At 49.5% G+C, this 69,577-nt stretch overlaps 3 protein-coding genes across 3 annotated transcripts in view; 2 read left to right on the top strand and 1 right to left on the bottom strand.

Moving 5' to 3' along the window:
- Positions 1–13,558: 13,558 nt before the first annotated feature.
- VWA1 (von Willebrand factor A domain containing 1) lies at positions 13,559–31,028 on the top strand. The gene is made up of 6 exons (XM_068414669.1): positions 13,559–13,718; positions 19,997–20,560; positions 25,434–25,712; positions 26,537–26,809; positions 27,590–27,859; positions 28,743–31,028. Exons 1-6 carry the CDS (start codon positions 13,646–13,648, stop codon positions 28,781–28,783), a joined length of 1,500 nt encoding a protein of 499 aa, XP_068270770.1. The 5' UTR covers positions 13,559–13,645; the 3' UTR covers positions 28,784–31,028.
- A 708-nt stretch (positions 31,029–31,736) lies between these two features.
- On the top strand, positions 31,737–51,363 carry ATAD3A (ATPase family AAA domain containing 3A). Its single transcript, XM_068414384.1, has 16 exons — positions 31,737–31,983; positions 32,448–32,524; positions 32,776–32,877; positions 34,253–34,312; positions 34,678–34,747; positions 36,219–36,384; positions 37,100–37,169; positions 38,868–39,023; positions 39,258–39,314; positions 39,785–39,910; positions 40,840–40,964; positions 42,048–42,099; positions 42,986–43,056; positions 43,966–44,133; positions 44,698–44,806; positions 50,948–51,363. Exons 1-16 carry the CDS (start codon positions 31,773–31,775, stop codon positions 51,125–51,127), a joined length of 1,800 nt encoding a protein of 599 aa, XP_068270485.1. The 5' UTR covers positions 31,737–31,772; the 3' UTR covers positions 51,128–51,363.
- A 10,612-nt stretch (positions 51,364–61,975) lies between these two features.
- TMEM240 (transmembrane protein 240) overlaps positions 61,976–69,577 on the bottom strand; it is an 11,743-nt gene continuing 4,141 nt past the window's right edge. Inside the window, exons 3-4 of the mRNA XM_068415220.1 lie at positions 64,638–64,846; positions 61,976–62,124 (exon numbers count right to left, since the gene is read on the bottom strand). Of these exons, the coding sequence (XP_068271321.1) occupies positions 61,976–62,124; positions 64,638–64,846 (358 nt within the window). The remainder of the gene's footprint in view (positions 62,125–64,637; positions 64,847–69,577) is intronic.

Consider the following 69,577-nt stretch of genomic DNA (forward strand, 5'->3'; position numbering starts at 1 on the left):
GCTTTCTAGTCACAACTGGACTCCAGATACTTAGAAATCCGGAGGAAAAATAAAAACCCAGCATAGAGAGGAAATCAATTGGTCAGACTTCTTCAGACCACAAGAGGTTTTTAGTTCAGGTTACAGTGAAAGAGTTCATTCAGCCTTCTGATGTGCTTCATATTGACCACGCAATACTCCATGATAAATAGAGTGAGCAGGGGTAGGACAGCAAACCCTTTTGCCTCGTTGCAATTAAGGATGTCAGGCACTTGAATAAGGGTGTGGACAACTTGGTTATTTTTCTAGTCTGTTCTCAGCAGCGAGGCATGGCTCTGTGCCTGCCTGTCTACACGGGCTAGACCGTTCCTGTCAGCACTTGGCAAATCAGGTTTCCTTGGGGTTTGCAAAGGTGCTGTGGGTGGAACTCACCTCAGCTCCTTGGTTTCTCTGATCAAGGGCTTTTTGTTGATGGGGCTTTTTGGTGCTTGCCTCGATCGTTTAACTTCTTGTTGCTCCTTGCCATAATTTTAGCCACGCAAATGTGGCAGCCAAAGGGTGTGCGTTGAGTTTGCCTCATGGAGATAGCAGTGATCGAGAACAGGGTTTGTTATAACATGTGAGCTGGAAAAATACAGTTTGAGATTTCTTGGAGTACAAATGTAGCAGCAGAATACCCTCATTTCCACCAGAAAGGGTACTTTGGGTCATGGTTGTCAATGATGGAAAGTGAACCCTCATCCCAGCGTAGCTGACAGCTTTTCAATACAAGGGTTTGCTGCAAAAAAAAAGGGATTATTTACATTGGATTTGTGGGCTTAAATAAAGGTCAAATCCCAAGGCAACAACATTGCCTCTCTTTGTAGGCTGTTGGTAGCAGGACACCGTACGCTGCAATCCTGTCTGGAATCAGCACTCAGTAGTTACAGCACGCGGAGTGCTTTGCAATCAGCAAAAACCGCTGAGTGCTGCAGCAGCAGGTTCTCCTGCCACTGTGCGTGTGAACTGGGGAAGATGCTGGGGTGGGTGCTGGCACTTCAGTGGCTGTGATTACACACAAACCAGCTCCATCTCCAGAAGAAGGGAATGCTTCTCCAAAGCAATGTAGATAGAGAGGTTCTGAACCATTTCACAGTAACTCGCGGACTCCCACTAACAATGATTCGAAGGAAAACCTGGAGAGCAGCGAGTCCCCGTTCTTGTCCCCAGAAAGACTAGAAGGACATCAGGAAGCGATCCGGCCTGAGGCTCACAGAGACGGCAGAGATTGTCCTCCCGTGTAACCGTCCGTACCCCAGGGCAGCGTCTGTTCAGAACAGATGCACCATCTCACCGTCGATCCTGCCGGATATGGCTGTTCAGCAAAACCACATGAACATTCTGGAGACAAGAAAAATTCTCTCCAAAGCTTGGCCAAGTGTTTCTCTGGCACAAGACGTTTTCGTGAGGTCACTGTTGGAGTTCCTCCCACTGTCCAGATCACTCGCAACCAGAAATGAAAAAATTTCTCTTTGGGCTTGAGACCCCTCACGTGCAGGGTGCCTTACCATGGGCTGCCGTAGGACATAATCTGTCCTTGCCTTCCTGCTGGCACCCTCTTTAACATGGTTATGTCTGCTACAGAAGGATTTAGGATACTACTGCAGCGTACATGACATAGGCTCAGTCTCCAGCTTTCATGCTCCTTCCAAAACTGCAACACAGGAAAGTCTTGTCATCGCTGATTAATGAACAACTGTAACAAGGAGTCCAGGAATCACTGCACTAAAACTGAATGTCTGCTTTTGATCTAAAATCCTGGAAAATGTTTGATTCCGATTAGGGCCAGAGGTCTAACACATAGAGGTGAAAAGACTGCATTTTTGCTGGGTGCTCCAGCTAGCAAAGGCTGATGAAAGCTGGGGCAAGGGTTGTCTCCTCACATCTAGCCACAGGAGGCCCAGGAGAGAAGAGTGAAGAACTCAGCTTCAGAACTTCACTGCTGCTTTGGAGATTTGCAGGGAATTCTGTGCAAGGAGAGAAGCTCTTGGTACCCTACGTGCATAAAGATGCGAGCAATAACAAAGAGCCTGGGGAGAAGACTACAAACAAAAGCCCCCTTTTTTTCAGTTTCACAGTTCCATTCTGCATCTGTTTTTCTTGTTTACCCCCCTGTGACACCTCTCCACCATGTTCCATGCATCATCTCCATTCCTGACAAGCTTGCAACGGCCTCTCAAGAACCTGTCAGTCACAGAAGGGGACAGAGCACATGAGAAGAGAAGCTCTGACTGACTTCTGAGTGCCTTTCACGGGGAAAGTGTCAGAGCAGCAGTGTCCTTGACAGGTGCCAGGAAGCGGTGCAGAGGCAGAACAGGCCCCATGTGTGGGAGAACTCTGCTAAACAGGATCTGCCAGACTTCCTCTGCACGACAGACGTGCATCAGGACGAGTGATGGGGGCAGGACCCAGACTTAGAGCAGCCCAGTGTGAACGAAGCTTCCCTGCCCCTTCCCTTGAACAGCAGTAACCCCACCTGAGATCACCAGCTGAATGTGCCTAGGGATGATGACTTCCTCCCTTTTTTCTGCCCTGTATCCCCTCTATATATACATGCAGCTTTGGTTGTCCTTAGCTTTTGAGAACTAGGAGTGAAAATGACTGTGGAAGTGGTAAGTGTTACTTCATTTCTTACTTGCTTCAGTACTGCAGCTGGGAAGGGGAGGAATAGCTGGAATTGCAAATTTTCACATTTTCAGCAAAGACCAGGATTTGAGTATTGGCATGTACAGAGATGTGGGTCTGTGTTAGTGTGTTCAGCAGTTTCTCTGGTTGTTTAGGGGCATTCTCAGTGACCTGTCACTTTTTTGGGGGGGGTTTTAGGACCATTCTCTAGGAATTTTACTGCAGTGGCAGGTTTCTACAAGGCTAATCTGTTTAGAAACCCCACAATGGGCTTCAATTCCTTTCCAACCTGAGTAAAGCTTCTTATTTGATGGATTCCTCTCCCCTCTTCTTTAGGGAAGTGAGGAGTGTAGTCACAGATCCATATCTCAGCATGAATCTGTTACTTAGTGCCACTTGATGCGTCTGTTGAAACAGATGTGGGTAAACACTACCTTGTAAAGCAGGTTGGCAGTGGTGGTCCTCAGGTAGCTGGAGCAGATACTGGGGTGGAAGGCAAGCTGTGTTTATTTGAAAAGGCTAAAGGAGTGAGTCAGTGCTCACCCGCGGAGATTGCTAAGACAAGTACGCTTATTTCAGGGTAATTTGGAGTGGCTCTGATCGTATATTTACCGACTAATCTAGTGAGAAATATCTGCAGCATTTTTCTTGTTCTCCATGTCCCAATTTCAAGGCATTGGAGACAGTGTTATCTCGTGGCAGAGCCTTAGGTCATTTGCTGTTATAGTTGACTATATGCAAGATCTAATTATAGATTGAAGGGGTGTGACTAGGGCTTGATAATCCTACTAATATGAAAAGCTAACCTAGAAAGCCCTGGCAATGTGAATAAATTACTGGCGTTGCTAACTGAGAGCAGGGAGCTTGGCAAAGCACTGCACCACCATGGACTGCAGTCCCAGTTCTAGTTCCTCCAACACACTTGATGTCCAAGTGTTTACATAATGTATGACCACATGTTTACAAGCTTCCCAGGGTCATAAGTGAACTGGTGAACAATGACAACTATCCTCTGCCCTTAAGTTAAGCACGCACAGACCTCTGTACTGGTGGCTTATGGAGGTGTTCCTGAGAAGCCCATGGTGCAGCGCTCTGTGCTGAGCATCTTTGCTGGGGGAAGCTGAAGAGCAGGGACCATGCCTGGATGTGAGATCGGAAACCACTTATTTGTGGGGGAATATTTTTTCTCTCATTGTTCTTTCATCATTGGGTCAGGCATTACAGCACCAGCTCTAGAACAAAAGTCTCTTATCCCCAAAATAGACGGGAATTGTTTTGATCGCTTTGCGTGCGTCAAGTCACCTCTTTCTTTATGGACTACTGGAATTGCAACTATTTCCCTAGTCTGACGTGGGAGGAGGATAAGGCTGGCAGGACCTGCAAGAAGGAAAGGGCAGCTGTCAGGCATAGCGTTTCCCAGCAGAACTCTGCTTCCTTCAGGCTTGTTCATGCAAGAGGATTTCTAATCTAGGGCCCCCTGCCCCACCTGCCTTCTTCTCACTGTAAACAGCAACTTGCTGATGGTAGGAAGCCTTTCCCCCGCTCCCCTTCCCTCATTACTTTTAGATTTCAGCAAGTTTGTCCTCCCCTCTCAGACTGGCTCTGCTCTTCTGTGACAGCAAAGCCAGACTCCCATGTGGAAACACTGTGGGAGATGGTGATGGGGAAGGTGGTAGCCTGTTGTGTGGTGTTATGCCTGGCTGTGCTGATGCCACCTGCTCAGCGTGGTGTTGGCTTTAGAGTGACAGAAGGCAGTACTTTCCTCCAGATTTCGCTATGTGGGGCAGTGTGTTGATTGTCTGTGGCTTGTGTGCACCAAAGCCTGGATCTGCAGAGCATCTACGTCTCTAGAACTTGCTGAGCATGTGGAAAATGAAGAATCGGTGCCCTGAAGGAGAAACTCAGATCTGACTCAGAGCTCATCCCATGCTGTGCCCTGTGAAAAGGAGAGGCAGGGCATATGGCAGGAGAAGAGTCATAACCCAGGGGCTTTCAGGGGCTGGTGTGGTGGCTGGAGAGAAAATCCCCCCTCTGACACTAACCAGCATGGGGGGGACAAGTTCCCAAGTGTCCCAGGAGCACAGAGGGACCCAGCCAAGGGCAGCTGGGCTGAGGAGCCCTGCTGACAGCGCAGGGAGCCATTCCCTTCCCTCCCACTCCCCAGCTGCCTTTCTGGGTTCAGACAAAAAGGGTGATTGTTTTTTCTTGCTTGAAGCATTGTTTCTGCTCAGATGTTTTTGCCTTGTTACCGAGAGGGGGTGAGAAGCTTCAGATGAAAAGTGAGCCCTCAGCACAGCCTACCTTAGAGGCAGTCTAGTTCTAAACCCTGACACTGAAGGTCAGTTCCTTTCTGGCAGCCTGGACCAGAGAAATGACCTCTGCAGCGGGACTCTGGTGATCCCTGTCCCACACTGGTCCAGTTGTGCACCTCTGCTGTAGCCACACAAGTGCTGAACCTGTTCCATCCTGGTTTTCAGACTACACTTACCCTGAAACTAAGCTTCTCTAGTCTCAAAGGCTGCTGGCATGAGGGTAAAAATAAGATGACTGCTACCTCTGCTTGGCTGCCCCCATCAGAGGAGGAGGCCTGCAGAGCTGGGGGTGAGAGGCTCTAACTGTCACCTGGGTATTTATTGAGGCTGATGGAAAATCAGCCTCATTCTCTTCCAAATTCCAGGCTGTGAGCAGAGAGCATGGCTTGGCCAGCACTCGTGCAGCTGTGCTCGAAGTGGGGGCCAGGCGGTCCCCCCCGATAGGAACTCACAAGCCCCACACCGCTTCCCTTTCCTGTTGTGGCTGGCTGCAACCCTGATGGGTGCTCAGAGACCCATCCATCACTGCCTCTGCCTGCTTCCCCCCACGCACCGAGCTAAGGACTCGGCAGAGCCTGGCAGGATTTAGACAAGGCTCTAAAAATAGAGCACACCTGAAATACAGCCACTGTGCTGATAGGAACAGAAACTCTCCCGTGCTGCTGCTTTGCTCTATGCTGTGCCACGAATGGGTTGTGGTACCAGGGCGTGAGCTTGTGAGGGGGGACTGCTGCCTGACAGCCTCTCCTTATGCAACCACGGATGGAACAGTGCTGTTGTCCAAGTGAAGTTGCTGTAAGTCATGATAGAGTTAACTCAGACCTTCAAAAACCACGCAGCAGTCTGAGAGAGCCTGCCGAGCTGCGTGGGGTATTGGGCTGTAAAACTGTCAGTAACGATTACTGGTGCGATTCAAAGCGATGGGGTACAGAAGCTGAAACAAGCAAAACAGATGACAGCCCAGGTTCCTGGGGGAGAGGAGCTGATACCCTTTGGCTTGGTTGTTTCTTTACTGGCTCCTCCCTTGGACACCCTGCAGACAAACCAGCCCAGGATCACCATCCAAACGCACCAGTCTCCTTTGCCTGCGTGCAGAATGCTCTCTGCCATGTCCTGCTCTCATGTGTGTGCCTCGGGCTGCTCCAGATTGTCTTCTCTCTCCCAGGCTGACATGTTAAGAGAGTACAATTATTGAGAGAGGCTGAGAGTTCCCAAGGCTGAGAACTTGCTGTTCAACGGGAAATCGCAGCTTATTGCGTAGCTGGAAATTCCTCAGGAAACCAGGTTCTAAGGAGGTTCTCTTAAATTTGGCTTTTCCCAATTGTCTGGGCTTTCCTAACAGGATAGAGATGGAGGATAAAAGTCAAGCAATAAGGAAAATGATCCACTCCAAAGAATAGCCTTAGGTTAAAAATGGACCACTGCGTCCAGACCTTATTTGTACTGCTTAGAAGTGGTTCCAATTTTCAGAGCTACTCTGGTTCCTGGCAAGCAAAGGGAGACTACAGTCTGGGTCCAGCTGGGAAAAACACAGTAGAATCCTGTCTTGTGAAGGAAATGAGGCAGGAACCTGAAGTCTTAGAGAATCTCTGCTGGAGACTCCCAGGTTCTGATTCCACGTGCAAAGCAGAGTCTGACCCAGTGCTGGGATGTCCTGTACAACCCTGTTCAGAGCCATTAAGCTCATGTGCCCAGCTCAGTCCAAGCAAGTAGGATGAGCTGCATGGAGAAGCTGGTTGAGCCAGGGTACAGGAATCTATGGTCTGAATCAGCCACTCTTCCCGTAAGCCCTCTGTGTGACTGGGCAGCTCTGAAGCTTATAACACAAGTTTTCCAGTCTTTGGAAGGAGGTTCTGGCCCTGAGGACCTAGTGGGTCCCTGATAGGGACTATCATGAGCCCACCCAGGTTTGTACCCAACTGCTTCGCAGTTCTTGGCACCATGGAGTGAGCTCTTTACATGTAATTTGTACGCACTTAATTATGGCAACACTGTTGTTCCAAAGCAGGGCTTGGGAACACAGTTCTTGTAAAGACTCAGGCTCCAGAAGTTGGTTGTTTTTGCACATCTGTGTCCTCCTCCCGCAGCATTAATGTTGGGGCTGTGATCACTGCACCCACAGTGTGTATTTTGGGGGAGTCTGTGGCTGTTGTAAGCCCAAGGATGGCTGAGCCTGTGTCCTGCCTGTGTATTTGGAGGGTTAGTGTTTCCTATCCTGCTCTTCTTCCCAATCCTGGGCTGAGCTGAAAGCACAGGACTGAAGCAGTGCAGCCACGAGCTCTCGCTGTCAGCTCTTCCGTGGCAGGGAGCTGATGCGTGTTGACAGCCCCTAGCATCTGGCAGTGGGGCGGAGGATGCATATGGCAACCCAACAGTTATTAATTGAGGCTGCTGCGCACAAAAGAGGAGCCTCTCCAGCAGCTGGGAGAGATGGGGCCAGAGATTTTAGCTGTTCCTGACCCACCTGACAAAAGGAGAAATCCAGAAGCCTCTGAATGAGCAATGAGTCACTTACATTGCCTTTTGCTCCTGTTTTACCCCTTCACTACCACGTATCTGTGTGGGGTAGCCTACCTGAGCTGTGAGCAGTTACATTTGGTCAAAGGAATTACAATGGTTCCAGGCAGGAGCAATGAGAAAATGAAATCTCTGGGCCTGACGACCCTGAACTCGGATGGATGAGTGAGCCTGGGCTGTGGCTGATGAGTCTGAGTGCATCAGCTCTGCTTTGCACTGCTGGCATCCACCCCCCTGCTTTCCCCCCTCTGTATCAGGTTGCTCTTTGACCTGCTCCTGGAACTCTGCAAATGATCTCATCTGTTCCTACAAATTTCAAACACTTTATGAACCCAGAGGCAAAGTGAAAGCACGGAGCTGGTTGAATGCCGTACAACTTTGTGAGCTTGTAAACAAACGAGCCCAGCTGCGGTTCAGAGAGTCGGGCTGCGGCACAGCTACGTCAGAAACGTGTCTGGCTCAAAGTGCTGCTGCATACAGAGGTCTGTTCTTCCGAACATCATTGCTTTCAGCCCATAATGAAACTGTATGTATCAGCTCTTAACAACAGCCAAGCCTGTTTTTTATGGCTGGCTCAAAAAGAACAGTACAAAGCCCCATCGCTGCAGCTTTTACTTAAAGGGCTGTAAAAGCCTTTACAAATGTGAAAGCAGCAGCAGCTGCTGGTAGCTCTGGGCCAGTGGTCCTGCAGACAATAGGAGCATTATGTCATTAAAACATGGTTCCTGTATACCCTACAGTATAACTATGTGATCTCTTGCCCTAATGTATGGATTACATCAGATGCAGCTAAATTTTGGAATGATCTGCTCATTTAGAGCACACTTTGTCAGGCCTGGAACGATTCTACTGACTGGTGATGGGACCTGGCTTGCAGATAAGCTGGCTTGGGATCAGCAGCTTTGCTCCACGAGCTGTGCTGGGACCATTTCAACAGGTGGTGGAGTTTGCAGAGTCACAGCTCTGCATCAGCTCTGAAGCAATGCAGTGGCACCAAGACCCACCAGCTGTAGCTGGCCGTGTCTCTTAATTCCAGCCACTAAATGTGATCAAACAAAAACAGTGAGAAAGGAATATCTTTATTCTTGCTCACTATACAAGTAGCATTTATGAGGTGCCTTCTGGGACTGCCTTGCCAATGCTGTCACAAGCCCATTTTTGAGGCAGCTAGAGCACTCGGAGCATTCTGGTCCTGGACAGGTGACTGCATGGACAGAGGAGGGTCAAGTCCAGCACTTTCCCAGTCCCTCTGGACACTGGGCTTGCCTTGAAGATGTCATCTTGCTGAACTACTTCTCTGTTATAGGATCTGAAGTCCTGCTTTTCTTGCTTGACGCCCTGGAATCCAACCCCAGCTCCTGAATGCTGTGAGGAAAAGGGTGCAGAGGCGTCACCTTCCATTGCTTCAACATCCTCTGTGGGCTTGTTATTGCACTTGGCAGTCTCATCATTTGCCCTGGTCTACTGGGTCTGGCTGGAAGGGAGTGAAATTTCTCAGCAGCCTGTATGGTGCTGTGTTGTGGATTTGTCACTTAAACAGCACTGATAACGCACCACTCTTTTGGCTATTGCTGAGCTGTGCTTGCACAGTGTTGAGGCTTTGTTTTTCCATCTGTGCCCACTGCCCCCTCCACTGAGTAGGCTGGGAGTGTGCAAGAAGCTGTGAGGGATGCAGCTGGGACAGCTGGCCTGAATTGACAGCAGGGGTATCCCTATATTCCTTAATGTATAATGCACTCAGCAAAAAAAGCTCAGGGAAAATGGGCAAGTGGGGACTTCTGGGGCTATAGCATTTGTCTTCCCACGTAAATTTTACATGTGTCAAGGCCCTGCTTTCCAGAAAGTGGCTAAACATCTGTTTGCTGATGGGAAGTAGTAAATAAGTTCTTTATTTTTGCTTTGCTTGTGCACGTGGCTTTGATTCACTTACTAAACTGCCCTTACTTTGACCCATGAGTTTCTTGCTGCTGGCGGATGCTTAGCTCCTGGCTGGGGTCAACCCCCACAGATATCTAGCTACAAAACTTGCCTGCAGTCAAGATGCTCTTTTCATGAAGATGTTCTTCAGCTTGCTCACATGTTCCAGCACCAACAGCCACCACATCATCTCACTGCAAAGTGGAAAAAATGGCCCTTTATAAATGAAAAGGCATTTCATTTACAAATGCTCCTTTGCTCCCGAAATGCTGTGGGATGACTCAAACCAACGGGTGCCTTTTCAGTCACTCTGTGACGCTCTTTCTAAATGCCATTGCAAAGAACTAGTGGGCTGCTACAGTTGTCTAGAACCAAACCACAGATGAAAATGTGCACAAGAAAAGTAGAAAGGGACCAGGCACGCTGGATTCAGTCCCAAGAGATGCCAAGTGCACGGCTGGCACAGCCTGGCACCAATAAGCTGCAGTGAGGAATACAGTGAGCTACTGCACTTCACCCCAGAAGTGGCTGCATTTTTGTGCTGGATGACTTTTTAGGATGCTTTGGGATGAAAGAGATCATCTATAAGCTAGACCTTACCTCACTGTGGAGTCATTCCTAGTCACTGGGCAGCTTTTGAGAAAAATAAGACTGGTGAATGCAGGGAGTAAACATGTCTATTTTTATAGCTTGTCTCCCAAGTCAAACAAAAATAAGAGCTGACTTGAGGCTGGAGACTGCGTGACACACTGTTAACTGAGAACGGGCAGCACAGGGCCTGAGCCTCTCTGCTGTAGGTCAGAGTGGTGTTTCTGGAGTCAGTGGAGTTCAAGTTCATGACCTCCTGCCATGCAGCCTGTAGCTGTTTAAAAGTTCAGTGTGATGTAGTGGGGCAGTCAGGCAAGCCATGCGTGGTCAGTGTTTGGAGGAAAACCTGAGGTCTGCGGTGAATGCTGGTGATTCAGTTGCTATCTGCATCCTCCGTGTCAGAATCGAGCCGATGTCTCAGCATGAGCTGGCAGAGGTCTTGCCTTCCAGCCCAAGACCCTGGTGCAGACACTTGAGTTGGGTTACTGGCACCCCGAGTACCTGCCCACCTGCCCTGGGTTGCACAAGCCTTCCCTGGAGCTCAGGGGGAGCTGTTACCCACGTGGCTCTTCCAGCGCTGTGGAGCTGCTTTGCTTCCTTTCCAAATGGGGAATTTCCAAATTGCCATATATAGTAGCCCCTCCAAACAAAAACTTTTATGTTGAGCTGAAAAAAAGGCTGTGTTCCCAAAAGCCTGTTTGTTCCAGCTGCAGTAATTTGTCTCAGAGAGGATATTGCATCTCTTCAGAAATTGCGTGTTGTTTACACCCCCAGAATGTCACAGCAGCTGCACCGTACCACCAAAGCCTCCCCATGGGCAGGACACTGAGGTGTGGTACTGAGGGGCTGTGCCACACAATAGATGTGGGAACATTATTTTTACAATTGTTAATTGTTCATGAGCTGTTCTGTAACTTGGCGTGGTAAGAAGCTGATCACCCTGAGTGAGTTTCGATCAAGTCAACGACAGGTGGAGAGCATGAGCTTGGCAGTGATGGGGAGCTGAGCCTGAGCTGAGATCTGCATCCAGATTCTGATGGGGTTTAAACAGGAGCGAATCTGGAGTGACGCCGCTGGCTTCAGAGCGCAGGATGCAACTAGGAAAGAATTGTCATGCATGTGCACCAGTCTTACTGGAAACAGGATCTATAAATTACAGTAAAGTTTAAAAATAAAACAAAATTGTGTAAGATCTAATTATTTTCCAGGCTGTTTTTTCCTGCTTCCACCTATTTCAGCAGGGCTTGAGGGAGATAAAGGCTGAAATCTCTCCAGGCTGTGGGGTGTGAGACTGAATGGCATTTACATCAATAAACTGACAAAAAAAAAAGGAATTATTCTAAGATGAGCAACGCTTCCGTGGAAAGACTTCCTTGGGAAGTGAGTAATGGAAGGAGATCTTCTCCATATTCACACCAGCCCTAGTCAAGTGGCCCTGGGAGCCAGACCCGTAGCGTTTCTAGCCCACTGTCTTTGCAGTGATTTTCTCTTAAGAGGTCATTGAATGTGGATCTGGGCAATGAGAATCGATGAGTTTGCTCAGACTGGTGAATTAGACCACGGTGTGGTTTGCTTTGCTGTGTGATTTTCCCCTGGCAGCTTGCTGGCCAAAGGAGGCTACAGGCTGGCAGCTTCACTGCTGGATTACCTGAGCTTCCCACTGACCTCACCACTAAACAAGCACAGCACTGGCAGGGGCCGGCCCAAACCACACCGAGTCAGAGGGAAAAGTCTGCTTGATGAAGCCCACCGGGCCTGTGGTCAGGCATAGCTCAGCAGCTGATATCCAGACTTATTTCAGTGGGCTGTAACATGAAGAAACCCTGCTCTGTGTCAGGGAAACCAGCTGTCAACAGTGTTTGGTCACCACAGCTATCGCACCAGGATCCAGATCCCATCTTTGAGGGGATCCCACAAGTTACATGCTCTCGGTATGAGAGCAGGGGTATCTAATTCTCTTGAGTACCTGGGATAATGCTTATTCCAGCCTGCAGAAATTGGTGGGTCAGGCTGTCACTCATGTAGGGTTCTGCTACATGGGAGTGAGGTGTCACACAACCTGATGTTGCAAAGCTCCTTCCTGATGCAGCTGGGTACCAAACTGGGAGGGGAAACACAAATGAGTGCTGAGGAAGTTTAACTTGCTGCCTGAATCTGTGGTTTCTCAACTGGATCTGATTTCCTGGGCTTGTTCTGACTTTCCATTTGGTTGATGAGTTTGGACACAACTCTTTTTCCACCCTGCACAGCTCCTTGGCTCCTAACTCCTGTTCACTTTTTTTACAGTTCCCAGGAGACAGAAAATCAAATTGGAGGAAATATTGCTCACCAGTTTCAGAAATCCCACAGGCTTCTAAATATTCCTCCTTTGCTACTTCTGAGCCTGTCTTGTTGGTCGCTCCCATGTTAAGGGAGGTGATGATTGATCGATCTCTTCATAACCGGGTGTAACTTTCCAGCTTTTCTCTACTAATAATGTCTTAGATCTGTCCAGAAGTAGCACTGTTAAAACCTAAAGTGAAAAAAGGGAAAGGGACTATTGTTGCCTCTACCTGATGAGCAGGAGCCAAAAGCAGATACATGGACAGCAGGATGGCCATGAGAAGGGAAACTTTGGTCTTTTTTTTTGTTCTGGCAAGTCTCCTGCATCCAGGGGAAATGAAGAGGCTCCGTGCCGGTGAAGGCTGAACCTGGGGTCTCTGCCAAGCTCTTCTGCCCCTCCATCCAGTACGGTATTTGTCACAGGTTTATCTTCAGGCGTGTGAGTCCCCTTTGACTCAGAAGTCACAGACTTGGGAATGTATTTAAGGCCCCACTGAAGGGGGATAATCAGGGGCACGGAGCAGGCTGTGGCAGCTGCACCACAGACCATCTCCCCGTGCCCTCTCCTGCAGGGCTGAGGCTCCCACCCTGCGGCGGGTGCTTCCCGCAGGCTCGGCGGTTCTTGGGGACTCCTGCACCAGCTTTTCTCCGGGGTAAAGCAGGGAGGCAGGACTTTGGTTTGTGCCCCAAGAGACACCCTCTGGGCAGCACTAGGACCTGGGGAAGGCTCAGCCTGCCTCCTCCCAGCAGATTAGCCAATATTCCCAGGGCAGGGCAGGCTCCCCAGCCTGGCTACTTTTTCTTTCCTCTATATACGTGTTTTTCCTTCTAGTTCATTCCAGAGCAGAGCAGCTTTGGATTTCTCTGAGCTTTTTCGTTTTTTTCCCCCCTCTGGTAGCTGGACTGCTGCCAGTGTCTTGCAGGGCCAAAGTTTTATCTCTGGGGATAGATTTTTCGGAGCAGCCCAGCTGCACGCAGACTGCCTGCAACTGAATCCGCGCTCCTGGGGCGAGTTTCACTCGGGAGAGGAGCAGCAGCAGGGTGCAGTTTGTGCCTCTCCTCCAGCCATTCCTGTCAAGATGGATTTATGACTTTAAAAGGAGTGGGGAGAGGTGGGGGGGGGGGGGGAAGGAAAATTGCCTCCAGGAGCCAGAGCTTACACCACAGCCCAGCAAAACACACGTAGAGAAGCAGCAGTCGGATCTCAAGGCATGAGCAGCGTAGAAGTGGCACCCTGGGATCTGGTGGATCCTTGCACGTAATATGACTGATTTTAAGCCTTTCATCTGCCTTCACAGAGCCGAGCTTTTGGATTTAAGGTAGTTTGCCCAGGACCAGATTTTGCTATGTTGGCCAAGGCAGTGCTTTCTCTTGGGCTGTGGCTGCGGTTTGCTGCGGGACAGGACACACCTGAGCGAGGTGAGTGTCTGAAAAGCCGAGGTGTTCCCTTCCTGCTTTCCCCTGTTTAATACCTCCTGGTCCTTACAGCTTCTCATAGAACCTTTTCAGAATAAAAGCTTAAGTTATACTGTTGCTTTAGGTATACAGTTATACTTGTATGTTGCTTTGCTGGCACAAGGACAAAACAAACGAAAAAACCTTTCTCAAATGGCCATATTAGAAAGGAATTTATCTGTCTTGCTTGTTTCCAGCAGTAGAAAGGAAACTGCTTCCGAAACTTGCAGAGTTTAGTGCTATCCTGTGGAAAAAGTCCTGACTCCTCGCTGTTACCCCTGTACTGAGGCACGTTGATTAAGAGAAGCAAAAACAGTGGTTGATGCTCTACCTGTCCTGTTGTTCTCTTGCTGATCTCTGTAATTCAGTCTTTATATCTCCTCTTTAAGATGCTTTCTCTTGGATACTCAGGGGCAAATGATCAGGGGTCATTCTCATAGAGCTGTCAGCAGGGAAAGGGACGCGGAGGAGATGAATGTCCCATTTCTGGCTCCTGCACTGCACTGCAGAAGGCTTCACCCACATCATGATGGCTGAGCCTATGCACAGACTGTTGTCCTGCCTGGTGTTCACAAGCAGGAGGAGGTTCTGTTCTTTGACTGCAGGGCTACTGCTGGCTGCATCTGGTTTTCACTGCACCTGGGAGATGTAATCTGGTGTGAAAGGAGATGTGAACCTCTTGGCTAGCAGGACAGGAGGTTCTCTCGGACTCGGGCAGCAGCCCAGACTGCTGGGGTCTGATTCTGCTTCTGGTACGCAGAGCAGACTGTCCATTGCTCAGATCCCCTTACAGGGTGCTGGATTGTGTCCCTCGGTGGCACAGGAATGGTGCTGCTGCCTCTGGCATTGTCACGATGCTCCATGTGCACACAGGCAGCAGTTATTCCTGTTGTCACGCATTTCTGCTGCCGTGGGAATGTATGTGGCAGTTCCCCAATCCAGGCTAAAGAACGATGCTCAGACCTTCAGAGTACATGAAAAAGCAAGTCATGGCTTTCCAGAAGGGTTGAGCTTTGCTCCAGAGGCAAAGGTGTGTGTGTTGTGGACATGCTGACTTTGACTTGTGCGCTGCCAGGCACCCTTAGAGGAAATGAACCTGCAAGGTGCCCCTTCCCCAGCAGCTTTGATGTGGGGGTCTCCCAGGCTCCTCCCAGGTGTTTCCTGAAGCAGCCCTGAGCAAAGAGCCAGTCTGGCAGGGCTCCGGGGGGTGGGCTCTGTCCCCTCTGGAGGTGCTGTGGTGGTGTGCCCTGATCACACAATGAGAGGAGCTGTTTGAGGGGTAACAGGTTCATAACTCCATTTCATAGGGACTTGACTGAACGTGAACGATTGTGGCTTTATTCTCAGCCGCAGTGGACAAAGTGAGGAAGGTGCTGGGTGGCCAGTGGTGCTTCTGCATGCTCAGGAACGATTAGCTTTTTCAGGGCAATGACTACTGACTTAGTGCACCAAGGCACAAAGTCAAGGCAGAGTGTGACCAGCTCCACCACTTCCTGCTTTGGGTCCACATTCAGATCTCTGCATCAGTGTAAAGTACAACCATTTGATAGTCTGGGCTTTGGTAAATTAAACTTTGATAAATGAAACCAGGTTGTCGTTACCTGGTTACTCTGGACTAGCATCAGCAGAAAATGATGGGGATGCTCCTGTCCCCGCGGGTGCAGCAAGTGAGAAATAAAGACACGGCCCATCCACACGCGCTTTGTAGGGGGCCCTGCGCTTACTGATCTCTGAAATCATGCTCACTACCTGGCATGATTCCATGATTTCAGGACTCCCGAGGCTCTAAGTAAACCAGGAGAGACAGTGAAACTCCTGAAAAGATCATAAGAGATGGCAACCCAGCTTCCTTCCTGCCAGAGGAATTTGTCTGAAGGGCCGTTCCTCAACCTACAGCCTGTAATCTGTGGCACGGACGAGCTGGAACCTGCACAGGCAGCTTGTGCTTTTAGTCACACAAGTATATTTTGCTTGGTGGGGCTCAGCTCCTTAAATAGGCAGGTGATCCAGCCATCTCCCATGTCACAGGCCTCTCTTTGACGTGGTTTTAAGTGTAAACCACTTCCTGGCTGGCTTGGCGGGACACCTCTCTTTTGGGGAGAGGCGGTGCCTTCCTCTTGCCGTGATCCCAAGGGGCCACAGGGAAGCACTGACTGCGTTCTTCAGCCTCCACACCTGGCTCCACTCATAGCAGAACTTTTTCCCTTGTATGGCCAAACAGTGAGAAGGGAAGAAAAATATGGGATTTAAAACATAGTTAACCAAGACAAGACATGATCTTTTTTGGCTGTTAAATCCTTTATGCTCTACAAGTTCCAAGTCCCATGTACATCAGGCATGTGGCATGTGTTCAGGTCCCAGCAGAGAGCGCAGGGAACTCTTGAAGCGGATATCTCCTGTCAACATCTCAGTATACGATGGGGAAGTCTGTCCAGCTGCTTTTCTCCTGGAAAAGCCAAGCGTTTTATTAGGCAGCACTGTAACTCCATGGTGACATTTTGCTCCCATATCGATCCCTTCAAAACACTTATTTGCATGACTGATCTGTGTCTACTGACCACGTATCAGCTAGAGGGTGACAGCAGGACACTGCTACGTGTTCTCTGTTGTTCCCTAAGCTTGAGTAGAGCACAGGAGCAGCAATGATATGAGGTCTGCAGAGTTATTCCTAGCTCTTCAGGAGCAAAGGCTTGACCCATCAGGAGGCAGGGAGGTGCTAACGGATGCCCCTTCTCTCAGAATCCCACTGAAAGTGAGAAATCTTCATGTGGCACCTTGCCAAACAGCCCATCTTCTTTTGCTCTAAAGCAAGGAAACGGCTCAAAACCAGCAGCTGCTTGCGTAACACCGGGATTTACTGGTCAGGAATCTCCACAGCCCCACCTCTGGCACGGGTGGCATGTTTGTGTTGGATGAAGGACAAAGAACAGGAAGAAAGATGAGGGAATTGTAAACCTGAAGGGAAGGACCTGAATGGAGTGTCCAGCCACTTTACAAGCGTTGCCACGCTCCTGCTGTAGTGAGATCATTGTCTAGATTTTTTAATGGATCCTTTCTGCTGACAAAGTCTAAATGGGAGGAATTTGTTTCTGTCTTATGCAGGGTTCAGTGTTTAAAGTGGAGGTAACTGTGATGGTATGTGCCTGTATGAAGGATCAGCCTTCTGCTCCACCCACATGCAGTCCCTTTAGCTCAAAAATATATACCTGCCCACCAGTGTAACTCTTGCTTTTGTTAACCAGTTGTTAACCAGTTGTTAACCAATGCTTTCTACCCTCCAGGCAGGACGTTGTAGTGTCCAGCTGTAGCTCTTCCTGCAGAGCCTCCTAATTAACACAGCTATTTCCAGCAATGTTTGATGGGTCAAACCAGTGTTTGAAGGATGTTAATGTTATGCCGAGCTCTCTTGGTGCCCCAGAGCTGCCGGGTACAGTTGAGTGCACTTTGACAGGGGCTTGGCTCTTGATTCTCCTTTGATGTTCTTCTCCTTTGAGCAGGTGGTCCATGCTGGTTTTCACCCATGCGTTCCCCAGTGCAGGTAGTTCTGGTGTTAGTGGGGTTTTGCTTGCATCTGCTCCCTCGTGGTGCATGCTGGAGTCCCCTCACAGAGTGCCAGTCCACGTGACTTTGTTTAGCACTTGTGAGCGATGTCCTTTGGCCATTGATCCCTGCCAGGGTCAGAAGATTTCACAGCTGTTTGTTGCAACATTCAGGAAACCAGTGACATTACTCAAACTGGTGAGGAGCAGAGGGGAGAAGGAGAAACAAGAGAAAGGAAAAGATTTCCTCTTGGGAGGAGGCAATCATGTTGCCAAGATCTCTCGCTATGGCTTGCCAGCCAAGTAAGTGGCTTGTACTTCTTCCAGTGGAGGGGAAAGCACAGAGCTGTGGCTACATGTGTTTGTCTTGCTTCATGCAGCCAGAAGCTCCAGACAAAGCCCTCGTTGCTCTGCCCTGCTGGGATGCCAGTAGGGAGCTCCAGGAACCAGTGGCAGGACCTGTGTGTCACAGGTTCAGCTCTGCTGTGTGATGTGGTGATGAAATTAGATGTTGCTGTGGGCATGCAGGAAAGCTTACTGGACTTCACCTGTATTTTCTGCTCAGCTCTGAATGCCAACTTGCTGGGCGTGCGTCTGCAACACAGGGCTGAGTCGTGCTGGGTCACACAGAAGTGGTTGTAATCCATGTAGGGCCCTGACGTTTACCCATAGCAGGGTAAAGACTGTCCGCATGAAGACTGGGCAAAGAGGATCGAGTCCTGGGTGGCTCAAGCCTGAACCACTTCTCCGCCTTCTGTTTTCCCCCTTGAGCCCCGTGTGTTGTGCCCTGAATGGCTCTGCTCTCCCTGGTCCATGGTTTTGTGCTCACGTCATTAGGTTTCACTGTCAGGACATGTAATAGGCCCCTTGTACCCACTCACTGTTCCCCTGCCCTGGTCCTTTCCCTCCTCTTGATCTTGCCATCTCATATCTGCCTCTTAGAGCAGTGCCCCAGTAGGGACTTAGCAACCCCCTGCTCATCTCTGCCAGGCCTGTTGCTATCCTGGGCCTGCCTTGACACAGATTTCTGCAGAACTGTTTGCATGAGCTGCCTCCTTGGAGCAATTAATCTTACAGGAGCCTTTCCCTTCGGCTCTCTGCTGCCTTGTGGTTTTGGCTCCCACGTACGGCTCCAGCCCTCAAACGCTGCGTGCTGCACCGAGTCCATCCGTGCTCCAGAGCCCACGTTGCTTGGCCACCCCACATTCCTGATCCCTTCACTGATAGAGGAGCCCAAAAGGGCAGGCAGGAATCTCTGGGCCGAGGCTTTTTCTCCCTTCTTGCACCTCAGAAGCTCTCGGAAAGCAGAGTGGTGGTTAAAAGAATTCCAAATTCATTACTGATAGTCCCGCTACTGTAAATCTGCCAAGCTCTAAGAGTGGTAGAAGGAGGAGTCTCCTCTGTGTTTGTGCTTCCCACACAGCAGTTTCATTGAAATTATAAGAAAATGGGTCAAACGGAGCGAGACTCCAGTCACCCCCTCAGCAGCATGTTCTCCCTGACATTCTTCTGCCCAAATGGGTCTGTGCAGCCCTTTCCCAGACATCTTGTCGCAGGGCCCCTTTGAGGTGCTGCTCCTAAGACCTTGGCAATTGCTCCTGGTCTTGTGATGAGCAGTTTGCTGCTTTCTCTGGGGCTGCTGCGCGTTAGCCTGTAGCAGCAGCTCGGGATGGCAGAGGCTACTCCCTGGCACGGGGCATGGCTGACCCGCTGGCTCAGGCTGCTGGGGAACGTTCCCAGCTCCTGGAACATGTCCACCTCTAGCCTGGAGCAGCAAGTACTCAGGCTCAGCCTGAAGTTGTGTAACATGAGGTGTCGGTGCAAGCTGATGTAGCTCAGAGACCTTTTTTTCTGCAGCAGTGAGAGCAGCATCCAGGACTTGCGGGTTGTACTTTTGGCTCTACCCTGATCCCTGTGCCTGAGCTTCTGCCTCTTCCCACTGCCCTGGCCTTTCAGTTCACCTGTAATGGGTTAATAACAGCTGCCTGGAAAGACTGTCACGAGGTTTTGTAAGTCTGCAGTGCTTGCAGATCCTTCGTGAGTGTGGTGTGGAAGGGCTAGGTGTGCCCAGGAGCCAGAGCTCCCATCGCTCCTGCAGTGTCAGGTCCAGGGCAGCTCTTCCACCCTGCTCTGTTCCAGCCCCCTCTCCTTGAGCAGGACCTACGAATGAGGAGGTGAGATTAGTGTTGTTGTTCACAGCGAGGTACCAAGCACACCACCAGTGCTCAGGGCTGCTGCTGCTGTGTCACTGGGGTGCTCCAACTCTTCCTTTGCATGCCTCTTGCCCTCTTGGCCAACGTGAAACCCCATGGGGTAGGTGGTGTGTTTGAAGGGTGCTGCTGAGAGTGTCCCTTGGCCGGGCTGATCAGCACTAGGCTGCTGTCCTGCAGTGCCTCCAAGAGCTTCTTCCAGCTCCACTGCAGGGGTTTGGCTTCTCTCCTTACAGCTACCCTCCTGGGCAGGGGCTAGATCAGGCTGAGCAGCTGTGATGTCCCGAAGTGAGATGAACCCAAAGAAAGCAGTGGGAGACAAATAGTCCAACACAGGTCACAGTCCTGCTATTTAGTGGGGTCTCTGCCCAGCAAAATTCTCACTGCATTCTGAGATTTGGCACAAGATAACCAAGATTTCCTAGCAGATGCCTGTGCAGGGGTGGGTTCACACAACTTCACTAACACACCTCCTTCTCTCTCTCTCTCTTAGGTCCCCAGCCGCCTATTTCCAATTCAGAGGGGGACCTCCTCTTCTTACTGGACAGCTCTGGCAGCGTCTCCTACTATGAGTTTTCCAGAGTCAAGGAGTTCATGTGGGACCTTGTGCAACCTTTCACCTTTGGCCCCAAAGATGTCCAGACCAGCATCATCCACATCAGCACTACGCCCACCATGGAGTTCCCTTTCGACCGGTACCTCTCTAGTGGGACTCTGCAACAAGCCATCCGGGACACCCAACAGCTCATGGGCGACACTAACACAGGCAAAGCACTCTCTTATGCCAAGGAGAAGTTCTTCAGTGGTGAAGCTGGTGCCCGGCCAGATGTGCCCAAGGTACTGGTTTGGGTGACAGATGGTTTCTCCACTGATGACATCTCTGAACCCATGCAGCTCCTGAAGGACATGGGGGTAACAGTCTTCATTGTCAGCACTGGACGGGGGAATTACCTGGAACTCTCTGCTGCTGCCAGCCAGCCTCCTGAGAAGCACCTGCACTTTGTGGATGTTGATGACCTACCCATCATCACCAAGGAGCTTCGAGATGGTATCCTAGGTACAGTGGGGATGGGTTGTGGTCACTAGAAGTTTCCAACAGGGCTGAATATGAGTGAGTGATAGTGTGAGAGTCCCCCCAACCCAATGGTCCTCCTGACCCGCAGCTGCTGCCCGTGCACACTGAGGTGCTTTGCCCACAGTGCTATAGGTCCATGTATAAACCAAGGCTTTTAGGAGGTCTGGGACAAATATCTCTGTTCCCCCTGGAAGGCCCAATGACTGACTGGGACAAATTCCCTTCTGCAAACCTGTTAGTGAGCTGAACGTGTGTTTGTAATCAGTTGTTCGGTTAATGAAGGAAGGAGGCTCAGGCAGCGTATTATCTGGATTCCTTAAAAACCCACGAGACTTTGAAATGAATCATGCAGGTCACAGACATCCGTACAACCCAAGCATGGCATGAAAATGCTTATACCTGCACAGGTTAATTGTTAACCAAAGTCTTCCCAAACAGGCAGTGATTTAATGACAGGAAGAGGCTGCTGACTGTGGGAGCAAGGTGCCTAAAATTTGATTTTCTCATTCAGGGTGAATTTTTTATGTCTAAAATGCTGTCTGGCTACGTGCTGTCTGATGGAGGCGTGGGACACAAATGTGCTGAACTCACTGAATATGTGAAATGGGATGTGTATGACTGAGAAGGGTTTGGTCCTGTCCCCCCTTAAACTCTTCTCTAGGGCAGATCCAACTTCCTATAAGCACCATCACGTGCAGGCGCAGTGGCTGGCACACCCTGAGACATCAAACTCCTGCCGACAAGTGACTGGCGGTTGTTGTTCTCTCACCAAAAGCAATTAAGGATGGTGGCTGCTGTCAGTGTTAAGACTGTCGGAGAGGAATGTTTTTGTTCCAGAAATCCCCTGTTGTAACGTGTTCTGCATCCGCCAGATCTCTAGCCCGACTTGGCCAGCGCAGCCTTTGGAAGGAGCCCCAGCCCTGACTTGGGAGGCTCAGCAGCCCAACTGCTGCCTCTCTGTTGCTGGCGTGGTCGTGGCAGTTGCTGTGCAGAGAGCAGGAACAGACAGCAGGTTGGATTTTTCAGCAGTCCTGTTTCTTAAAGCATCCAGGAAAGGGTCTGAAGAGTCCCAAAGCCATAATCTGGGCCAGGAGACAGGAATGGGGAAGGCAGGAGGAACGTCTCATGCTGACTTGCGTGCTGCACTGCACAATGCGTGTTCTTCTTGCAGCTCTTGAATGCCGTCATGGTGGGAGCGCCCGTGATGGCCAAGCAGGGGTTTGGCCTCAGCCTCCCGGGTGCCTCTGGGTTTGTTCGGAGAGCTGAGTGAGTTACTATGACTTTGCACACTTTCCATTCATTTTCTGGAGGTTCTCTCTCCATTGGAAATGCTGTTCTAATTCTCTGTTTGGCTTCTGCTGTGTTCGTTGGTTAGAGCTGCCTTTGGAGTGTCCGAGTAACCCTTTCCACAGCATCCTCCGTGTGTAGCAATTTCCTCCTCTTTCCAACCACGGCCATTTAACAAATCACACACAGGGACTACGTTCTCCTCTGATCATCCACCTCTCTCCTGGATGAGTATGGGGCAGTACCCGCAGTCCTTCTGCTGTACCAGATGCCACACAAACCCCCAGATGCTTCATTTCAAGTGGCCGTTTCAGCTTCTAGTGCACCCCGAATCCAGATGGTATAAAACAGCATCCCAAAGTGAGAAATCACCTGCATATCCTTGCAGCACAAGATTGCCCTGGGATAGCAAGGACAGACAGGGTCCATGGCAGGCAGAAATTAAGCCTTTCCAACTCTGTAACGGCCCCGACTGGTTTTATTATCACTGCCGTCTTATCTTCATCTCTTGCTACCGTTTTTTTTTTTTTAAAGCCTTTTGTATACGCACAAAGAAGCTTTGTCAAGGGTTGCTCTCCTCCCTCCGCCTCCTCTCCAAGAATGGGGTGTTTCATGCCTGCTCCATAGATACTCCTACACAATGGTCCCTGGCTGCCAAGTTGCTGTTGTCTCAGGTGGGCTGAGAACCCTCCATGGAGCAGGTCAGTCTCCACAGCTGTACCTCACTATACAAAGGTTGACACCTTTATGTAGGGGTTGCTCAGTTAAGAAGCATTTTCTTTGCCTTCAGAAATTTGATCAGAGATCTGGGCAGGCAAATAATAAAATGAACTGTCAGGGCTGAGTCTGGAGTTCACAGCAAGGGTTTTCAGTCCTAGACAGCCACTACCTGGACAGGGAGACCAAAGGAAGGTGCCTTGCTCTTCCAAACTCTATTTCTGTCCCACCAGAGTCTCTGCTGAGGCCAAGGGATGCAATGTCTCTGCTTCAGTTCCCTTTTTGAAAAACCTGGCCGTGTCACAGAGCAGAGAAGATGTGCTGCTGCTTAGACATGGTGGACCTGAAATAGTTCCAGTAATGCTACTACGCAGAAGGGTGCAAGACAGGGACTGTGGATGGATGTTCATGTTCACTCCCTGTCTTTTTCCTTGGCACATGGTCCCGACACAACAAGTCTGCGGAATGCAGCAGGCTACGGTTCCCAGCCAGCCTGGCCATGGCCACAGCCACCGCTGGCTCCTGCCAAATACCTCTGCCTTTCCTGGCGTGAGGGAAAGGGGACTCTAGCTCACGCTTCTGCCATGGCATCTTATATCTTATGTACCAAATGGCATTTGGTGCTCTCCTTCTGGGGAAGGACCTTCAAATATTGTGAAACCAAGGCATTCCTTTGAGTTGACATCAGGTTCTGTGCTAGCATCCACTTGCTCTCCACTCAGGCAGTTGAACTGACAACGGCTGACTTGTTCCATCCTTTGGCACCATCTTCTGAGCCAAGTTCTGCAGGAGCCCACCTGCCCAGCAGTCACAAAACATCAGCCACTTCCCAGGCGTATTCAGGGCAACACATTTCTGGTCTGAAACAAGGTCCTGGACAACCTCTGCTGCAGTGAAGGCTTTGAGCCTAGAGTCCTCTGGCATTCTCACTTCACACTGAATATAAGCAAGCGACCAGAGGGAATGGTCTCAGACCTTGAATGCCCACCTTGGTAATGGAAAAGTGTTTTCCTCCACTGATCCATATCAAAGTAGGAAAATAAAGCCACAAAGCAGAAGTGATTTGTCCCAAGTCCTAGCTGAAGCTTCTGCAGAAAGGGAATCATGTACCCAGGGCTAGAACAGGCTCATCTGTATTTCTTACACGCATCATGAGAGCAGCAGCACTCCTGTGAGTCTAATCTTGACCTTGCCAGAGTTGACAGGACGCCGGCAAACCTGTGGTTGCGGAACAGTGTTTCAAGTCACCAAGAGGCAGGAGGTGGAAGGCAAGTGTGTCACAAGGTGTCTGAGACCCACTGCCTGGGTCTAATCCAAGAGATTAACTTGCTGCTTCCCTCTGGGAAGAAGGAGGTGCTGTGAAGCACACCATGGGCATCTGTTTTCTGGGGCTATTGCCCTCTTTATACGCTCAAGGCATCTGTAATCTGGCAACAAGGGGCAGAGCCATTTGTTGTGGGCTTCCTGCAGCATGTCCACCCTGTCACTTTAATCTGCCCGATTTACTCGCAGTGTCCCTGGGCCCTGCCTCCAACCTCATTTATTTCCGTTCCATGAACTTTTGGCAGCGCTTTTGGTGCTGAAGCCTTCCCTCTGTTCCCTGTTCCTCTGTGGCTTGGCCACTGGTAGTTGTGGGGCTCACAGAAGGGTGCAGTGCCCCAGGTCCCGTGGTGCTGCCTCCCACCCTCCGCATCCTCGGAGCCCCGGCCGGGTGGGGCGCTCCTGGCTGGCAGCGCGTGTGGGCATGGGGCAGGGAACTGTTCCTGCCTGCCTGGGAGAGCCAAGGAACAGCTCAGAGGAAAAACTGAGCCTGCTTTATGTGGTACGGGGAAGTTGGCAGGGACTTGGAGGAGGAGAGCGGATCTTCTCCCAGTTAAAGGACAAGTTTGAGAGGGCAAGGCTACCCCTGTTCTCTTGCAGGTCTGGACAGACTTCTGTGTCTCCCTTGACCTCTGTGTAATGGGCAGCCAGTGAGAGCTACTGACAGTACTCTGAATTATTCTTATTATTATTCTTCTATTCAAGCTTGAGCTGGAGGGTACTATCATAAGGTTTGAGGAGTGACTCTCTGCAGAGCAAATGCACTTCTTTAAGGCTCAGGGTGCTTTTAAAAATCCTTCAAGAAAACCAAAAGAGCATCTTTATATCTCTGTAAGCCACTTCCCTGGAGCTAGAAATAGTCCTGTGTGTTTCCACCCCTCTAGAAGACCAGAGAACAGTGGAATTCTGCCCAAGATGGGCTCAGACCATGTGTGTTGGAAGGGCCAAGGAGCAGAGGAAGGTGGGGGAACTGCAGGGCGTCAGAAGTACTCGTGTCTGGCATTTGGGGTCTAGAACTCAAAGGCAGCACGAGCCTTGAGAAGCCTCTGTGCAGGGGGAGAGAGAGGCGAGAGAGCACAAGAGCGGCTCTGAATGTCGAATGTCACAAAACAACGGGGCTCTGTGAGCCTCTGCAGGAGTGACCTCAGCCGGGATGAACGCAGCCGGCTCAGCGAATGCCGGACAGTCCGCAGCTGCTGCCCCTTCCTGGCCACTGGGTACAGGCAGAGAGCAGGGAGAAATGGGTTTCTGCACTCTGGGCTGCTTCGTGTCCATGACAAAATCTAGTGGTTTGGTTTCACTAGTAGGTGGTTTCCACAGGGAGCTCAGGATGAGCTGACCGCAGGAGTTTCGGGACCTGGATGCCCAAATTCTGACTCCAGCTTTGTCACAGGCTGTGCCAGTGCTGCTTGAGTGGGTGGTAGGTGTTGCTGTAAGCTGCATCTCCCATCCAGAAGGGCCTGCACTTCAGATGTCCCATGTTCTGTGTGTTAATGTCAGTAGTGATTTCTTGCTCCTGTTTCTCTTCCAGACGTTATCCAAGCAAATCGGCTCCATGCAGTGGATATCACCTCAAGCAGCTTCCATCTGATGTGGCCCAAACTCCTCTCCCAAGAAAGTGGCTACTACACTGTAGAGTATGCCCCAACAGATGATCCAGCAAGGAAGAGGACAAAGCAAGTGTCTGGGGCTCACACTAGCCTCACGCTAAGCAACCTTGCACCAGAAACTACTTACGAGGTGGCACTCATTCCTGAATCCAACGTCCACTACTTCCCTCCCCAGACAACAAAGGTTACTACACTGGCAGGTAAAATATGCACAATCGTGGCCAAGGGGGAATTCTGCACTGTGCTGAGCCTCACAGATATAAAGTAACCAGGAGAGCCCTTGGTCGGCATCCCCATGCCCCATGGGTGTCCCCATGCCCCAAGACAGAACATCATGAGGAGATGGCTGCTTTATGTTGGCACTTGGCTGGCAGCTCTTTCCTTAGATGTTCTGGACTGCTCAGAATAGGGGATCAGATCTGATGGTCATAACATGCCCTTTCAACATTAAAAATGTGTGAATCTGGAGGAAAGCAGAGCCCACTGCCCTGGGAGAAGGTGGCAGGAGCTACATCTTGCAAATATTTAACAGGGCTGAGGTGTAGAGCCCACTGGGGATAAAGCACAGGCTGCTGCACGTACTTACTCGCTATCCCAGTGTGATGGTCAAGCAGAAGCAGTGCTGCCTTGTGTGGGTTACTGCCAAAGAGGAATTTTGACCTTCATAGGGCCAGCAAAGTAACTCAGATTTATGCTGGATACCAACAAGCAAAAAAGTGGCAGACTGAAAATCTGAGTGGGGTGACAAAGTCAAGATGAAATTGCATCCAGTGTTAATTTTCTGCATGCAAGAGCAGTTTTGGCTGAGTAGTTTTGCCCACTCTGTGCTGCACAGGTAGAGAAACAGTTTTCTCGGGGCTGAGCTGGGTTGTGCTGGCTTGAATGACCATCAGCGTCCACTTGCTGGATGGATTTTCTTCCACCTCCTGGAAACCAAACATGGTACAGGTCAATTATGCTCCTCTGACAGCATTCTTATGCCTTGAATTACATACTCATTCACATCTTTTTACATTGCTTTCAGAGGAAATAAGCCCAGCTCAAGTTGTCATCTCCGAGCCTGGGCCACACAGCTTCCATGTGAGCTGGGCTCCTACACCTGACAGTGTGGTGGGCTATCAGATCCTGTATGGACCACTCCCTGGGAACTCAGTGAAGCTGGTGGAGGTGGATGGCAAGCAAAATAGCACTGTGGTGGAGAACCTGGCACCCAATAGCACCTACCTAGTGACAGTGACTGCAATCTACAAGTGGGGAAAGGAGAAGTCCCTGTCAGCCAAAGCGTGCACTCAGGAAGGTGAGTGAGCAGCACACGCTGCCGATAGGAAACTGTATGGGCACAAGATGTCCCTGAAGTGTGCCTGTTCCTTTGCACAATCTGCCTCTAGATGAAGCCAGAGGACTCAGCCCAGTTACTGGGGAGGGATGAGAGAAGGGGAAAGCAGCATCTTCTGAGGAACAGCACATGATGTGCCATTAGGATGTACCAGGTGTATAAGGCGTAGGACTGAAAGAGAATCAGACATGCACAGCATGACTGCTCTTACAGCGTGTGTACTGCCAAGCTGCTCGTGCAGGCACAAGCAGGATGGGCTTGGAGATGCCTGAATCTCCCTGAAGATGACAAACCTGCTTTTCCCTCCTATCTCCTCCATGTCTGTGCTTTGGTGTGATTTAGCATCACGGGGTGGAAATATCATCAGCAGAAGCTTCTGCTCTGCAGAGGTACCTGTGAAGATACTGCAGGAGGCAAAATCTAGCTCTTATCAGGACTCGGGAGTGAGGAGCTCAGAGAATGAGAGCAGCCAAGGGTGTGGGAGGTGGCCTATCAGTGCCCAACTGTGCCGACAAAAGTATCTTGTGCTGGTACCAGGACAAAGTTAAGGACTAATTAGGCTGAGCTCTTCCAGTGTGGAGAGGTAGAGTGATGGTCTATGGCATCTCATCTCTACAACAGAGAAGGATCAGGCTGGCTGGCAACCCCTTCTCAGCAATCCCCTCAGGAGGAACAAGGATCTGGGTGGTAAGGACCACTCCATACACATGGCCCCCAGTAACATGAATCTTCTTTCTCTAGAGGGCTCCAAAGTGAGGCACCTTCGCTTTGAAGACATGGGCCCCAACACGCTGAAAGCCTCCTGGGACTCCGCTGATGGGAATGTCCTTGGTTACAAAGTCAGATGCCGGCGGCAAACTGGCCCTTCATCCATCATCAGTGTTTCGCCGCAGATCCACAGCGTGCTCCTCACAGACCTGGCTTCAGGCACCACTAACAAAGTGTGTGTGAAGCCCGTGTACAAGAACCAGCTGGGCAGAGGGCTGTGCCGCATGGTGCACATGCAGCCAGGTGAGCTGGGGTGTGAGGCAGAATCCTGGGGCACTTCAGCCAAGGAAAAGTGCCCTGAAGGGCACTGAGGTGCTGGAGACCCAACACAGAGGAGCCCTCATGGCTGAAGTATTCTGTGCTCATCTGTGCTTGCCAATAGGGCTTCATCATAGCTACCAGCCCAAAAGGTCCTGGCCAAAGATGGGCTCTTTCCCCCATTTTTAAGAGCAATACTCCTCCTTGTGGCGTTAGGTTTGCAGGCAGGAGGAAAAGCGTATGGTGGAGACAGTCCTGAAGCTGCTTTGGGATAACGAGGGTGGGAAGACTGCTAAAAGCTGGCATGGGCATTGGAAGTGCTATTTAAAAGTCGTTTGAACTCTTGGCTACTCTTCACTTTTCAACGTGGCAGGGACAAGCTAACTATTAAACACAGGGTTAGATTGGATATAGGGAAAAATTTGTTCGCAGAAAGGGTTGTCAAGCATTGGAACAGGCTGCCCAGGGAAATTGTTGAGTCACCATTCCTGGAGGGATTTAAAAGACGTGTAGGTGTGATGCTGAGGGACGTGGTTTAGTGGTGGACTTGGCAGTGCTGGGTTATGGTTGGACTCGATGATCTTAAAGGTCCTTTCCAACTAAAACGATTCTATGATTCTATAACACATCTGCTTTCTTCCTTCCACTACCCAGAAGCTGCTTACTGTCAGGAAACAGAAAGGGATTCTTGATAGACTGAAGTGAAGTCAGAGCTAAAAAGCAGCTGTGTGATGGTGCAGAAGCACAGCCTTTTTCCCAGCAAGAGGCTGGAGTGAAAGTAAAGATGACCACAGGGATGAGATCTCTGACTCCAGTTTTGGAGAATGGGTGGATAAAGCTGACATTATACTTTGTGTGTTCTTCACAGTTACAGATGCCCGAGGATATAAGCACAGACAGACGGCATGACAGGCTCTGGAGTGAACTGATTCCCGGCAGAGCAAGGAATCTTGCTTGGACAAAGACTTGGACAAAAGGAGGGGTCAGGGGAGGAAACCGGAAAGCTCACAGACCATCTCCCAGCCTGCACTGTCTGTTGAGGTGTCCTGGTCACCAAGCCTAAAGGCTGTCCTCAGCCAAGCTCTCCCAAAGCTTAAAGGTTTGGCTTGGCTGGATGGAACAACCAATCCGACTAATAGCTCCTGAATCTGTACCCTCTCTTATATAAATATGCCTGACAAATAACAAACAAAAGGCAAAGTGGTGAATCCTCACTGTTGCTTGCTTGCTGCCTGTTCTCTATTTATTAAATGTTGACACAGTTTTATTTTTGCAGCTTATGAGCAGGTTCAAGACTCAGCTGTTTACGGCCCTGGCCTTTCATTCTGGGCACTTGCACTCAGAGATTACAGGCGGCCAAATCCATTCCTGCTGTCAACGGCCATTGAAATAGACACACTTGACAAAGAGCAGCTTTCCTCCAGCTCATCCAGTACACTCAACAGGTAGCTCAGATTAGGCATCCCAAAAGTATAACATCTCAGGGATGGAAGGGAAAAGCGTTAGGAGAAAGAAGAATAACAAAAATGTACGGTATGCAGAGGAGATCGGGTCAAAGCCACCAGGATTTCTGAGAAAAGGAAGAAAAGAGGTTGTTAACCCACTTGGCCTTTGGCCAGGACGTGGAGACACTTATAAAAGACATTCTGCCTTTTATTAAGTGCAAGGACAGTTTAGTGTTTCCAGATGGTCTTTGGTTTATGGCAGAGCTTGGTCAGTGAACTCTGAGAAATGGAATGATAGGGCCATGCCAGGCCAGGGCTGGTGATTGCTGTCAGAGTGCTCTAGCAGAAACGTTTGCTTACTGTCTGCCTGCTGAATTCTTGAGTCTCATCACCACTGTTCCCTTCTCCTTCTGGTGCTGGTATTAAATTCATCTGCTGCAATGACATACAGATCCCAGATGGACTCTGAAGGGCTCAGTTCCCCCAGGTCATTCACCTTGGGATTTGGTCTCAGTCTGAGAAAGGAGAAAACTCAAACTTGGGAATTTCCTTCCCCAGCAGGTTACTCAGAGCTCTCAGCCCTCAGCTGAGCTCAAAGAGCAGCAGTGAGTCAAGAAAAGCCAGACAGCAAGACCATCTAAAGCAGGTTTTTTTGTTTCTCATGCAACTACACTACTCCAAACAACAGTGCAGCACTGCCTGGATCGTGGCCACTGAATTACTGGGGCATACCTGCAATCAGTTTCACCAAATTGGATGCGAGTCCTGATATCAGAGCAGCTATATGGAGATTAATTAGTCTGTTCCATGACTAATTATGGACAGTAAGTCTCCAGCATTATCATTCCAGGCTCTATCCTCTGCACTCTGAGAACACCTTTAGTGTCTTGTCCTGGGCTTCCACCCAGTGCTAAGCTTGAGCTACACTTAGAAATCAGGTTTGGGGAGAGCAGACTAAATCTGATTCTTTCCCTTTGGCCCCAGGCTTGAATTTGCTGTCACTAAGCTACTCTTTGGAAAGGGGAGCTGGAAAAAGAAAAAAAGACAATTTTAATACCTAGTGACATCGGAGCAGCATGGCTTAGGGCTGTAAAGAAATGTATATACTCTTCTGGTAACAAAACCCAGCACCAGTGGGAACACCTTCCCTCAGTAACGCTTGCTCTATTTTAAATGTATTGCTTATTTGTCCTACATGTGGAACTTTTTTTTTAAAGCTGTGTTGTATGTCGGAGAGCCCCACACAGTGTTGCTCCATCCTGCAAACCCTCCATTAGCTCTGCTTACGTCTTCCTAAACCAGCTCCTTTCGGAGCTGAGAGGAACTTTGTCACTGACCTTGTCTCCTGAGTGCTGAATTTGTCATGTCTGGGTTTATGGAGCATTTCCCTTGGGCTGTCTTCTTGTGCAGGAGGGATAGGAGGGAGGTGAGTCATTCATTAACTTGATAAGAAGATTTCATGTGATTTGTGTTCTCCTTTGGAATGTGCATTTGTGACTGATTAATCTTAATGGAGACTGTGCTGAGGGGAAGATAAAGCCTCTGGAATCTCTCATGCAATAAGATAATCTTGTTCATTCTTGCTGTAGGACAGGAATTAATTTTGCACAACTCTCTGCATAGTTTACTAATACGTTAACGTGTCATCCCCCCCAATTGTAATGCATCCTTTTGAAGACAATTAAATATACAATACAAGAGCTGGTGAATGATTGCTTCGTTCTTGATGGCAATAGGGGCAAATCTGTTAAGTGGAGCTTTAGTTCTAATGAGAGGTATGGGTTGAAAAACTGGTATTCATCTCAGTTTTAAATGGCTGAAAAGTAAGTGTTCCACCCATGACTTTGTAGACTGGTTTACATGGAATTTTACTCCCACTCCCCCCCCAGAATGTGTCAAATATATAAATAAAAATATATCAGTCTCAATAATATCTCGGCTTCAGTAAGAATTGTTTTACAAGGAGCCAAAAAGTAAATGTCCCTTAAGTCTTGGCAGAACATGAACATGAAAAGTCCAAGCTGGACAGCTAAGTTAAACTAAACATTTATTTTTAACTAAAGCCTAATGATTTCTAGGGCTATTTAAGCATCTCATCTGTACAGCGCACCCATGGGCCCGCTCCCTGCCCTGCCCTTAGCAACGCCGCCGCGCTCCCGTTGCTATGGAGGCGCGCGCCGCCCGCCATGCTTTGTCCTCCTCCGCTCCCCGTACCCCAGCCCAGCGGTCCCGCCCACTCGCCTCCCCCACAGCCAATCGCGTTCCGCTCCCTGCCCGAGCCCGCCGCGTCATTCCGTCAATCAGAAGACGCGTGACAGAGGCGCGGCGTCTCGCTGGTGACGCAACTTCGTGCGACCGCGCCCCGGGCCAATGGGAGGCCGCCGCCGCGCACGCGCGCGGGGTGACGGGGGAGCGGCGCGTCCTCCGCGTGCGCCCGTGCCGCCGGCCGCCTCATGTCGTGGCTCTTCGGGCTGAACCGCGGCGCGGCCCCCGCGGGCGGTGGGGACGCGGCGCCCGGCGCCACCGGCATCACCCTCCCGCCAGCCCCGGGCGGCGGCGGCAGCGGCACCGGGGATCGCCAGCCGCCCAAGGACAAATGGAGCAACTTCGACCCCACGGGCCTGGAGCGGGCGGCCAAGGCGGCGCGGGAGCTGGACGCGTCCCGTGAGTGAGGGGCTGGGGCGGGGGTCGCCTCGCCGCTCGCGGTGCCCTAGGTTCGCGGCCGTTAGTCGGTACCTCGCGCCCTGTCGGGTCCTGTCGGCTGCCCTCGGCAGCCTCCGGCTCTTGCCGCGCTCGCCCGGGGCCGCTGCTCCGTGCCAGGGGCTTATAGGGCCCCGAGGTCGGCCCTCCGGGTCGGTGGCTTCCTCTGAACGCTTCCTCCGGGGCCTCTGAAGGGAGAGGGTGGTACTGGAGCACCTTCTCGGCAGGGTAGACCTGTTGACTTTGGATCACGGGTGTGCTGGGAAGGTGTCTGAGTATCTGTGGGCACGGAGGGGGCACGGGCGGCTTCAGAGCTGTGCCCTACACAGGCTCAGGTAGGGCCAGGTTGGATTGAATAGACTGAGCGTTTTCTTGCTTGAGAAAACACCTTTGTGCTCTCGATAACCACTTCCCACTGTCACTTTCAGGCCATGCCAAAGATGCTCTTAGTCTTGCGCAGATGCAAGAGCAGACCTTGCAGCTGGAACAGCAAGCAAAACTGAAGGTATGTTGGAACTCATCATGTGTTGTACAGCCAGCCCGCCTCAGGCAACTGCCAGGTTTCTGGGGGGCTAATTATGAGATTTCGTACAATCATACTTTATGATCGTATTTTCGCTTTCTCGTGTTGTTGGTCAGCTTTGCAGGGTACCACTCTGATTACAGATGGATTTCTTGGAATATAATTGTCACTAGCACTTCTCTATCAGATGACGTATTGAGCTCATTTCTCATGATTATCTCTTTATTTAATAGGAGTACGAAGCTGCCATAGAACAACTGAAGAATGAGCAGATACGGGTGCAAGCAGAAGAAAGACGAAAAACACTCAGTGAAGAAACAAAACAGCATCAAGCAGTAAGGGAATGAGGGGGAAGCCAAGTGATGGGAGACCTTGTTTGTGTCCTCCTTTATGGAAAAGGCAACAATGCATTAATTGTCCCTTTTGGGGGGGCGGGGGAAAGGGGACTGGTAGTAGCAGTTACTCATGTTGTGTGCTCTTTGAAGTTTTCATAAAGGAATTATCAGGGAAGTGCGATTGAACATGCTGAGATACACTTGTTTGTGTCTAACAGCTGATGGTATTAAAAGGCTGAAGGCTGCTGGCTTATATGTGTTAGCCTGGGCAATGAAATGTCTCAAGTTATTTGGATTTCAGTCTTAAGTAGCCTGCAACCCTGTTTCTTCCAAGTTTGATCTTTTAGACAGAAAAAAAACCTTAAGAGGAGAAGTGATGCAAATCTGAGAGTTACCAGAGGCTGTGTTGTGAGCAATGCTGGTGCTTTCTGGTGTGTTTTAGCATGAGTTACTGAAATGGCAATAATACTGAAATCAGGGAAATCTATTATGCTAATAGCTGATGTATGGTGACTCTTTACTTTGAGAGCACAGGAAATTAGGGGATTGATTAATTCTAATTGAATGTCTAGCTTGAGAAGATAGCTAGAACTGCTTATTTGGCACATGTTGCTTTTTATACCATCAAAGTTTGAACTTTGAACGGGGCTGGCTCAGGAAACAGGCTTCACAGTCATCTGCCCTGTTCATGAGTTAGCTCTTGAACTCCTGCAGTTCACAGGGAATCATTTGAAGTGAAAGCAAACTTGGTCATGATTTACCTCTGAAGTGCCAGGCTTTACAGATGTTGAGGAGATAACTTGCAAGCTCTTCTGCTGTCTGTGTATTTGCAAGAGAGAATAATCTCCCTTGTACAGAGTCCTCCTTGCTGATGGGTATGGGCCCTCAGACCATGTTCAGTTGAGTGGAGGTGACATGGGTTTATTTGCCAGTTGCAGTGGGAAATCGATGAGAGAAATTAACGAGAAACAAGAAAATCAATCAGAAACAGAGCTCATCTGACAGGCAGCATGTCTTGACAGTTCTGTTGCCTGCAATCGCCAGTCCAGATAATGTGTTTTAGAACATGAAAATCTTGTTTTTCCCATTAAAGTAAATTTCCTTTTCTGGGCCAAGAAACACTTGTTCTTTGTTTTTTGTATCTGTGATACCTTAAAATGAAGTCAGACTATATAGATTTTTCAGCATAGAGGAGTTTTTGGTACTGACTGAGACTGTTTTGCCCCAAACTTTGCCCTGTTCATATCCAAACTTGGGCAAACTTATTTTTTATTTTGTTTTTTCCCCCACATGTTCCAAACCTCATTGCCCTCAGGACTAGGTTCTCTTAAATGCCTAATTTATATTCTGAGTACTCTTTTTTTTTTTTTTGAAGCGAGCTCAATACCAGGACAAATTGGCAAGGCAGCGCTACGATGAACAGATGCGACAGCAGGTATGATAGCTTCCTTCTCTAACCCAGCTGGGAGCTGTGTAGTAGCTTTCTTAAGTCAAAGTGGTGATCTGTAACTGTACCCAATAGTGCTGGCCAGGTGGCCACTAGACACGGTGCCTTTCATCTGTCCTGTTTGCTGGGCATCAACAGCACTGGCTGGGCAAATCAAAGGTCGGGAATGAGGACAAAGCAGCTAGGAGCGTGGGATTAAGAGTATGAAGCTGGGAGATGGGGAGAGGAAGAATGCACTCCAACCTAAGCACTAGCTTCTTGAAAACATTTGTAGTACTTAAGCTTACACAAATACCTACTTGACCGAGTTCTTACAACTTTAACGCATCTTCTGCTGTCATCTCTGCCTGTAGCAACTTGCTAATGAAGAGAATCTGAGGAAGCAGGAGGAATCTGTACAGAAGCAGGAAGCCATGAGGCGTGGTAAGCTAGTGATTTTTCTTTATCTAGTGACAGAGGATGGGCAGATGAGTTCTCTGCACTGATCTTTGATTCCTTGTCCATATTGGTTGATGCTCCATTAGAGTGATGTGTTAATGTCATGTTGGCAGGTAACAGGTAAATCCTGGCAGTGCTAGAACTACCAATTGCTTCCAAGATTAGTTTTGTAAGTTGCACTGCTAAGCGTCTGCCCTGTGGTACTTGGATTTCCCAATGAACTGTCAGCATCTCCTGATGTAGCAGCTGAAATTCTTATTTTATACTGAGGCAATCTAAAATTGAACCAGTTTTGAGGAGGGAAGAGAAACAAAATAGCTCCTGGGAGGAACGGTTGAATCTGTGTCACCTAGTCTCCGTTCACTGTTTCCTGTAGAAAATAAAAGCTGAGTAATGACATTTTAGTCTGAAACTTGCTTTGTTTCTTTTCGTTGTTGTGGAATTGCCAGAATCACTGGGTTTGTGGAGCTCCAGTGGGACTCAGCTGGTGCACAAGACCTCTGTACACAGAGGTGGACTGCTGTGTTGTCCACTTCTTGCTGCCATCTAGTCTACCGTCAGTGTTCGTCGGTACCTTTTGAGGGCAGTATTGTAGCAACCACGTCACAAAGTTCAGTGGTGAAACCGTGCAGGAGGGTGATTTTACTCTTGTAGTATCCACCTACTCACAGGCACCAAGATAGGAATGTCAAGGTATCCTGTCCAGCATTTGGGTATCAAGATGGGTGTCGGGTATCGAGTAGCTGGGTGGTCCAGGCAGGATTTCTTGCAGTGACACTGAAGTTAGAGGGTGCTGGCTGTGAAGCCCTCATCTGCTGGGTTGTTCATTCGCCATTCACATCAATCTTAACGTGCCTGTTGCAATTCTGTGTGTCTGAAGTAACAGTGCTTCCAAACTCCTGTTTGGGACAGCATTTTACAGGCAACTCAGTTTTGCTTCTTTTCTTGCAAGTGGTGTATGTTACACTGTGTGTAGGTACTGGCCCAGGGTTGTCCTTCGTTGTCTCTAGTGTGTCACCCTTCCTCTCTGAAACGATGTTGATGAGCAGCAGCAGTGCTTAGCACTGTGATTCTCCCCCTCTCTGTTGTTTTATCCCTTATTGTCTAGCTTGTCTCTGGCTAGAGTTTGCCCTGAGCAATTTTTCTGGTAAAAAACTTCCAGAACTGAAGGATGATTATCATCTTGCAGTGTACTGTCTAGAGAAGGCCACCTATTTGGTGTGTAATCCCTCTGAGCACAGAGTGAAAACTCCTTGTCTGTCTTCTGGAATATTGTGCTGGTTGGCTGCCTTTTGGGGGAGGCTGGGAGGGAGTTAAGATCTTGAAATCTGCTGCTATGGGACCATCTGGCTGTTGTGAAGCCGGGATGAAGCAACGCATCTCTTTCACCCGCCTGCTACCTGGGATTGAGCCAGTCCAAAAGATTGTCCTCTTCTCTGCTTTTTTCTTTTTTAAGCTACTGTAGAGCGAGAGATGGAGCTGCGGCACAAGAACGAAATGCTGCGCGTGGAGGCAGAGGCCAGAGCCCGTGCCAAGGCTGAGCGGGAGAACGCAGACATCATCCGGGAGCAGATCCGCTTAAAAGCTGCTGAACATCGCCAGACAGTGTTGGAGTCTCTCAAGTATGTGCAAGCCAAGAGAAGGGTGTGGGCTGCCTTGCTGCTTGTGCAGATTTCTCCTGTCATGTAGGAAACCTTGCTGTTTATTCCTCTAAGCTCTGAGGAGTATCAGAAGTTAGTTAGTACACTTTTGTACTCTGAACAACAGGAATTATGTTAGAGGACCCTCTCTTGTCTTGCTAACTGTGATCTGAATGTGAACCAGAGAGACTATTTGTAGAGTTGTGAATTTAATACAATTTTTCTAACCGATTCCCTCAAGCCTTATTTACTAAGACTGAGACTCAATTATTCTGAAAACTCTCAGAGTTCTTTCGGTTTGTGAACATATGCCATAAAGGTATAAAGCAGTCTGTCCAAAGGGGTGAGCATTTAGATTTGCAATTTGTTAATTTCAGGTCTTCTGAGGGTTTGGATAAAAACTTTAGAATTAAATGAATTTTATTACAGTTCAGCACCAATAATGTATTAAAGAAAGAAATGGATACAGTCTTAATGCCAAATGCTCTTCTGGATTTAATCCCAGATCAGGTGTAGACATCAGATGATTATAAATGTATTTGCTGTGTTTGTTCATGTTGCAGTCCCCAGTGAGCCCTCAGTCAGCTTTGGTTGGTTCTGAAGAAGATCGTTATAAAGTTGTCTTGTAAATTGTTTCGATTCAGTATTTGAAATCCCTTTCTCTTCTCCTGCTTGCCTTGCTGTTTGCTTACCACAGGACAGCTGGGACGCTCTTTGGGGAAGGATTCCGTGCCTTTGTAACAGACTGGGATAAAGTTACGGCCACGGTAAGGCTGCGATGTGTACCTGTAACTTGCACAAAAGGCTGTGTGTAAATGTGTGTGAAGCTGACTCCTTGCTCTGATGGGTTTATAAACTGTGAACCCTGGTGGGAATTTGCTGCTCGCTTAGTGCTCTGCACAGCCCTCATTTAAGGCGTACTGTGCTTCAGATTTTTATTCAAATTAATTCTCGTTCTCTCTGTAGAGATAATTAGTTTCCCTCTAAACCAACGGTCTAAAAAAAATTTTGATCTTGTACCCCTTAGAGTAAAAAATTTCTGAGAACACTCCCGCAGAAAATAGAGATACATCATGAAAGCTTAGGTTTTGTTTTTATATTATAATATTAAGGGACATGATTTTAAGGCCACAGGAAGTCTTCAGTACTCCCCTTCTGCATGCATTCTGTCTCTGAGCTGCAGTTTCTTCCCCCCAAGTTAGCTGCCCAGAGCTTGCCTGCTGCTCTCATCCCAGGTGGATGGCAGGCTGTCAGCTCTCTGTGATCAGGGAGCCTGAGGGTACCATTTTCATCTATAAAGGAGCACTCGTAGTCTCTGAAACTTCAAGACCTTGCAGGGCATCATAATCTAAAACCCGCTTTGCTGCTTATCTCATAACTTTATATCTAATTTTGATGTAGCCTAGAGGGCACTTGGAGAACTGTTTTGTGTGCTAAATAAGTTGATTAAAAGCTGGACCAGCATCTTTTCACAGGACAAAAGAGCGTGGCAGTGGCTGGACATAAAGTTGTTTCTTAGTGTACTAGTTACAACAAAACTTTACAGTGAAAATATATTTTTAGTGGCATGGCTTGTTAAAATGGACATTTTGCTTTAAGTCAGTCACTACCATTTGCTCCAGGCTCCATTTTTAAGCACACAGGCTGATACAAAGGACACTTTGCCTGACTGTGCTGGGGAGAACAAGACATGCTTTTAGTGGACCCTTTTGTCATCTGTAGGCTGTACCTGGAATGCCTGCAGTATTCAGAGCCTTTTGTAGATTAGTGCTTGCTGCTTTTAGCTCAATATTCTCTTGACCCAGATACCAGTTTCCTGCATTATGGTCATTTTTGCTTCTGACAAGCTCTTGTCTTGTGAATTTGGGACAAAAAAAAGAAAGTACATATATTTTTGGAAAGGAGATAACACAGCTGGAACTTATATTTCCTGTTGCTTTGAAAAATGACTAAGGTAAGAATTAGCCAGTTATTTTAAGGTTCTTAACTGCTTGCACAGAATACCTGAAAGAAATCCCAAACCACACCACTTCCCCAATGTGCTTTTATTCATAACACTGGAAGCTAAAGCTTCAGCATTATGGGAGATACTGTTTTCTCCTAGGAGGCTTATACCTCTGGTTTGTAGCAAAGCCTGATGGCTGCTTGTCTTAATGCATACTCAGATAAAGGTCTGAAAAGCCATGCACATTGAGCAGAGAGTACATACTTCTGGATACATGACGATATGCATTACTTGTGCTTCCTTTGCCTTTCACACTGCAAGATGCAAGAGCACTAAATGCCCCCATGAGTAGGAAGTGTGAGCACTTGACTGTCTGAACAGGTGTAAAACATCTTACCAAAAATAAACACATAGTGGTCAGCATTTGTCCTGAATCTTAATTCCCCACCACAGGACATGCTACACACAACAGCATTGCCTTGCCAAGTGTTCTTCCTAATCCTTCTCCTTTTCTTTGCAGGTGGCAGGCCTAACCCTGCTGGCAGTGGGTGTTTACTCTGCCAAGAATGCCACGGCAGTAGCAGGGCGATACATAGAAGCACGTTTGGGCAAACCTTCCCTGGTGAGAGAAACCTCACGCATTACTGTGCTGGAGGCACTGAAGCATCCTATCAAGGTAAATTTTAGCTTCTTTTTTTTGGTGTTGCACTCAGCCATGAGGATGCAAAACTCCTTTTGCAGCTCTTTGTGTCAGGCAGGGATCTGTCCATGGGTCTGTGAATAAACATACTGTTAGAGATAGCATAGGTGGGCTGAGCTCATTGTCATTTCATATGACCTTTTTGTCCAGGTGAGTTGTCAAAGCTGTGGTTGGTTTCTACGTGTCAGTAATTGAATTTGTCCTCTCTAGGTTGGTAAGCGTCTTACCAGCAAGGCTCAGGATGCCCTTGAAGGAGTTGTTCTCAGTGTGAGTACTCTAATTTGCTATCTTGGTCTGTGAAGGATGACTTTGGAATCTAAATAAGAAAGGCTGTTCCCTTACACTCACTTCAAAAGCTGTAATTCCAGTAATTCTGGAGACATAGCACCCTTGGGGCACTGAGACGGTAAATAAGCTGTGTTCAGTGTGACGTGCATTAAGCACTCTCTTAACCTTTTTTCCTCTGTGCAAAGCAGTTGGAAGACTTAGTTCATCCTTGTCCTGCTGCTGTTTTTTCTTTTGAAAGAATTTTAGCCAAGTGGACAGAACTTTAAAGTGAGTAAATCCTGACATAGAAGGGGAATAGACCCTGGTCTGAAGTAATAAGCAGCTGAAGTTAAGGCTTAAAAGCTTGAGACTGTAGGAGTGCTGCCTACTTGCTGGTACTGATCTGTGAACCTCATAAATTCAAGTCTCTTGGTACTTTCTGTTCCTTAAATTTAACCCTTTTCTTGCAGCCACAGTTAGAAGCACGTGTGAGAGACATTGCCATAGCAACGAGAAATACAAAAAAGAACAAAAGCCTCTACAGGAATATTCTTATGTACGGTCCCCCTGGCACTGGAAAGACGCTCTTTGCCAAGGTAAAACCCTGCCAAGATTCTGACAACCTGCACGATGCAGGGTGCTCTGAAAACTTCAGGGTCTAAGCACCCTCTCCAGTCTGAAATCTGTTGCTGTAGTATTGCATAAACTTTGTGTTCTTGTTTTTCTGTTGGGAAGGGAGGAAAGGGCATCCAGCCTGCTTCAACTCTGAATTAGTACAGTCACTTGGATTTTAGTGCTAAGCGTAGGCAGAAGAGCCCTTCCATCTGGAAGAGGCACTTGACAACTGTGACTTATGAAATTGCAACCCCAGCCTGCTGTCTCATTTCCACCTCTCAATTTTATGCACTTATCTAAATAGGGTCTTTCCTGCTGTCGCTTACTAATCCCGGGGCAGAGAAGAGACAGGTGTGGCTTCACTGTGCACATGTGCTGCCAGGATGGTTTTTGCATGGATTTGAGTCAGGATTTGATTTCTGACTTGCTCTTCAGTGCTTGTCCACTAGATTTGAGGTTTTATATACTTGTTTAACGGTGACAGATTTGACGTGCTGATGCAAGTTGAATGTGTTTTTCTCTATCAATACATTAAGCCCATATCCCAATAGATTTTTTGCTGCCTACTCTGACAGTATGCCACCTCGTTTGGATTTCTAAAGCCAGTAGAGGGGGACAGGTCTAGGACAATGCACAAGTTAAAGAAGATCTAAGAACTCTCGGCAGTGCCTTCTAGCATTAAAATTTCGTGCATTGCCAAAAGACTTACTCTTCCATCTTTCATTCCTGTTCACAGCGATGCTAAAAGCTGCCCTTAAGCAACTAAAGCAGTAGTCTCTTCTCTAAAAGCATACTTACCCTCTGCAAATAAGCATGCTGATAGGACTAAACTACTTTTATTTCCCTCCTCATCTTCAGTGGCCTTGCAGTGAAAGAGAGTGTTTAACCCCCTGTTTTTGATTCCTTGCAGAAATTAGCTGTGCACTCAGGCATGGATTATGCCATCATGACGGGTGGCGACGTGGCCCCCATGGGGCGGGAGGGAGTTACTGCCATGCATAAACTCTTCGACTGGGCAAACACCAGTAGGAGAGGGTAAGTAGAGGTTCTTCTGAATCCTTAATTTGTTTTGTTTGCTCAAAGAAACTCACTGCAACGATGTAGTTCAGACCCCTGATCTCTGTTATTGAGTGATACTCTTGCACAGATGAGGTAACGCTGACCAGGCATAACATCTCCTAAAGTTTTCCTAGAATGGGTGAATTCTTGCTGCTTAATAATATTTAAAAGACTGAAAGCTTTTGCTCTTGGGCTCCCTCAAACCCTTCTTGTTTACTTCAGATTTTCCAGATCAGTCATAGCTTGATTCTCTGCTGATCTCACCAGGCAGGTGGAGAGATGCTGCCCACTTGAAGGCTGGGACACATGTCTTTCAGAGTGATTAGTTTTCTGACAGTAGTTAGAAGACTTAGCACATATGGAGGTGTAACCAGGTGTTTACACTCTTTGGATATTATGTTCCCTGTTACAATTGCTCAGATTTTAGAGTCTGATAAGTGTCCAGCTTCTTGTTTACTTCTGGGTCTCAAGCAGAAGTAGCAAACTATAAGAAATAAAAGAGGATGGGGGGAGGCATGCTAAAGGCAGTGACGTTAGCTGCTGTGCTTTTTCAGTCACCTTTAAAAGAAAACTTTTCTCTGCAGAAAAGCATTTGTGATGAGGCTAAATCTTGACTCCCTGGTTTTGTAAGAGTACGTAGTTAATTTGTTGACACTAATGTAAATGGATTTGTGTAGTCCAGAGGTAACTAAGAAGTAGCTTGTCCAGCCAGGATATTAAAATTCAATAGGGAGCTTGCAGTGGGCGTCAGTTTGGTTTCTTTTTGTGTGGTTTTGATTGCAGGTCTTCTGTAAATGTGGCTAACTGGTGATTTACGTGTTCTCTGATTGCTTTAGATGGACATTATCTTGCAGTGTCTGTTTTAATCCTTGCTGCATTCATCATCTTAATGTTTCTATTTCCCCTTTGAAAAAAAAAAACCAAAACTTGCAGAGTTGTAAGCTTTGGGCTTACAGCTGGTCCCAGCTGTGGGTGCCTGGTAGTGGGACAGGAGAATCCTTACCCGTTTGAGCCTCACTTACCTGTCTCCTGTTACTGTGTAGTGCTTTCCTTTTACAGCCTCTTGCTGTTTGTGGATGAAGCAGATGCATTTCTGCGGAAGAGGGCAACAGTAAGTACTTCTCTGTGTCTGTTATCTGTGTATGCTGCAGAGTTAGTCAGCCCACAGCCGCCTTGTTTAACCTGATTAGCTGGCTTCAACGGGCAAAAGGCTAAACCTGGCCGGTGCCTTACTGCTCACCTGATGAAGTGATGCAGTGACAAGAAATTAGTGCCTTGCAGCTGGATGGAATGAGCATCTCAAGACTGACTTGAGAATTCCTCCCTGCAAAAGACGGGTGACATCATCTTTTTGGAGGTTTTGCAGGTGACTGGGCAGTAGGAAATAGAGAGGTGTGTCTTGAAAACAAGAGAAGATTGTCCTCACTGCAGAGCTGGTACCCTGCAGGGTTTTTTTTGTCCCAACAGATATTTATCTTGGGAGGTTTTCATAACAGAACTGCTTTTCAGTACTTGCACAAAGCTACACTAGCATCTTCTTCTGTACAAATGATTTATGTTTTCAAAGTAAGTCACCATATTGTACATTGAATCTGGTCTATTTAAAGAGCTATCCCTAGAAGATTACTTTGAATGTGTGAATTCTTTGCTGTGGCTTATTTTCCTCTTAAGTATCTTATTGGACTTCCCAGCTAAAATAGTGTTCAGCAGGGAAAACCACCTGGGCCAGTGATTGGTGCCTTGGGTTTGAAATCAAGAGAATCACTGAATGACTGTGGGCAAATATTTAATTTCTCTGCTGGAAGCTTTCATTCCTAACCTTTTTCCTGGGTATTTAAATTGATCCTTTTTTTTCAAGGTATTACAGTGCTTTGGATTCTGCTGTAATGCAAATGCTTGACAATAATGGAACTCACTTTGTCAATAATGCTGCTTAAAGCTGTGACCTGTCTTAGGTCCCCAAGCAGTTGATCTTCCTTTGGATTTCATCTTTGCAGGAGAAAATCAGTGAAGATCTCAGAGCAACTTTAAATGCATTCCTGCACAGAACAGGGCAGCACAGCAACAAGTGAGTGTCCAGTTTCAGCCCCTACAGCAGCTGGTATTTCCCTGAATTGAGGAAAGTCTGTAAAGGGCCTGTGGTGTGCAAATGAAAGTTGGAAACGTATGATCTGTGCTACTAAGGGCTTGAAAAAAATCTGCAGAGAATATCCCCTTTTCAGTTTATATACTGAATGTAGCTTGCTGCTCCTTTATCTTTCCCTGGGACCTGGAAATTAGAACTCAGAAGGGCTGTACACAGGGCAGAGGTCAGTGCTTGTAAAAAGGGTGTTTGTTTGGCCCACGTTAGCAGATGTACAAAAGGGATCTTGAACTGCCTTCCAGGACAACACTTCCCCTGCGTGTGGTATGTGGTGGTGAGCAGTTCCCTTTCATATGTCATCCATATTGTGTGGCTCCCTTCCAGCACTGTAGGGGAATTCTTTGCTGAAACAGGGGTGGTATTTGAACATGTTGATTGCCTTAATGAGTACATTCTCTTTCTTGACCAGTTACTGTTGTTTAAACAAGGACAGTATTGGGCCCATGATAATCAGTATCACAGAAGAGAATGCAGGGTTGATACTGGCTGGGTGTTTCATAATCTCAGCACTGCTGAGTTTAACAAGAGCCATTTCCTGGCTATCATAATAAAGAGAGGTAACCTTTCCTCGACCTTTTTCAAATAATCTTTGATTTGATTTTTTTTTATGTGTGTGCGAACTTTACTTAGTTGTTAAACCTGTCCTTTTGCAAAGAAATTGAGCCAACAAGAAAAGTTGTCCTTTCTTGTGCGCCTTTCCAAAATGAGTAGATTGCTAGAAAACAAGGTGTTGAGCCTGATACTCCCCATGGCAGTTCCCAATGTTCAGACTGGTTCGTTGACTTTTATTTTTATGGGTTTTTCAGTCTCTCCTCTCTTGTTTCATAATTCCAGGTTTATGCTTGTTTTAGCAAGCAACCAGCCTGAGCAATTTGATTGGGCCATCAATGACCGAATAGATGAAATGGTGAACTTTGATCTGCCCCAGCTAGAAGAACGGGAGCGGCTTGTGAGAATGTATTTTGATAGGCATGTCTTGAAGCCAGCCACAGAGGGTAAACAGTGAGTATCCCTGCAGAACTCTCCCACCCTATAGGATTCTCTTTCTTTTACTGTTTTCTTCATCTCCTTTTCTGTATATTCTGTCACACTATCTGTAAACCCACTTTAAACAAGTAGTACAGATAAGAGTTGGAGAGACGCCATCCTAGAATTTCGTGCCATGGTTTGTTGTGCCCTTAAAATTTAGGAGACCAGTTGCTGCACTGGAGGCAATAATGCAAGTAGGAACACTGTTGGAACTCCTCATATTCAAGCACTTGTCTTTGCTTGGCTTAACAGAGACAAATCAGACCAAGTGACTCGTTCCCTTGTGTGCTGTGCAGTCTTGCACTTTTTTGGTCTTAATCCAGGTACACACGTTTCTTTGTGCCACAAAATGGGGCTTTCTGAGCCCAGGAGAACAACTTTTGTACTCAGACTGGATCTTTCTACAGAGATTGATCCGATCTGATCTTTGATTTCATTGTAAGTGTTGCTCTTTACAAAGCCTCCCTCTGACTCCCTCACCCTCCTGTCCTGTCGTGTGGCTACATGTAAACTAATCCTTGTTCTTCTGCTTTTTAGGCGTTTGAAGCTGGCCCAGTTTGACTATGGGAAGAAGTGCTCGGAGATTGCCAGGTTGACAGAGGGCATGTCTGGCCGAGAGATCTCTCAGCTTGCTGTGGCGTGGCAGGTGAGTAGGGCTTTTATCACTGGGCTTCTTGGTTCCCCTTCCCTTCTTGGAAGGTTTGAGTGTTTGATGTTGGAGTCTCAGATCTTGTCTCACTTTGGAAGTTTCATTATGTCTGTATGGTAGTACTAGAATGCTGCTAGCTCTGGGGTGGGTGTCAGAATATCAGCGTAATTCCTCGGCTCATAAATAGGAACAGTTATTATAATCACTAATGGGAAATCCCTTACTGAATTGAAGTGCAGCAAACGAGTTAGGAATGGGTTTGGGCAAATTGTGCTGGCCATTACTCATGTTCCAGCTCAAGAAGCTCAGTAGAAGAGATGCCTGGTGGTGTTGCCCATAGATGTGACAGCATTAGGACACTGAAACATCATCCTTCTGCCCTGCTTTGTTCTAAACACTTTTTTAGTGCAACTTGAGTAATTGAAGGAACAAAACTAACTGGGAAATGGAGCTGAAAAGACTAGGTACTGCTACATGGTACCTATGTAGAAATAAGAAATGCAATTACTTTGAGTGCAGTTGTTCACATGCTCAACAACCTTAAGCACTCTTTTTTAATCAGGCTCGCACCTTGTTTTGTCACAGCTGCCAGTTTCTTAACTGGATTGTGTATTTTTATAAACTAACCTAGTAATATCAATTTAAGGAATACCTCCAAATTGTATGTCACGTAATTTACTAACGTCGGCTTCCTTTCAGGTGTTGTAAAAACAAAGTTGTTTGTTATTTTAAATTTAGTTTAGCAGTTCACAAACATTTTATAAAGCTTGTGCATTTCATTCCTCCACTGCTGTTTTTCTACCCTTTAAGGTGTGGAAAGTATTTATCCTTTCTAATCCATTTAACTGCAGTAGTTGTGAGCTGAGGTCCAAAGCAGCCGTTTGAGTGCTGTTAGTTCTTATTTTATTCTTTGTATGTTAGCACACAGCTGGTTAATTTAACTATGTGAATTTTGTATTATTCAAACATGTTTCAAAATGTGTGCTGTCATCTGAAAATGTATATGAAGCTTTATTTATTTTTAATTTGTTTCTGTTCTCTAACTGCCTGAAAACGTACCAGATTAGTATTGTTACCAGTTCAGTCAAGAAGCTTAGCAAGATGCTCAACAAGTGTTTGGGATTCAGAGAGGTAGTGCACATTGGTGGGTGTTAGGTGGACTGCCACGGTGGCCAACTGGCATGTGTTCAGACACCATTCTGGAGAGCAGACAGGGTGAAGGAAAGACCAGAATCTTGGGTCATTCTGCCTTTCACAGAGCCCGTACATTGTGGCTTCACTTTTTCCAAGTACAGCTGTGCTGCTTGTGGGCTTCTGGTTTTGAAACCCAGGATAAAGACTCTTAAACTGAGTGATGGTGATGTGTGAGAGAAAGTAGACCACTAATTGTCATAGAATTTCTTTATTTCTCTTCATTTAGAAGAGAACCCCCTTACCCATGTAGGTGACAGGCTTTGCTGACAGGCATTTCCTGTAATAAAAAGTTGTGATAAATGATCCTTTGCTTTTTATCAGCTTTGCTTTTTATCGCCCCTTATCTCCTAGCTTGTCATTACTCCCTGGGAATGACCTCAGCTTTTATCATTTTCCTGTCCTTCAGGATCACTTAAAGGATAAGGTGGGGGTGACTAATTCCTTAGTGTTGTTGCCCTGATCACTTTTTAAAATGTACCTCATAGTGCCAGAGTTTTTAACAAGATTCTGTGTAAAATTGCAGCCCGAGATTATGTTCCTCTCTGCTGTCATAAAACAGTCAAAGGGCTTTGGAAAAAAAAAAGCAGGAGAGGGTGGGCAAAAAGATATGAATTGTTTTGATGTAGAAGCTGCAAGAAGCTGCTTCTGTGTCAAAATCAAAGTTGTTGGTGTTCTGAAACAGAGGAGTTCATATCTTATCCCTTGTTGATCAAGAAAGGAACTATGGTGTGTTGTGGGTCAGTGTTAAAATAGCACAGGCTTTTTGCAGGTTTGTGAGGGCATCCAAAACCAGGTAAGATCTTTGCTGAACGCTGCCCTGGGAGCTGCCTGCCAGAGCTGCTGATCCCAAGTGCTACCATAGGGTTCTTTTTCAGTCATTGGGTCAAGGAATTTGGAGCTGGAGCTGACTGGAGCTTGACTAGAGCTTTCCAGAAGGCTGCATTTATGCCAGGTTCAGCCCACTGTCTTTTGACCGTGGCGAGACTTGTTAACACCTGCCTTTGTTTTTGCCTCTGTAAAGCATTCAGGGTATGGCACTTGAGTAGCTGTGATTACCTCTCTGTAAGCAGGTGGTTTAAGTGCTCTGAACCCAAGTTTTTCTCTTGAATGGTATCGGTATTTTGGGGCCTGGGTCAGCGCTAACAGCTTGTTATAGGTACCTTTGTAGCTGATACAATGCTCTCTCCTATCAGGGAATGGATTAAGGCTGCAGTTTGACAAGCATTTCTGGCAGAGTTAGTCCTGCCTCGTATTCCTGCCTTCCTGCCATCCTCTCTGTTGCGCTGGTACACCTCTTTGGATGGCTGTACTATGAACTGGGTCAGGGAGCTGATCACAATTAAAAATAGCTTGGCAAGAGAAGTTAACTGCATAGCTACGCTGTTGTCCTGGCAGATCTGAGGGGCCAGGTAGGGGCTACATGAACCAGCATAACTGGCTCATGAAAATGCTTGTCAGACTTTCCTCAGCTGGGTGCAACAGCTGTAAGGTGGTCATATACTGCTGATAGGACTGTTGACTCTTGAACTGTTGGGTCTTTTAAATTTCTGTATGACTGAACTGTTGACTCAAGATGCTGCGTGGCAAAGATGGCTGATGTGGGAATAACCTGATGTGAGCAGCACCTTTGTGAACGCACACTTGAATTTTAATCAGTTGCAAGCTACAGCTTTGTCCACCTTGGATGTGCAGAGCTGTAAGGAAGCAACGAAAGGGCTTAACCTGAGGGTTTAGGGAGCCTCTTCTGTGACTCTAGTTAAGGTGAACATCTGGGCTTCCTACTCAGTTCCCTACTTGCAGCTGCTTTTTTTTCCCCAAAGCAATGTGTCAAGTTAACAACACAGGCAGGAAGAGTTTGTTGCTTGCAATTCTAGTCCCAACCTCTATGTGATGACACCTACTCAAATCACCCACGAAGCACAGGTAGTACCAGGAAAGGCAATGAGGAATCTGTGTTGCTACTCCTCCTTCCACTCCTGAATCTGCAGAAGTGCTGTAGGAGATGGACAGGGAGCACAGGAAGGTATTTATCATGGGCTTGATGGAGTTTTGAGATGCTGGGATCCTCATCAGCTCTACTTAGCTTGCCTGGGGTCATCACTCGTGGCCAGAACTGAACCTCAGAGATGCTTTGGGAAAAAGCGAAGTTCTGAAGCAGAACAAGGAGAAACCATCGTAGCTGTCAGCTCTTCCTGAGAGTGACCTAGAACAGCAGCATGTGCCCACTCTGCTGTCCTGTGGCCTCACAGTCGTTTCCCATGAAGATGGTTTTGGCGTGCTCTGCCAATATTGCTTTAAACAAAAACATCTCAGTTAAACTAGAAGCCTGAGCAAGAGCTGCAGCTTTCATAGGCTTAATTCCACTATAAACTGGCCTTGGAATTGATTTGCTGCCTTTTACATGAAGTTCTAGTTCACTGTTGCTTCAGGCTGGCTCAGTTTGTCTTGAATTTACCAAACAGAAAAGATAAGATGCAGAAAAGCAGAGGGTGTAACCTCTAGCGCTGGGAAAAATATTGCTGTCTGGCACAGCTAATAGTCTGCATGCTAGAAATCCATTTTAATCTCTTCTGCAGAAGACTGAGCATTCCCTTTTGTCCTTGTGCTTTTCCGTTCCCCATATCTAATCCTTTATGAATATAGCATGGATTAGATGCATTTACACACTTAAAAATTCCCTTCAGATCTGTTTATAGTAATGTGCAGACTTTCTGGTTCTGCACCCTGGACTTAAACCCTTTGATATGCTTTAGATAAAACGTCAGAAAAGCAACCTTTTGCTGTGCCAAGCCATAATCTCTGGAAAATTGTTTTGGCAACACTTCAAGAGAATTCCCAGGAGTCTTGTGTCCCAGTGTTAATGATAGAGGTGAGCTCCCTGTCATTTCCTTGCCTTTTGTGCCAGTGACATAAATGCCTTTTTGCTCCCTGAACCTTTTTTATATTTAAAAAATAATAATAAAAAAATCATCTGCTTGACCAAGGTATGGGAAGGATTTAATGTTTCTATAGTGGTCTGAGCTGAAGGACATTATAAATAAGTGGAGGGGCTGGGGAGATGCTTGTGGTTTTGGTTTTTTTGAGCAGCTGTTTTCATTATAAATGTGATTCAAAGGGTACAAATTAGTTTGGCCAAGTTAAAATAAACCGTGGTTCTTGGCTGAAATGAAACATTAGGTCATCTAGTCTGGACTTGTCATCTGTGCTCCATCCCTCTGCTTCTCCCCAGCTACTTGTGTTTTCAGATCATTTAATAATTGGATTTGAGTTATAAAACATGAATAGCTGCACTGGAGGAAATGGGTTAAAATTTGTCCATGCAGAAGGCAGAGGTATGAATATAAATGAAGCGCAGCACCATTTTTGTGTGTGTGTGCAAGCTACTCCCAGAAGGGACAGCTGCTTCTCCCATTTGCTTTCTTGACAGCTAGGGCCTGAGGCTTTCTATAAATAGAAAGTCATTGAGAAAACCAACAGAGCGTGAACTGCACAGCTTTGCAGGAGTTTCCACCGTTGGATGTATGGTCTATGCAGTGGCAGGGAGGAAGGGGAGACATCCTCCCTCTTCTGTGGAGGCACACAACGCACATCCCAGGGAAGTGCTTACTCCATTTTAAAACACCAGATCCTCCTGGCTGGAGGGCTGCGTCGACAAAAGGGTGCTGCCTCCTTTTAGCTTTAAGTCCCCAGTCACATCCTGCAAAAAAAAAATATATAAAGGGGTGTGAGTGGGTTTTGGGGGTGAGTCAGAGAGGGGACTGCGACTGAACAGAACCTTTCCACCGTGCCCCCTTCACAGCCGTGAGAGGAGAACGGGTCATGTTGTGGTACACCTTGTGTAACTGTTTGTGGTGGCAGGTTATGGAAAGAGTGCTCTTCTCCTGGTGACTGTGGGGAGTCCCTGCCCCGGTGTGTACAGGCTGCCTCCTGCTCTGTGGTTGAACACAGGACAAGTGCCTTTATGCAAAGGGAGTTCTCTGTTTGCAGACCTCCTCTTTCTCTGCACTCCTTGCCTGCAGCCAGTGTTTACTCCTAACTCGAAAGGATGAGCATCAGCCTAACTTGTCACTGCTGCCTTAAGGAAGGATTACAGAGGTTTTGCACAGGGAAGGATCTGTTTTGACGCTTCTTGCAGTAAAAACCAGCGCCTGCCAGCTCTATGGTTACACATGGTTTGTGCAGGGAGACCTGTCGTGATCTAACCAGTTCCATGAAAAGGGCTACCAAGGAAGGGCTGGAAAGTAGGCTGGGGGTTGAAAACTGACTTGGATAACTTTTGCCCATTTCTTGAAATAATTATTCCTCCTGCAGTGAGGTAGCAGTGATCTAATAGGCAGGGATAATCTACTGCCTGGGCTAGTGAGTACCATGATGATACTGACTAGTGCAACAGCTCACCATGGGGTTTGTCTTCTCTTCCGTCTACGTCATTGAACAGTTTCTGTCTTGGGTGGAATAATTCAATCACAATATGCCCCTGTCACTCTTTACCTTATTGGCTTCATATGTGCAGCACTTCTAAAGCAGGAGAGGAAATTTAAGCAAGCCAAGAGTGACTGCAGCCTAACCGTACTGGCTATGTTCAGCATTATGAACCTGTGGCCTTGGCTCTTCTGAATGCAAAGATCTTGCCTCCCGAGGAATCCAGAGGCAGGTAGGCAAAGGTGCTGCTTAGTAGCTCAGAGACTTTAGTGTAGCTGTGAATGTTTCTCTGTGCTTGGGCAGATGATGTGTTTCAGTCTTGGTACAGCTGCATCAAGGAAAAGCTTTCTGATGGTGATGGGTGCCACCACTGACTTAAAACAAGACTGGGTGTTGTGCTGGGTAGTGTGGGGGCAAACGTGTGTGGAGAAGAAAACAAAAGAGAGGGACCAGTCTCAGATCTTCACTGATTCTAGGAATTGCCATCAGTAACTTATGTCTCTTCTGCCTTTGCCTCTCCAGGCTGCAGCTTATGCATCAGAGGACGGTGTTCTTACCGAGGCCATGATCGATGCTCGGGTAGCTGATGCTGTGCAGCAGCATAAACAGAAGATGGAGTGGCTGAAAACGGAGGGTGCTGAAGCAAGCAAAGGGGCTGGCAGAAACCCACTCCTGCCTTTCCCCAAAGGAACACCAGTATGAGAAGTCTGCAGGCTTCAGACCAGCATGTGTGGGGAACTGGGCAGGGGTGAAAGCTGTGAGGGCCTTTTGGGCAAATGTTTGGTGGAATCATGTGTTGAGAGAAATGTGTCCATTGGTGCAAGGGAGGGGGCACTGCCCCAGCCTGCCTTTGATTCATGTTTTGAGAGTGCACCGGAAAAAAAAATGGTTTAAGTAACGCAGAAGCAACTGTATTAAAGGACCCCCTTGCTGAAATACCCTTGACTGTGTTAGTCTGTGTGGCCTGTCCTGCTAGAGAGGCCCAAACTCCAAACCCTTTTCAGCCATTTGATGCTGTACTGAGTGTCCCAGTGATACGGGCCTGTGGGAACACCGCTACTCCCATATGTTGAACTTTGTAGGGTTTGTGCTCCAGCAGAGGTATTTCTCCTCTCTTTTCCACAGATCCTGCCCATGACATACCTCCTTGCTCATCTCTCTATGGCATCACTCCTTGCTGGCAAATGTGCCATTGTCAAGTCATGAACACAAGCCTGTCTCGATCCGATGACATTTGTTCATTCTGTGTGTGTATGAGACAGGTCAGAAAAATCTCTTGGGGTTTTTTTTTGTTTTCCTTTTTCTGAGTTTGAACTGGATTTGAACCCTATGCTCTGCTCTGCATCCCCTTCTGTAACTACACTACATGAGCACATTTGCCTGACCTAAATCTGTGCCCTTGAGTACCTTGCTGAGATGTTCTCCTCCGACAGGAACTGACAGCACGCTCTGCTGTGTCCATTTCACTGGTGGTTGTTACTGAGCTCTGAGAGATGCACATCGACAGGAGCTTGTGAGCATGGGAGCGGAGCAGGGCTGGTCACCAGGGTCCTCAGAACAGGCAGCCTTGTGGGACACCAGGAAAGAAATAGCTCTTGAGGCTGCAAACCTTCACTGTCTTGGGCTGCCATCTTCTCTCACAAGGGTTCTCTGGTGTTTTCCCCTGGATGCCAAGGGTGAATTTGAAGATGTTTTTAGAAGCTGCTCCTTTGCTAAGGATGGGTGTCCCATAGCACTGGCAGGTGCCCAGACTTGGATGCCCCACTAACACTCGTTGGGAGGTACGTTGCTCTGGGAAGCATGCTGGGGAGGCAAGGGGGGAATCACTGAATAAACTGAAACCTCATACTTTGGCTGAAATAAACTTGAATGCCATTTTTTTCCCCTCCCCTTCAGCCTAGGTGTAGTTGTCCACTGATTTACTAGAGGATTAGCTATTCTAGGCTTTCCCCTTCCTATTAAGATTTTACTGGAATTATGTTTCAGTTAAGCCCCAAGAGATGGAAGGGAGCTGAGCAGAGCCACTCTGCTAAAAACCCTTGTTAATGAATTACGTGGGGGAGCAGTCTGAGATGGTGTGATTAAAGTCCCTCATTGTGACATACACCTTCAATACTTCTCCTCCCTCTTCCATAATCATGCCCATGAAGCACAAAAGGACCTGGGGGAGGGGGCAGGTACTCTGCCTTGCCCTTACCCTGTCTGACTGCGCTTTTGCTGATGCCGATAGCAGAGAACCCTGCTGTGAAGCTGTGTGAAAGGCACAGCAGTTGCTGTCTCAGCTGTTTTCAGAAGATTCCTCCTTCAGCTTGCGTCAGGTCCCTCCGAGGAAGCAGGGGGAGCACAGTGCTGGGATGCAGTTGGGATCCGTGCGCCTGTGCTGCGCAGCAGTGATTAACTGCAGGTGCCGGAGAACAATTAGCCAGAAGGAACCTCTTGCTGTGGCAGGGAAGACATGAGGAAGCATGGGCTGACCTCAGGGTTGTCAGGTTTGCCTGAGCACAGAAGTACTTTCAGTGGGTTTTTAAGGGCTTTTAATGACCACTCGTAAGGATGGGTGCCCCTAGTCCTTCCCTGAGCTTTGCTGATGCACTCTGCAGGTCTGCACCGGGGCAGTCTTGGCATGGCCTGGAACAACTGTTGCTGTCAGGCTTGAATGTGCTGCTTTGCTCTGTGTTGACACTTCATTTTGTATTTCCACAGGAAATCCATTCTCCATCCATTCTCTCACACTTGCACACTACTCTTCCTTTCTTCACATCACGTGCCATGGGCTGTTGGACTGATGAAGCCAGTTCTCTTGATGCGTCCCAGGCACTATTCCTACCAGCTCCCTAAATCCTGCCTTTCAAACAAGATTCTTGGTCCCTCTTGCAGTGCACATCGTTCCTAGCCACCAGCTAGGTGATTTCATGCCCTACTGCCTGCTGAATAGCTGTGCCAGTTGCTGTCACTGCTGCTGCTCACGTGGGATGCAACAGGAAAGGAGAAAAAAAGCCACCTGTCATTGTGCAACTCCTGCCTCATCAAAGATTTAAATGCAGGGCCTCTGTCACCTCTGCCAGCCTCATCAGTAAGTTTGGCTTGCTGTCAGCTCACAGCATGAGTGATGTCCCTGTGGAGGTGGCACCCAGCTAGCGAGTTGTTAACACTCCACACAGGGATGTAGGATGGCAACCCCAGGCTGAGGTTGTCTCCTCTCCGTGACTCTGAGTGAGTTATGAGCTCAGAGCACTTCATTAAAATAGTATTTTGTATTGGAGAGCAAAGCTGAGAGCAGAGGGATTAGCAGGCAATCCGTCACTGCCCCTCTTTGCCACTGCCAGCTGAAACGCCTTCTCCGTGCTTCAACATTGCAGCTGGGGGACAGATTTATAACGTGGTCGTCTGTCTGTTCTCACTCGCCATCCGTTAAAGTTTTGTCTGTGATACACTGGGAGGAAGGTTCCGTTGGGTGAGTATGAGGATGGGAGTGCCCACGCTTTCTCACCAGTGCATGTCCTGTGCTGTAGGACTTACAGCTTCTCTTGCAACCTCCAGGCCCTTCACGATGTACACCCCTGAGTCAGTGCTTTCACAGCCCCCCAGTGCTCTGCTGGCCCTTGTGGCTCAGCCAGCGTCTCTCCCACAGACATCAACCCCTCAGGCACTGGGGTAAGGCAAAGTTTGCCCATCTGAGCTGCAGCAGAAGCGGAACCAAAGGACTTTAATCAACTGGATACTCAGTGCGTGCCACCAAGCTGCTTTACTCATCGTCTCTTCCTACCAAGCACCAACAGCAGAGATTGGGTGCCTGGTGAAGGACAGGTATGGGTGGGATCTTGCTTTGAATGACCTGGGACAGTGTATCTTTGCTGGCTGGTTTTCCCTCTCTTTCCCCTGATTCCTTGAGGTAGCACAGCCTTACCACATCTTGGTGATATCTTCTGGTAGATGGCATCTCCTGGAATGAAGCTCTAACAGCATTGCCAGGCTACATGACATTTTATAAGATGTGCAGAGAGGAGCAGCACATGGGTAGCTCAGAGAAGTCCCCAGGCAGCCCTCCAGCTCTTGCCCTATCTCTTAATTGTTCTCACCTCAACAGAAGTCAGACCATTTGTCTCTGCTGGCCATTTTTTATCCCCAGACATATTTGAGATTCCAGTGCCTGCACCTATCAGTCAGTTCCATGACAACAGCTCCCTGCCTTGCTGCCTGTGTGTTTTTTTCCCCTCTCTTCTGCTGCTGTGGGTTTTATTCTCGTTGTGAGGGTTTCTTTGCTTGGGTGTTGTTTTTTTTTAATTGCTGCTCTGCTTTCACGTGGTGTCTCCACCAAGCCTAAGCTGTGCCCTGACTTGCCCAGCCTCGTAGAACTGCTCGTGCATCAGCATCTTTGCGCGTAAGGACTGAAGTCCCACTCAGTGTCAGACTTGCTCTGTTTGTGTGTGTGGGGTCCTGTTCCAGGAGAGAAAAGAGCAGAATGAAGAACGTTAGAGGACTGGTTCGAGGTGGCAGATTTGAAATGAGCACACCCCTCCTTGTCCGTGCCAAAGCCCTCGGGTCCCTGCAGGCAATAGGCAAGGGAGTCCCACACTCCTCTCTGGAGGCAGATTGCACCCAGAATTTGGCTTTAATAGTAAAATATTTCTCTTATTTTTAAATCAGTTGTGGACCTTAGAGCTTCCCTGTGTTCCCAGGACAGTGTCCTAGGATGTCACATAACCTGGGGGGGAAATTGCACAGCGCGTCCTCCCAGGTGAAGGCTGGGCACAGCTTTGTCCCACGCCATTCAAGCTGTGCTTGTGCCTCCTCCTCTGCCCGTGAGCTGGTGACCTGCTCCTCTGCAGGCCCCCACCTCTGACCCCAGGCGTATCGTTCGGTGCAAAGGGTTGGAAAAAAACACTCAGATGCAAAACATGCAAAAAACTATTTTACTGACAAACAGCAAAGGACGGGCTTAGTTTCCGGAGCTGAACTGGTTATCTATTATACAAACATAGTATTGAAAGGGAAGGAATGGCTGAAATACACTCACTTGTTGACCCAAATAAAATCACAGTGTGCTTTTTCTATTGCCTCCCCCACTCCCAAGCTCTCCGTGGCCTTCAGCTGCTCCCTCAGCTTCGGCACAGCCTTGTCACCGCTCCCGGCACGGCCGTGGGAGAACACAAACTGTAGGTGACGTTTGCCTGTGCAAGTGTATTTAATAAAAAAAAAAATTAGCCATTATTGCTTTTCAACCACAGTAGAGATTATCCTATGAGTAGACTCAGAGCAGAGTATAATCTCCCTCTCTCTGTTAGTATCACCGTGTGTTGTACCTCCTCCTGGTGCATAAAATGGGTTTGAGTGCAGAAAAAAGGAACAGAAGGATTAACCATCAGGGAAAACAGCACTCTGAGGTTTGTTCTTGTATTCTCACTGCAGAGCACTGTTGGAAAAAATCTTCCTAAAGAGTGTGCTCTGTCCTGCGAGGGTTTCCACTGCCTTAGTCTCTGCGAGCTGAGGGTGCTTAGCACCTCGCAGGATGGAGCCATCCTCCTGGTGCCACCCCTCCGTGGAAATCCCAGGGCTCAGCTTGACAAGGGGACTGAAACAAGCAACCCGTGGGAAAAGAAAAGGGTGCAGATGAGCGGGAGGTGCTGGAGAAGAGGACGAGGCTGCATGCAGTGAACACGTGATGGCACACAGATACAAACACACAGACACACACTGACACACACACACACAAAACAGGACCAGTGTCCTGAGAGCCTCACCAGGATGCAGCGAACGGGCAGCCCAGGCTCTCTGCAGAGCTCCTTACACCTGCCCACAGTTTCCTACTCCTCTGCTTCCTTCTCTTTCGCCCCATCAGCCCACGTGCATGGAGGGTGCAGGCCTGGCTTTTTTTTAATTATTATTTATTTTTCTCTTCAGTAAGTTCACTTACTTCTTCATGCTCTCCTGGGCACCACAGTGAGCCGGGCTGACCTCAGAGGACATCTCATCTTCATCCTAAGGTAGAACCAGCAGTTCCGTGTCCCTGCCTAACAGCTAATGCCCCGTCTGTCCCCTACTCTACATCCCACTGCCCGACACTTGAGCACACATCTGTCTCACCAGTGTATCCAGGTTGCAAAGCATTTGATCCAGATGTCTTTCTATCTGTGCTGGATGCTCCAGTAAGAGAAGAATTCTATTCTTTTACATCCAGAGGTGCTCTGGGAGCTTCTCTTGGCTATTTCTACCTTCAGAGCCCCCTGAATGCAGAAGAGCCCTCATTACCGCCATGGTCACGCTCTCCATCAATGCCACACTGGATGTTAACAGCCTTCATCCGAGGGACAGTGAAGGGTGAACATTGCCCTCCCTTGTCCAGGGAGGCCAGTACACGTGAAATGTTTTCTATCAGCTCTTGGGCTCTTGCAAAGCCAGTGGGCTTCAGCTCAGCTCACACCCTCTGCATGGCTTTTTTTTTCTTTTTTCTTCACTGAATGGTTGAGGTTGGAAGGGTACCTCTGGGGTTCATCTGGTCCAACCCCCTTGCTCAAGCAGGGCCACCTAGAGCGGGCTGCCCAAGACCATGTCCAGTTGGCTTTTGACTGTCTCCAAGGATGGAGACTCCGCAACTTCTCTGGCAACCTGTCTCAGTGCTTGGTCACCCTCACTGTAAAAAGTGTTTCCTGATGTTCAGCCAGCCTCCTGTGTTTCAGTTTGTGCCCATTCCCTCTGGTCCTGTCACTGGACACCACTGAAAAGAGCCTGGCTCCATCTGCTTTGCACCCTTCCTTCAGGTATTTATATACCTTGATCCCCCTGAGCTTTCTCCTCTCTAGGCTGAATAGTCCCAGCTCTCTCAGCTGTTCCTCGTAGGAAAGATGCTCCACTCCCTTAATCATCTTAGTGGCTCTTTTTAGCATCCCTTTTTATCAGGGATTCTTTTCTCCCAGCTGAGTGCAACTGGAAAATGAGGTAGAGAGTAGCAGTGAGAGTAACTAAACCCACCCCGCCACGCTGTGAATGCCCGGGACACACATGCTGGGCTCTCCTCTGGTCTTTCACTGTTTATCAGTAGGTGCTACCAGATACGTCAGCCAGGACGAGCCAGCTGAGGTGACCCTGGCTGACTCAAGGGCTAGCTGAGCAGGAGGCGGGCACGGTGGATGGATGGATGGCTGGTATCACAGGAGCCACCTTCCCAAAATGTTCCTCCCTGGCACAGGACTTCTCACACCTGTGGTGAATTCGTCCTCCTGTCACTTCTGCCTGCCCATACCCGTCCTCTTGTGACCCACCGAATGTGGTGGAACGACAGATGCCAGATGGGAAGCAAACGGGAGCAGACAACCAGCTTGACCAGCCTGCTCTTTAATGTGCTGCTCTCTTGAGAAGAAAGAAGGTGGTAAGAATGGGAAGAAGGTTGGCATAGAACGGGTTTAGCTGAGGGGTAGGGGTTTATTCAGCAGTGCTGGTAAGCGGCTGCTTGGATTTAAGAAGGAGCTGCTGGTTGATACAATGGATTTCACAACCCTCTGCTTTTCTCCACCTTGTCTTTCCACCCGTCTCCTTTACAACAGATCCCAGCCACCAGCACGCACCCATTCGGGGTGCAGGCAGCCAGACCTGGGCTCCTCACACCAAAAACGCAGGAGAAGGTTCCCGGTGCCAATCCCAGCGCTGGAGAATCGGCACACGCGGTTTAAAGCTCCATCTCTGCTCTAAAAATAGCCCCTCCTGAGGCGGCACAAAATTCTCCCCAGCATCTAATTCTGCAGGAGCCTCCCTCAAAGCAGCTGGCAGATGAGTGCTGAGACGTGGTGCTCGCTTCCCACTCCCTTGGCCCTGCAGAGCTGCCGTTACGGACACAGCTGCCAGCTCGAGGCTTTGCAGCCCCACAGTTTCTCCTGCCCGTTAGCTTGCCTAGCCCTGACCTTGTTGTGTCACCTCCCCGATGCCAACGTCACTTTCTCTCAACTGAACCCTTTTTGTTGGGGGTTGTCGCTGGATTTTGGTTTTGTTGTTGTTGTTGTTTCCATCTGTGGTTATTTTTTTGTGCGCGAACACTGGATCAGAGGCGAGAGAACAACAAACAAGTCGACACTAGAACATCTCAGACACTTAAACAAGGAGAAGACACCCCCACACCCAGACAAAAGCGAAAGGAGCACATGCACAGGAGAAGACAGCACAAGGGCAGACTGTATGGACAAGGGAGCTGCGAGCGACGGTAGCAACCTCACTGGGACAGAGGGACACGAGAGCACGACGTCCAGACGCTGTTGGTAGGGCTCACACCCCGAGCAGAGGGGATGGGGCAGGAGTGCTGGTGTCAAGCAGCGAGAGCTGTGTGGGGCAATACAAGGCTGGTACGGGGGGTTTGCAACACAGCTGCCTCTCCCACCTCTGCTTCTCTGTGGGGGGTTGCCAGCTCGGTCCCCAAAGAGGAGCCGTGGCAGACACTCGTTGGGAACGACCATCACCCTGTGCACAACCCCACGGGTTCAACGGCACAGGGGCCCCGGGCTGCTCCCGCGCGGGGAGGTCCCACTGCTGCAGCTCCACTCGGCGTGGGAGGTGACCCAGGCCCAGCCACAGGCGTGTGCTGATCTCCGTGGCGTTGGGTCAAACCTACAGGAGCTTCCTCGACGCAGGGGAGAAGGCACCTCGCACCAGGAACCTGACCTCGTGGCTCGATTGAGCTACTGATCAACACCACCCAGGCACAGAAGATGCTCTGGGGCCAGGAACAGGACCTGGCCTTGCTGCATGGGAAGGGACTTTGCCCCTTATTTATTAAGGATGAGAATCAAAGGTCCAGTGAGTTCCCCAGGATTAATCCCATTGGTTTAGTGTGCGCTGGGACAAACTTTGCTCTATGGGGGTGTTTCTCGTTTCCTTGGGTTTAAGACCAATGAATTACTCCCAGTAAATTTAATTACACTGAGAGTATTTTTTGGTTTATTTTTTTGACCAAGTGTAAACAAGAGAGAGGCTCACAGGGTGATAGCTGCTCCACAGCAGATTGAAGAATAAGCCTGTTCTTAGCCAATGGGAATATGTACCATGTAGGATTTCTTTTTCCCCCTCTTCCAGAGCCTCATATTCTTCTGAAACTCTGGTGCGGATCAGATTTAATCAGTGTGAGCCATCACTTAATCAGTGTGAGCCATCGCTTCACTCCTTCCAGTTGTAAGTTTCATATTTAATGATATTTCAATCAATCAGGACGGTTGCTAGAGCAGGGCAGAACCAGGGTTTCGATTCAGTTGGAGTTTAGGTCACTGCCTTAAGTCTCTCTAGTGAGAAGCACCAAGTGGAAAGATTATTTAAAGTGCTTTTCCCCCCCATCGTTTCAGAGACTCAGTGTCTGTCCTTCTCATGATGGAATTTTCTCCCCTGCAAAATGCTGTCCCACCTGAAGACACCTCCATGCCACGTACCTGGTTTATAGCACGGCCCCTACCCTGCGCTGTCGGTGAAGCGTGTGCCATCGCGCCAGGGCAGCCAGAGCAGCTGTTTGCCCAGAGCTCGGCGTACGAGCAACACTCCACTGAAGTGAAGCATCTTGTGCCACTTGAGGACGAGCCCATATGGCCAAACACAGGCCGCTCGTGCAGGGAGGGAGGTGGCAACGCCACGTGTCTGGGAAAGCAGCTGCTTAAGGAAAAGTCACTCTTTAGCTACCAACAGGGGCTGCAGACGTGACAACCATAGGAAGTCCTGAACCACAGACAGACAAGTACAGACCGGGCAATTATTTAGGCCCAGACAGAAACTGGGGCTCCAAGACAAGAGGCACAAGGGAATAGCAAAGGTAGAGAACGGGCATGGTTGGCTCTCAGCCAGCTTTGGGGCTTGTAAATAACTGAACTGACCCTGGGCATAGGAAATAATGAAAAAAAAACGAGACACACAAGCTGGAGGAGGGAGGAGAAGAGCAGGGAGTCATGGTGTCCTTCTCCCCTCACAGACATTGCAATCAAACAACAGGAGGCCATGGGCAGAGTCAGGGAGCCCATAGAAGCCAACAGCAGTTCCTGGTGATATTCATCATCCCTTTGCTCTGGATTTTGTCCCTGTTTAAGCACAAGCCCACCCCATCCAAAATGAGGATGAAGGAGAAATGACTGGGATTCAGGGCTGCCACCTGAAGTGCTTGGGGCTAGCATCTCCCTCCCTTACTCCTCTCCATACCAAGCCCTCTCTCCCCACCACAGCCAGAAAAGGGAGAGGAACCAGGCAGCACACGGGCTTTACCAGGCAACGCTCCTCCGGGCACCTCTGGCTGCGATGAGGGAGGTCTCTGGGTGCAGAGGTTGGTTTCAGACACTTGACAGCTGCCTTAAAACCCACACCTAAGCTGCGACCGGGGGAAGCAACTGCAAAACCACATTAGAGCATCCTCGTACTTTGTTTCAACCCGTTACTGGGACATTTGACTCTGCAGATGAGCTTGGCTTCAGGCCCATGTCTCTGTGCTCCTCAAGCCAAGCCCAGCCTGCGGCTGAAGCGCTCGGAGCAGTAACTCAAGAAGGGAGGTGGCTGTTGGCGTGCAGGTGAGTGAGACTGTTGCCAGGACCCTCTCGCTGCACTGTCGGTGTTTTTAGGGGTGTATTAACCAGGGCCTCGGGCTCACCCTCTGAGAAGAGGGGGAGAGCAGCTCCTTTCCTCCCAGGCAAGGGGTGGGTGGTGGTTATGCAGCAGAGGGGTATGATCAGGGCACAAATCAGATCTGACACCATCCAGCTCAACACACTTCTCCCCGCGTATCAGGAGCAACTCCTCTCTAGCATCAGTGAAGAGTAACAGCACTGACATCACCGAGGTACCACCAGTGTAAAAGTGGTGTAAACCAGGCAGCACCAGCCCTGGTAACCGGACTCATACCTTCTAGGACCGTTACCCTGGTACTAGGATTTCTTGGGTTGCTTAAGGCAGGTTTCAGTGTACAGCGATGCAAAGAACCGATCAGTTCTGTATTCCCAGGATTTCCTTCCCCCACAGCAACTCCCAAAACCACGAACCGAAGCCAAAGGGACACCGTGCCTTCCCAACCAGCTGGCAGCAGTGCCCATCCAAACCTGCGACCAGCCAGGCCATTCTAGCAACGGAGGGAACAGGGCAGAGAAAAACCAAGCCAAAGGACCAAAGAAATGGGGAACTTGAGCTCTTGGATGAGAAACTCCACATCTTCTTCATGGTGTCCCACCTCCATCCCCTTGGCCAACATTCCCCGGAGGGTAGCTGGATGTGGAGGGCAGCCGTGAATGCCAGGAAAAGGGGGTTGAAAGTATAATGCAAATCTCTTTTTCTCTTTTTTTTTGTTTGTTTTTGTTTGTCTGCTTTTTACATATATACACGAGTCTCACAATAAAATGTGGAACACAGTGCAATGTCTTGGCTGCGTAGCATCCAGGACTGGCTTAGTTGTGCATCGTGGTGTGCCCCAGGGACACACAGGATGGGTAAGTAAAATTGTGTCCTCGGCTGGCTTCCATGGAGGAGCAAATGAGGAGCTGTGCCCCTGGCAGAAGAGCAAAGTCCTTTTTAAAACCTCACTGCAGTCTCTGGAGGGGAAGGCATTCCTCAGAGGTGCCGTGGGCTAGGGTGCCCATTATGGTACAGCTTCTGTTTGATGTGCACCATGTTCCCAGTCGCCTCCTCGTACTGCCTGTGGTGACGTTTTCTGAACTCCTTTAAGTTACAAAATTTTGGAATCCAAGACCAGGAATTGTCTGGAAGGCAGAAAGGAGAAGGGAGATGAGATATTACAGGGATGGTGAGACCCATGTTCTCCTGCCTTGCCTAGCCCTGGTCCTGGCCTGCCCCCAGCAATCAGGCACTCGTTATGGCCCTGGCAAGGCCACCCTTGAGGCTTCCCTTCAGCCCACACTTGTTCCCCAGCCAGATTTCATGCTGCCATTCAGTTTCATGAGAGCTTTGGGTCATTCCACCCAGAAATACACACAGCCCGACCCCACCAAGGGGAATTTGGAAGTCCCAGAGGACAGGCTGTATAGAGCTGGCGTGGGTGGTGTGTGGCTGCTCTGACCAGCCCTGCAGCCACTACGAAGCGCAATCTGATGTCTGAGTTTCTATAGAATATTATCTATTTTAAGAAATCTCTTCCATCAGGAAGGAGCTATAGGTTGTTCTAATAGACCAAAATTTAAGCTGATGAGGACACAATGTGACATTGAGTCACTGCTAAGTGGTGCTCATGTATTTCAGGGAGGGCTCTACGTGCCGTACTGTGCAGTATTTTGTATTACCCCTGCCCCTGTCTCCCACAGTCACTGTCTCTTCCTTCAGAAGGAGGTTTTTGGCTTAGGTACTCGTTCAGCAAAGCAATAGGTGTCCTTTCTGCTTAATGCCTTTGAAATGACCACGTTTGCATAGTTGATGTGAATGAACAGGAAATACCTAAAAGCCCAACGTTCATTATTTTGCCTCAAATTCCCCAGTGACTTTTTAGCCTGTCTTTAGTGGAACGTACTCAGCAGAGCACACAAGTGCACAGTCTTCTCTTTGGCCAGAAGCCTACAAGGCACGTGAAAACCTTTGCTGGAAAGAGCCATCGTGTCCCACGGCACAGTATGCCCTGGAAACATCACCCACAGATCAGGTGAGGAGGGCTTCCAGGGGCTCTGCTACCACACGTGGGGTGGGGAGGACACGGGTTGGGAACAGAGCCAGGAGCAGTGCAAGCACACGGCTGTGACCAGCCAGCCTGGTCTGGGAGCGGACTGGTCCCGTCTGACAGGGGCAACACCACTAAGATGGCACAAAGAGACAATGTCCCAGGCCCGGGGGGCTGCCAGCCTTCTGCACCGTGACAGGGGCATGCTGGGGGCTGCTAAGGGGAGACAAAGCTGGGTGCGCAGTAATGATGTGTTGGGTTTCTGGAAGGATGGTGTATTGCACCAACGGCCAACGCCTTCTTAAAGCCTTAGAAGATGCATACACAGGGTGCAAAAAAAAGTGAAAGAAAAAAAGATAGTTAAGCTTAAATACTAAATTAATTACTAGCATTGCCCTTAATTACTAACAATAAAAGTCTGTGCAGCATCCCTTCAGGAGAAGGTAGGTTAGATGGTGATACCGTATCTGTAGCCCATGGCTCCATACCGAAAGGCACCAGCTCTGGAGAACAACGTTGCCGTGCTCACCACAGTGTCTGACCCAGGGCCAGCTCCTGCCGGCCCCGTGAGCACCGGTGAGATCACAGCCATGGGTGGGCTGAGCAAAGCCAGGTGGCCCAGCCTCAGGGTTGGCTCGGTACCTCGGGTCTCACTGGGAACCCTGACAAGCAGCCTTCTGCTTGGGAAACGACAGCAACACAGGCTCCGGAGAGTCCTGAGCCAGGCTGCGGGGGATTTGGGAAGACTAACGAGAAATTAATATCAGTTTGATCTGAGTTTTTAGAAAGAGATAGCCCACTTCCCTCAGTAGAATGTCTTACAGGTTTACAGATCAACCTTTCTCTTATTCACTCTCCTTTTTTTCTCTGAGTTGTAATTTAACAGACACCATCAGTCAGAGCTAGAGAGGCTGAGATTTATAGGGACACTGTTATGAAAGTTCAAGTCATTTACTATTTTAATAGTTTTTCTGTCTTTTTTCCCCCTCTCCAACAATTAAAGACCGTGGAATGTCCATGCAGAGGCAGCAAAGAGGAGCAGAGACATCCTCTGAAGGAGCGTCCGTGGGTCGTTCTCAGATGTTAGTTCAGGATGCTCAGCTCACTGGTCCAAAGACTAACTAGTGTGGCTAACACTTTTCCCTGTGAGGTTCGTGTCACTACTGAAATAAAATGGACACATCTGGAACAGCAACAAGGATAGGGAACCCTCAGCTGGAGCGCCCTGACACAGCACAGAGATGTCTGTCACTGTCACACGTTTATCCAAACACCAAGAGGCTGTGCTCCATGAGCATGTGTCTGCCTGCAAACTACACGCACAGAAAAAAAATCCAGATTTCAGGGAAGTTTTGTCTGGCCTGGAAACACCCTGCCCACGTGCGCAGCCACACGGCCAACGCCTGCCTGTCACCACGGTGCTCACCACGGCACAACCCTTTGCCCCAACGCACACTTCACCGTCCCAGAGCAGAGCCCTCAAGGCTGGGCTCCTCGGCTGGGCAGCCCTGCGCCAAACCCACGCTGTGAGGCTCTTGACCTCCTCCACCAGCCTCAGAGGGCCAGGGGCTGAGGAAGCAGAAGGGACCCCCCCGAGGCTGCACTTACCATAGCGGCGGCTGGTTCTCCAGGCTCGCACTGCGTAATGGAGAACCCCGTCCATCCACACCAGAAACCAGCTTATACAAAAGCCCAGCAAAAGTCCCAGCATCAGATCAATCTCTTGCTTGGTTACATTGTCCGTCACAAAGTAATTCTCCGAGGAGTCCACCACTGACTGGTCCCCGTCGTACGGGATAACGTAATGGACATGGTGCCTGTTGCAGGGGACAGAAACAGGGAAAAGCATCAGTGGAGAAGAGCAGAGCACGTTTTTCCACGCAGCGCCTGCTCCTGTGGCCAGGGGCTGGTTTAACACCATCCCTTGGAGGTTCTACCAACATCCCTGGGAGCAGAAGCACTGTCTCGGCTTGTTGTGCTTGTGTCAGCAGAGGAACTGGCAGAGCGCGAGGCAGAAGAGGACAGAAACCTGAACCCACGCCTGGAACTCGTGTCGCGTTCCCGACACAGGCTCTCTGTGCCCAGGTTGTCATCTGTAAAACAGACAGTAATATTGACAGGATGAGGTTGGAGTGGTCACCCCGTGGATGCAAAGGGCACTGCTACGTTCCTGGTCACAGGCAGAGGCCAATAACACATTACTCCTGCGAGTACAGCGTGGGAGGGCAGCGGTGGAGCCCTGCACGTGCCATCGTAACGTGCGAGCTGGGGAAGCCCTCTGCTCCCCGTGCTGCCCGCGCTGGCAGCGGCACGGCGCGTCTCCGGAGCGGTGCTGGGTGTGTTGGTTAACGTCCCACCTCTCAGAGTGACGTGGGAACCGTATCGGTCACATATCAGAGCAGAGCACATTTCCAGCCATGGAGGAAGTACCTGAAAGCGCGCCTTGAATTCATCCTCAGAGAGCACAGCCTGCCACGAGGGAAACATGGACCCTGGGGCTTTCAGAGACCTACGTCTCTCCTGGGGGGGGGTCACAGAATCACAGAATCAATCAGGTTGGAAGAGCCCTCTGGGATCATCGAGTCCAACCATTGCCCTGACACCACCATGGCAACTAGACCAGGGCACTAAGTGCCATGTCCAGTCTTTTCTTAAACACCTCCAGAGATGGTGACTCCACCACCTCCCTGGGCAGCCCGTGCCAATGTCCAATGACCCTTGCTGAGAAGAAATGCTTCCTAATGTCCAACCTGAACCTCCCCTGGTGAAGCTTGAGGCAGTGTCCTCTTGTCCTATCGCTGGTTGCTGGCCTGGTGAGGCTGGCCCCATACCTCACGCCACGGGTGTGCGTGGGTTCATCTGTGCAACGAGCATGGGATGATGCTGAACTGCTTGAGAGACCCTGGTAACTTGGGAAAAGAAGGAGAATGGCAGGGATGGAGTGAGGGGGTTGTAGAGTAGAAAAAAGAAGGCACATCTGTGGGAGCTGAATGGGAGGGGAGCAGCTGTGACAGGTGAGCTGGGCATGGGGGATAGGAGGATCCCAGATGATGAGGATGCAGGATGTGAAGCAAAACTGGGAGCAAGCTGCTCTGGAGCCTCAGCATCTGCTTTACGTGGCTCTTAACCTTCCCTGAGAGCAGCCAGGAGGCACGAGGCTGCCCAGGCTGTGTGCTTTGCCACCCCGCCTCCTCACACTGCCCCATTTAGAGGCAGGCACTGCTTGGGCAGGTGCTGCCGCTGCTGCCAGGGAGCCCCGGAGCGGTCAGCCAGCGTGGCGAGGTGCCTCAGCAGCCCCACGTGCCTGACAGCACCTCCGAGGTTGCACGCACCAGCCCACAGCAGTCCTGGCACTGCAGCACAGTTCCATCACCAGTGCTCCCAGTTCAAGGCCAGGGCACGGCTGCATGGCCTCTCCCCAGACTGCCCACCGCCACCCCCAGCATCACCTACGCTCACGTCCCTCCTGCATCCATGGACCCAGCCCTGCTCCCACATGCAGGAGAGGAGGCAATCGCTGGAGGCCTCTGAATATGCATGAGGTGCAGGTTGCTCAATAATCACGCCTGAGAAACGTCCAAATATTTACACAAACAAACCTCCACTCAAAGGAACCTGCTGAAAACAGCCCTAATCTCAGCAATGACTTAAAGGAGGCCACCTGCACCAGAGGCACCAGCTCCCAGCAGACCAAGGCACGTAGGGCTGTGGTATGACCTGGTGCCATGGCATGTGGGAGGTGGAAAAGGCTGTGGGGATGGAAGCCCACCTAGCCATGCTCTTGCTGTCTAGCACTGCTCCCCGTTTGCATTCCCCAGTACTAGGGACCGGACTGGGGCAGCAGCAGAAAGGAGATGCCTCCAGGCCAGCTCTGATGGCACCACTGGGCTGGATGGCACCTTGAGGGCAGCAGTAAGGGCCTGACAGTCCTTTTGCAGCTCCCTTTCTGTGTGCAGGTTATTAATAGTGTGCAAAGGGCCAGGGTCCCCCCTGCGTATCAAGGGAACTGGAAACTAGAACGTGGCCTGGATGGCTCTGGGGGCTGGAGCGGTGAGGGAACGTCACCTCCAAGCTGAGCATGATGTGGGTGCAGCGAGGCAGGGCAGTGCCAGGAGGGCAGGCGGTGCTGGGAACCGGGGTCTGGCCGGGCAGCTCCTCAGAGCAAACGCTTCTGGCCAACCCTTGTGTTGGGAAACACGGCCAGGCAGGGGCTGACGGAGCCCTCCAGCCAGCACCCGTGTCACCAGCCAAAGGCCTTTGGGAGGAGACAAACATCTCCTCCAGCCTCGTGTCACCAGCAGTCAGACGACCGACGCGGGTGTGAGGACTCTGGGGTTTGCAGCATCCTCAGCTGTGAGAGCTGTGACAAAGGACACGAGGTCCTCAAGAGGCAAACCCACGTCCTGCCCGTGTTTCTTTACAAGAAAAAGACGTCCCAAATAACCTGAGGGCCAGTTCCGGGGCAGTTCAAGCTGGTGACAGTTGCCACAACGGATCCAGGGCAAATCGCTCCTCCGGGGTCAATCGTGCGCTGCCTCCCTTCATGCACCTCAGACACCCCCAACAGCCGTGACCACCCTTGTGGAGCTGCCACAGGCAGCAGATGTGATCGTAGGAGCAGGAATGTCACACACTTCAGGCCAGAAATGCCCTCCGAAGCAGGAGGGCTGGTGCTCGCCAGCAGCAAGCGAGAGCCGGGCTTTGCTGAGCCGGCCCCAGCTCAGACAGCACCTGGCTCCAGAAGCTGCTGGACGAAGGGAGCACAGTGTCTGCGTCTGGGCACGTGTGCTCGGGCTGTAGCGTCCCTTTCCCAGCCTTGGTGACAGGGCTCAGAGCCCCTCTCCTCCCTCCCAGGGCCAGCGGCGCAGCGGCACGGCTGGGACGCTTCGCTACGGAGCTGCCCAACGCGCTATTGTCCCTTCCCGTGACCTTGGCGTGCGCCGGCTGCTGCAGCCAGAGCACAGCGAGAGCCTCTGCGCGGGCACCGCGGGGCTGTCGTTGGATGCAAAGTGCCTGTCGCTGCCCCTACACCTCCCACATCCCTCCCTGTGCTGGGGCTGGGGCTCAGCCCTGCTCCCTCCGGGGCAGGTGGCAGCTTGGTTGGCAGCAGACACGTCACATCTCCAGGCTCACAACACGGCTGGCCCAACACGTCCCCCAGCTCCAGCTGCAGCAGGATTTGGGGGATGGGGCCAATCCTGCCTCGCTGGCCGGCCCCCACGGCCTGCCCGAGGGAGGCACAGAGCCTCCCTGCTCTGCACCCCTGCCCGACCTCGCAGCTTCTCCCCAAACAGCCCCGCGCCTCTCCGAGCCTTGGCCAGCAGAGCCGGGCTGCAGACCAACAGGGGTGGCACCACGGCAGAGGGGGACACATCCCCCCTGGGACCCTTCGCACTGTAGCAGCTGCCAGAAGCCCAAGAAAGGCCCAGTGGTCTCCAGCACTGGGCAAGGAGCACTCCCAGCGCATCCACAGAGGATCTGGGGACAGGGAGGTTTAATGATGTCTCCTGAATGGCTGGGAAAGGAGGGAACAAAGCAGGGACACACCATCCCACCCTGTGCCCAGCCGCTCTCCTGGGCAGCAGCCCGTCACGTGGCAGGGTCTCCATGCACACCCGTCGCTCAGGAGAGGTCCAGAATAGCCCTGGAGGTCTCCACAGCCCTGAGGCTTTCCCTCCTGGGGCATCCCTCGGGGAGGAAGAGCTGCCGTGAGGATCGGCCGGGCCCCCCCTCTCTGCTGCAGGGCACTGGCAGTCAGGCTGACACTCCTCTCAGTCCATTCTAACCCTGCTCACGGGGAGAGACTTTGGGAGGGAAAGACTCAGCCAAGGTCACTCAGAAGGTCGGTGGCAAGGAGGGTACGTGCTAGAGCTCCTGAGGTCCCTGTCCCCCCCCAGACAGGGAACTTCCAAGCCCCTCAGGCTGTTTTGATGGGTGCCTGCTCCACGCAGGTGTCATCTGTTCTCTCCAGCTCACCCTGTCTCCACGGACGCCCTTTGGTGTTTTTCCTTTGCATGACATCACCCCGCTCCTGAGCTGCTGCCAGCTCCTGCTTCCAGACAGGACCCTTTGCTGGCTGGGACGGAGATGTTCGGGCTGGGGCAGTGCTGTGCTTCTGCAGTCCTCCATACCCTGCTCCCTCCTGGGAACAGCTACACCCCGAGGAGGTGGGAGCAGAGAGACGGGGCTGCCTGCGTGCAAGCAGGCCCCAACACAGTGCTTTGGACAGCTGGCGTATCTCCACACGCTGAGGACACAGGGTGCCAAGCTGCCCCAGGGACCTGCTCTGGCAGGCACGTTCCTGCACGGCATCAACAGGAGCCAGCAGGAGCGTAGATGTGGCTGTCAGCCCTCCTGCCTCCAGCAAGGAGGCAGATGTTGAGAGAGGAACCGTCCCTGTTGCACCAGCCACTGCTCCCACTCACAGCCCCGAGGACGATCCTGCTCAGCTCCCAGAGCAGAAACGCTCCTCCGGCAAAGGCACCGTCCAGCCCAGGCTCACTCAAACCAAAAAGAGTGGCTTGGTGGACGTTGCCACTGACCAGACA

Source organism: Nyctibius grandis, chromosome 17 (assembly GCF_013368605.1).
Source record: "Nyctibius grandis isolate bNycGra1 chromosome 17, bNycGra1.pri, whole genome shotgun sequence".
Classification (NCBI taxonomy): domain Eukaryota; kingdom Metazoa; phylum Chordata; class Aves; order Nyctibiiformes; family Nyctibiidae; genus Nyctibius; species Nyctibius grandis.

What these genes read in the sequence shown, in the direction of transcription:
- VWA1 (XM_068414669.1), top strand. Translation starts at nt 13,646, where the DNA reads ATGTTGGCCAAGGCAGTGCTTTCTCTTGGGCTGTGGCTGCGGTTTGCT. An exon ending in GCTTCGAGATGGTATCCTAG is followed by an intron (nt 20,561 to 25,433) that starts GTACAGTGGGGA and finishes TTTCTCTTCCAG; the next exon opens with ACGTTATCCAAGCAAATCGG. An exon ending in CATGGTGCACATGCAGCCAG is followed by an intron (nt 27,860 to 28,742) that starts GTGAGCTGGGGT and finishes TGTTCTTCACAG; the next exon opens with TTACAGATGCCCGAGGATAT.
- ATAD3A (XM_068414384.1), top strand. Translation starts at nt 31,773, where the DNA reads ATGTCGTGGCTCTTCGGGCTGAACCGCGGCGCGGCCCCCGCGGGCGGT. An exon ending in ATGAACAGATGCGACAGCAG is followed by an intron (nt 34,313 to 34,677) that starts GTATGATAGCTT and finishes CTCTGCCTGTAG; the next exon opens with CAACTTGCTAATGAAGAGAA. An exon ending in GGGATAAAGTTACGGCCACG is followed by an intron (nt 37,170 to 38,867) that starts GTAAGGCTGCGA and finishes TTTTCTTTGCAG; the next exon opens with GTGGCAGGCCTAACCCTGCT.